At 44.5% G+C, this 72,089-nt stretch overlaps 1 pseudogene; it reads left to right on the plus strand.

Moving 5' to 3' along the window:
- Window positions 1-16,096: 16,096 nt before the first annotated feature.
- Window positions 16,097-16,654, plus strand: LOC127226276 (ragulator complex protein LAMTOR4-like; annotated as a pseudogene).
- The last annotated feature ends 55,435 nt before the right edge of the window (window positions 16,655-72,089 follow it).

The following is a 72,089-nucleotide window of genomic DNA, read 5'->3' on the forward strand; positions in this document are numbered from 1 at the left end:
CCCCTTCCTGTGCTAAGGATTTCTCAGCCTTTGGTGCTGTGCAGTCATTTAACTGATCATTACAACCTTAGAAATAAGCAAAGACTAAAGAATTAAATCTTAGGTCAAATGAGACAGCTCAGTGGGTATAGATGCACTTGCTGTCAAGCCTGAGACCTTGAGTTTGATCCTTGACCCACCGTGCTAGTTAAGAGAATTAACTTCTAGACGTTCTACTGCATGTACATTCTTGTACTCACGAACAGGTAAGTGTAAAACTCTTCGTTGGATATTTTGATATATCTAGGTGTGGAACAACTTTGAGAAGTGGAATTTTAACTTTGGCAATGCTGAGAATATCACTTTAAAATGGTAAGAAAAAGATGACAAGGAAATTTGGGAAATTGCCTTAATTATAACCAAAAATTCAATTTAATTTTTTAAATGAAATACAAGCCAACTACTCTATATATGAATCCAAAGGTAATATGAACAGTGAATGCTGAAATTCATTACTAACAGCTTTGAGTCTGAATTGTATGCTGCAGGTTGTGTGAGTGGCCATCATGTACAATGCAAGGTATGTTTGGGAACTGAGCTGCAATGAGGTGAAAATGGTTGGTAATGTAGTGTAGCAGGCTTTACCAGAAGCACCTTGGGTTTCCTACATTTGATTTACAACTTAAGATTTTGTGACATTACCATTCAAGACTTAAGAATTTTTCATGGTACTCATTCAGTTATGCAATGCTTACACATGTGGTCACCAAGGCTAAGCTTACAGACCATCTTATGCTCTTAAAAAGCATCTTCTGTTGAGTAGTGTAGAGCCAGGGATTTGTAGCAAGTTTTGGTGAAGGATTATCAGGTTTTGGCTGGAGGAAAGATTTTTGAATGAACCAAATGAAGATGGGAAATAGAACAGCTATTTTGATATGTTGGAACCAAAGTTAAGTAGTTTTTTACTGTAACTACTGGGAAGCAGTAATTTTATTACTCATAGTACTTCAGCCCCAAGTTTGTGGACAGGAAGTAAAGTTTTGATTTGGTATATGGATATGAGTCATGATAATGGCTGTTACCCCACAGATAACCATGTAGGCCTCTGAGTCAGGATAGTTGACAGTTTGGTGGATGAGAGACCTCCAGGTGTTCTAATGGGTAATTGGAATTCCAATCAAAGTTTGCTTTTTCTCTCTGCACTCTGAAAGTGCTTTTAAATACATAATTTGGGAACAAAATCAAGAGTTATGAGCAAGTATAGCATAGTAGGCAGTATTTCTCCAAGTAGGAGTTACTGGCAGTGTGAGTTGTCACCTTGGTCAAGTTAATCCATTTCTGCAGTTTACCTTTCTCATAAGAGTGTGATAGTTACCCCTCCAAACAGGAAATAATAAGTTAGGATCTAGAATACTCACTTATGGTAAGGTCTAGAGACTCTAGGTTTTAGGAAAGAAGTAATACTTTGTAATACCCACAGATGGGCTGGAGACATGGCATCCAGGGGACCCTTTTCAGTTCCCAGCACAAACGGCAGCTCAGTCACGACCTTCTGCAATTTTAATTCCAGGGCTTCTGTTCCCCTTTTGGTCTCTAGGCATATGAGGTTCACAGAAATACATGTAGGTCAAACAGCATTAGCATTGGTGGGGCTGGGAAACTGACCCAACAGGTAAAGTCTCTTCTCATCCTCAAGTGTGACTATAATCTAAGTACAAGCTCCCAAGACCCACATTGTGTAAGGAGAGAACCGACAACTGCAAGTTGCCCTCTGACCTCCACACATACAAATAAATTCAAGAAACATTGGTGCTGTGTTTTGTGGGAGGGAAGTGGTTGGGATTAGGAAAGAAGCTGGTAAAAGCAGTGAATTATGTCAGAGAAGAAGATTTCAGTGAGTTAAGGAAGTCAGATTCTTCTGCACAAATTTTCTTGGTGCAAGGGAAGGTAAATGATCACTTACTAGTCTGTGAGGGTGGGGTCTTATGATTTAAGCACCTCTTCGAGTTCCACCTTAGTACTGTCACATGGCTAAGTAAACTTAGCTGAGTTTAGGAGGAATTGACATTCTATACACAGCCAGAACAGGAATCTGGAATTTGTGAGCTAATCATACCAACTAAGCATTTGAAAAGTTGCATGTTTAGTGCTGCCCCTTTGTAATGTATGAATACAGTATTAAGCTGTGTATCCAAAATGCCATGGAAATACTGCTCCCTGACCTATGAAGTCATCAAATCGGATGACAACTGATACAGCAGCTGTAGACAAGTCACATAGAATTGGACCAGGGACCTTTTGTGAAGTCACAGGACTATAAGCTTATAGACCATGTGATATCCTAAAAAAAAAAAAAAAAAAAAAAGGGTAGGTAAGGCACAAAACCAAGAAAGTATGGTTCTTGTGTGGTGTAGAACTGCTAGTAAAATACCATGGCATCTTAAATTTCTATGAGATGTATATGTAAGTCTCATCTTGCCTATTTTTACCTACAGCTGTGTTTCCATTTAGGGAATTCTTTGACAGCTAATGGTAGAGAAATGCACTCTTGGCATCAGCTGAATATCAACAGAAAGCTCTGAAAGGAGAAACAACTCCAGTGTGCTGAGGCAGGGTTTCAGGCCGTGTCCAGTGCATGTAGAGAGACACCTTGAAGTAGAAATGTATAGTGACTCAGTGGCTGCTGAGAATGGAAGACTGGATTTAGGAATGAAGACAAGGCTACTGAAGGAATGTAGGCATGTTCTTAGTACAGAAGGTAAAATATTTAATCTCATGTAATGCCCAACAGTAAGTTGCTGCAAGACCATTGATCTCATTAAAGGACTCTCTGAGAATGGCAGCTATTATCCCCAACACCACCTTTAAAGAGTGGCAGATGGCTGCTAACAAATTTCTGGGGGTGCCATATGGTCAATTGATTGCATTGGATATCTTTTATTAGGCAAAGGCAGCAGCATGCCATCTTATTGGTAGATGTGCAGGCAGGTGTGTGATTCAGTGTTTTTAAGTATGCTGTGTTGCAGGTATGGATTTTACTTATTTTTTTTTTTTGAAATAGGGTTTCTCTGTGTACCCTGGCTGTCTTAGAACTCACTCTTTAGACCAGGCTGGGATCAAAGATGTGGATCATCACTGCCCAGCTTGGATTTGCCTTTCTTAATTGCATTATATCTACTGAAGGGCTTATCACTGTGATAGTATACAGTCTTTAAAATGGAGGAATTGCAATAGGCTCACACTCAAGGGGGAGAATTCCTTTACTGTGTGTCCTTACCCAGATAACTTGCTTACTGGTTTTCTTGATAGCACCAGCTGGGACTTAATTCTCTGAGTTTAAGATACTGTTCTATAAGATGCAGCAAGTATCTTAAAAGTCTACCAGCATATGGTGCTGTCTACCCCCAAACCAGGATACATGAGAAATCCAATGATGGAGGTGGACCCCAATCCACTGAGAATTATGTCAGCTGATGCACTGAAGGCATTTTTTTTTTTTTTCTTCAGCCTGAAACTTAGCACCTCCTTAGAGGTGATATTCTTCCAGAAAACATTGTTTTAGTTATATTTAAACTGAAATGCTGAGTATTTCAGTTGAAATTTGGGGCTCACTGTACCATCAACAGGCAGAAGAGGTGATCTTTCTGGTAGTAGTCTTTGTGTTCCAGGAGACCCTCCGCCTTGGGTGGGCTGTACCAATAAGTCCCTTTGTCCTCTGACTTCTCAGTAGGGTCAGTTAGTGGGAGTGGAAGATGTAGCAGAGAAGAGGAGCCATCCCTGCTCCTTGAGGGGCTGCTCTAAGGACACTGTCCTGCACTAAGGAGTGTCTTCTGTATTAGTCACTCCTGAGTCAGCATTCACCTACATGGTGACTGTCATTTGCATCTCAAGGGCCCACATGATAAAAGCGTACTCTAGCCTGTGGCATTTTTTCAGGAATATGGATCTTGAAGATATTGCCATCTTCATCCCTCTTCTTTCTCTCTTTTGCCCCCTGAGATGAGCAGTTCTGCCCTGCTCTATAGTAGACACCAACAAGTACTGCCTCACCATGGGCCCCAAGACAACTGGGCCATTGATGATGTCTTGAAACCACCACTCAAAACAAATCTTTCCCTTTAACTTGAATATCCCAAGTATTTTGTTACAGTAAGGACAGTGATAATTTGATATACGTTTATACTGTGTAATAAAGAAGTCATTTATGGTTCCTCAAGCATTATTTTGTTAAGTTGAGAATAGTCAAGCTCTTTTCACCCAGTATTTTATTCTTCCTATAAAATATTTGGTTGTTTAAGGACAGAGTCTCACTATATAGTTCTGGCTGTCCAGGAGCTTGCTGTGGGGACCAGGCTGGCCTCTACCTCATAGAGATCTGCCTGTTTCTGCCCCTCAAGTACTGGAATTAAAATGTGTACCACCACACATGGTGATTCTTTTTGTAAAAATGTAAAAAAAAAAAAAAAATCGTGTGTATGTGGGGAGATGTGCACATGAATGCAGGTTCTCACAGAGGCCAGAAGTCTGAGATCCCCCTGGAGCTGGAGTTATAGGCAGTTGTCACCTGAAGTGGGTGCTGGGAATTGAACTCAGGTCCTCAGGAAGAGCAGTATGTCTTAACCACTGAGCCATCTGTCCAGCCTCCTAAATGATATTTTTTTGTATTTAAGATTTTAATAACATCCATATGGCAGCTTACAACTGTAAATGACACAGGAGCTGTGATGTTGGGCATGTGAGATTGGAGTTGAAGGATGAAAAGGAAAGATGATGGCTATGGAATTTTCAAAAGCAATGAAAGATAGCAACCCACAGAGTCACAAAACCCATAAATGTTACACAAGCACACACATGATACTAGCAATATATAACTTAAAAGCAGAAAATAACAGCTCTAAAACAGGGTATCAGTTTCTTGATGGATTCTGAACTGGTGTAGTGGTGCATGGCTGTAAGTTCAGCACTTAAAGCTGGAGGTTGGAGAATCAGAAATTCAAAGTCACTCAGGAACATAGCAAGTTTGAGGTCAACCTGGGCTACATTAGACTCTGTGTTAAAAAACAATAATGGCTGAGTGTGGTGCACTCAGGAGGCTTAGTAGGTGGGTCTCTGAATTGGAGGCCAACCTGGTCCACAGAGTGAGTGTGGGGATAGCCAAGGTTACACAGAAACAGTCTCCAACACTTCCGCCACCCCCAACACTGCAAAAATTTCTAACAACAAAATAGATTGTATAACTAGAACATTTACACAGCTCACAGAAAACCAACAGTCCATGGGGGCCCTGGATGATATAGTTAGTAATGGAAGTCATCCAAAAGTGTAAGTACACAAACATAAGATATAAAGAACTAAGCACCAGGCCAGGTAGATGGCTCGCTGGATAAATGTACTTGTTGCCAAGCCTGATGCCCTAAAAGCACATTGTAAAATGAAGGAATAGACTGCTCCAAGATGTCTTGTGACTTCCTTATGCACACTGTGGTACACAAGCGCTCCCTTTTCCAATAAGTAAATCTAAAAATGGTTATTAAAAAAAAATAGGCCAGACATAGTGGTGTTTGCTTTTAATCCCATTAATTGGGAGGCAGATGCTGATGGATCTCTGTGAGTTTGAGGCCAGTCTGGTCTAGAGTTCCTTATAGCCAGGGAGATATGTATGCATGTATGTATGATGGGAGATGTAAATATGTTTCTTGTATTGGTTAATGAATAAAGCACTGTTGGCCAATAGGAAAGCAAGATAGGCAGGACTAGGAGACCAGGAGGAGAGAGGAAGTAGTAGGGAGGAGTCAACATGGAGAGACTGGAGAGAGCAGAATGCTGGCCCCTCTCTCCGGTAAGATAAGACCACGTGGAAGTAGTTAGATTAATAAAAATGGGTTAATACTTAAGACAGAGCTAGCCGATAAAAACTAGTAATTGGCCAACAGAATTATATCTAATACAGAGTCTCTGTGTGTTATTTGGGGCTGGTGCGGCTTTGGGCCTAGGTCGGCAGGTACATATATACATATATATGTATGTATGTATGTATACACACACACACACACACATATTCAAAATAAATAATAGCAATAACTTTGGAGGGGCAGTATTAGGATGTGTTGAAATGACACCATGTAGGTTTGGAAAGGGTAAATAATGTTAAAATGTTCTAAGTTTCTTGTACTCAGGAAGGGGTCAAACTACAAATCAAACATAATCTCTAGTGATCATTACTAGAACACCTATGACTCACTGTAGAAGTAGAATTAAAAGCTCTAAGTTACACAGAGGAAATGAGGGCTGAGGTCTTGGCATGGGCAAGGCCTTGGGTTCAAACCCCAATGTGGTTCCCCACATGAAAGAGCCAGGAACTAATGGGCCACATAGGACACAGCAAGGTGGAGACTGCGTACATATGTGCACATTATATTGTACTGCCTGGTTTTGTGTGTTAACTTGACATAGAACCTAGGTTCCTCAGAGGAAGGAGCCTCAGCTGAGGGAATGCCTTCTTGAGATCCAGCTGTAAGGCTTTTTCCCATTTAGTGATCAATGAGGGAGGGCCTAGCCTATGGTAGGTGATACAATCCCTGGGCTGTTGGTCCTGGGTTCTTTAAAAAGGTGGGGAAGCAAGCCAGAAAGCAGGTTCCCTCCATGACCTCTGCATCAACTCCTGTCTCCTCCAGGATCCTGCCCTGTTTGAGTTCCTGTCCCGACTTCCTTCAGTGATGAACAGCAATGTTGAAGTATAAGCCAAATAAACCCTTTCCTCCCCAACTTGGGTTTTGTTTATGGTGTTTTATCACAGCAAAAAAAACCTTAAGAACACATATTAATGAGTCAAATAACATTATATATAGAATAAATTCTTAAGTTAAAAGCTAAAACTAGGTGAATGAATTACATAAAGTATATATTGAATAAAGACCTAAAGTGTAAGGAATTAGCTATAAATTAAGGACCTTAAGGACACTCTAAGCATAGATACAGAGAACTTGAAAATAGGGATGATCCCGCTTTCAAATAACACAGTGTCATTAATGAGAAGGAGGAAGTTCCACGTCACTAGGCAGCAGAAAGCACCTGAATAGTTTTCAGTATTTCTGGGACACAAAACCTGAAGCACCTAAGTATTGATGTCTCTGACACTGCTCCTAAGAGCAAATTAACTCAGAGCAGTGCTTGCTACAGGGGAACAGCAGATACCAAAGGACAAGGCCAGCCAGCAAACCGGGACAGTTGTAATCTAAACCAGAAATTAACTTTTTTTTTAACTTGCATTTATTTGGGGGGGATTGTTTGTTTATTTTTGTTTTTGTTTTGTTTTTTGAGACAGGGTTTCTCTCTCTGGCTGTCTGGAAATGGCTCTCTAGAACAGGCTAGTCTCAAACTCAGGGATCTACCTGCCTCTGCCACCTAAGTGCTGGGATTAAAGGGGTGCACTACCCCTGCCTAGCTTGCAAGCTAATTTCTAAGCATAGCTATCTCTGCCAAGCAAAAGCAAACTATCAAGACATTTCAGCACTTGAGAGTGGCTGTCACAGGTTCACCATGGAAACCTTTCCCATGCTGGGCTAGAGTTACCACCAGCTTTGTGGCTTTCCACTTTATTTTATTTACTATGTCTTTATTGAACGTTGAGGCATACCTAAAAAGTTGAACAGGGAAAGTCAATAATTATTGTGATTATATCAATGTGTTGTTAGTTGGCTTTGGAAATTACTCTCCTGGCATGTCATTCCTACTGACAGGTACATTCCTCTAGGTTCTGAAGATTTATATGGTGCACTTTGACCTTGGAATCTAGAAACTTTGCACAAATTCTATGGGAAAATATCTGTAAATTGCAAAATATTTACCAACATGTTAACTCCCTTTAGCAAAGCAGGAAAATGTGCATGTATTGACTGCAAGCACCATATAGAATGCTAGGGGGTGCTACAGAGTAAGTAGAGCAAAAGGGCTAGAATTCAGAATAAAGATCACAGGATCATAAGTTCATGTTCAAAACTGTTAGAGTGTGTAGAGTTACAGGCCAATAAGTGCTAAGTCCTTTTCAGATTTCCACAATGTCTGAATGTAAGCAAACCAATGGAGGTAAAGAGATACACTCAAAGGAGTTAATCATGGGACAAATGTCCCACCAACATGCAATTAAGATGAATTTGTGTTTTCTAGAGCTGATAGTTAGAAAAAAAGGTTAGTTTTCATTTTAATAATTAAAAAATATAAAAACTGTAACAGTGAAAATGCACCATAAAATAAATATGTACCATAGTATAAGATTTTGTCAGTAGTTTCTCAGATCAATGTGTCCTGGGTCTCTGACTGCATTGTTAGAATCATCAGAATTTTTTTCCTTTCAAAACATCAGTTTAAAAAAATTAAAATGAAGAAAAACATCAGTACTGGAGGGATGTTTTTAACTACTTTGTCCTCTGGAATTTGTAACTACGTAAGTGAAGACGAAGGCAGAATGGGAAAAGTATGCAAAATTCTGGGCCCCAGAAGGGCACCAAGAGGTTACAGTGATTCAGGGAGATCTCTGTTTCTGATGGAGCTAGTGGTGGGCTCTGGGAGTATAGCTTTAAGGAAGCCAGTGGGAGAAGGACTGTTTCTGCTCTGAGTTTGTACATCCATGTGCACACATGAAACTCCACTCGCTAGGACCGGTACTTACTTGACTTATTGGAGTTACCTGTGGATCTTTTCTTTTTTTGATATTCTTCTAAGTTCCTTTGTGTTTGTTGTCATTTAATTAGGTGTTGTTCATATATGTTTTTGGGTAATTGTGGTGACTGAATAGGGTCTCCTTATGAAGCCCAGACTGGCCTGGGAATTGATTTTCCTGCCTCTCAGCCCTCTTGAGTTCTGAGTTACAGGCATATTCCACTACACCCTGCTCTTTGAGTCTCTTATAACTCTCCTCCCACCAAGCAACTATTGCTTTCAACTCACAACTCAATTCTATTGTGCTTGTATACTGCCATGTTTCATTCTCAAGGTCCCAATTAGCTTTGGGGGCCAAGGCTTAGAAATACCTAACACATCCACATTCATCCAGGCTGAATTCTAAGGACTTAAGCTAGATACACCTGTCTAACACTCACAACTACCCAGCTTTGGGTAACTGTAGGGGCACACTTTACAGAGCTTCTCACGACATGAGTCCTTGTATATAGCCTGCCCCACCTGCTGTTATGTGCTGTTTAGTCCCTAAGCATCAATCGTGCTAGAGCCACATGCTCTGTGTCCTCAATGTATTGTAGCTAATATTATAGTTTATAGTGCCTTTCTGTCATTATTTCCTTTCTCCTGTACTCTCTCCTTTCTGCCTTACTTTAAATTCCCGAAATGGATGTCATTCCCTCCCCATTGTATAGATGACAGAAACTCTCTAACCCTAACCCTAGAGCTTCAGATTTCTGTCTAAGGGTTTTCTGTTTTGTTTTGTTTTTTTGTTTTTGCTGTGGAACAATCCTTTTCTACACTATGAAACTGTGAATATGTATTACTCTCATTGGTTAATAAGAAACTGACAGGCCAGTAGCTGGGCAGGAAGTTAGGCAGGAAAGCCAAACTGAGGATGGTGGGAAGAAGGAGGGCATAGTTAGGAGAGTCACCAGCCAGCCACTGAGCAAGTGGGATGTGTAAAAAGTGAGGTAACGAGCCACGTGGCAAAGCATAATAGAAATATGGGTTAGTTTAAGTATAAGAGTCAGCTAGTAACAAGACTGAGCTATCAATCAAGCATTGATAATTCAGCCTCTGAGTTGGTTATTTGGGACCAGGCAGTCAGGACAGGAAACATCCAATCTACAGTTTTCTTTTTACAGTTTTCCACTACAAAAGGGGGTCATTGAATGGGGAAAGAATGAACTTCATCTGTGAGTAATGTCCTTCAACTTCATCTCCTTGTTTACTAGCTTGGGCATCAGAAAAACTTTGTTCTCTTTTTGTAAATGAAGACACCAAGGTACATAGTGGCATCTGGTGAGGGATTTTGATGGTTGGAGGCCAATCTAAGCAGGTGATGAGGATTACAATAGGACGGAAAGGAAGAGCTGCTACCATGAGATGCTGCTGTTAATGAACTCCAATAGGAGTCTGCTGGGCCAAGCACATTCTGATCCTCAAGCTAAGACCACAAGAAGGGAGTACAGGTGGGGAACAGCAGGGGGCACCCTTGCTAAGCCTTAGGGGACTTGAAAGCATGGGCGTGCTTTTTCTCTGGTGAGCCTTGACTATCTATCAGCTTTTTTCTCTTAACTCTTAACTTTGCTCAGTGCACACATTACTTCCCTGACATAAATGACGCCAGCACACCAACAGACCTGTTTCTTCCCAAAGGCCAGTGAAATTGCTGCCCTTTCTCCTCATTACCTGAGGCTGGCAAAGCCCTGGAACGGAATGACTGGCCTACTTAAGAGGTGTGAGGATTCCCATTTCTAGGGCTTTAGGGTTCCAAATGCACCCTTCCTTCTCCTGCCAGTCCTGTTACACCCTTGTATCCCTTTTGACCCTCTACCTGTTCTGCACGTGCAAGTGGGGTTTAAAAACTTCTTTCTTGGGTTGGAAAGATGGCTTCTCTTCCAAAGGGCATGGCGGTTCATAACAGCCTGTGACTCTAGTTCTAGGTGACCCAGTGCTCTTTTCTAGCCTCCATGGGCATTGCACACACGTACTATAATTAGGTACAGGCAAAACTCACATGCATAAGATTAAAAAGGCATCTTTAAAAAAGACGTTCTCAGAGTAATATAGCAGGTTCATTTGGGCAAGAACACTGTAGAAAAAATGCTTTGACTTAAAGGCAATGACCTGCACCTAGCAGGCCTGTGGAGGAGGAATGTGGAGGCTAATAGTGATCTGGAGCTTTAAAACCTCCATGGGTCCATTCACCACTCTTCATGTGACCTTTGCAAATGCAGTATCAAGACCCTTCTTGGCTGATGCCTTCTCACCTCCATGTCTGTGTGACAGTGGGCAGGGCGACGCCATGCTTGGTGGTTCCCAAATACAAGGAGCTCCAACCCCAAATCCTAAGCTGTTACAGAAGAAAAACGAAGGCTCCTGTCTTCTTTCCCTCTTTCTCTGGACCCCCGTTGTGTAGCTCGGCATGGGACCAAGTCTTCAGGGGGGCTCAGCAAAGACTTGGTGACAAGCTGATTGATGGATTCCCCGCCTCTGTCCTGCCTTCTTGCCCACTCCTGCAGGCTCTGGCCCTGGTCCACTGTCCAGCTGCCCAGGGGTCTGCTATTCTTTGTTGAGTCAGCACTAATGAGTCAAGGCCAAGATCAGCTGGGAGTGGGGTTGGGAGGGAGGGAGACTATGGGGAGCCTTGTGTGTGGTGGTGTAAGAACTTTGCCTCAAAGGAAGGCATGGTAGGGAGGCACTAGTGGGTTCTGGGGTGTGTATCCAGAGAGCACCAGCAAAGGGCTGCAGTGCGAATGGAATCTCTGACCTGTGGTGTGAAGGGAACCCTTTCTTGTAGGAAAACTTAGAAGTTTACTCAAATCATGTTGTTAAGGGTCCTAGAAATTCTCAGTCATGCCCCATGCTTCAACTCCATGCTGTTAAAGATGACAAAATGGAACCTGATCACTATGAACTCCTCAATGGGGACACAGAGAAGGCATGTGAGTACAATTTTCACACACCTTCAAACACAAGCCAGACATGCCACTGTTCCAGGACTACTGAGACTCAAAACCAAGTGGACAATAGCATTCACAACATCATCTTTCACTTCCTTATCCATGGTACACTTGAGTAGTGAGGAAAGGAAGAGAACTGTGTGGCTGGAAAGTAGAGAGAAGGATATAACTGAAGAGAAGTTAGCCCACCCAGTGACATGTAGGATGAGAGCAGATGGGACACGGCTCTTCCCAACAACCGTGCAAGACAGTTATGCTGTCACCATCCCCACCTGACCCTTGGAGTCAGATTGCTGCTCTCATTTAGCTCTCTCTCTCTCTCTCTCCCTCTCTCTCTCTCTTCCTCTCTCTCTCTCCCTCCTCCCCTCCCCTCCTCTCCCTCCCTCTCTCTCTCCCCCTCCTCCCCCTCTCTCTCCCCCTCCTCCCCTCCCTCCCCCCCCTCCCCCTCTCTCCCTCTTCCCCTCTCTCTCTTTGTGTGTGTGTGTGTGTGTGTGTGTGTGTGTGTGCGCGTGTGAGTATGTCCATGCCATAGCATGTGTTGGAGGATAAGCTTGGGAATCAGTTATCTTTTTTCCACTATGTGACTGCCAGCATTGAACTCAGATCACCAGGTACTTAGCAAGCTCTTTACACCTGAGCCATCTTGCCAGTCTCAGCTCTGTCAGTCTATCTGTCTGTCTATTATTATGAGACAGGTCCTAATTCTGTAGCCATGGCTGGCCTGGACCTTGCTAGGTAGACCAGGCTGGCCTCAAACTCATAGAGACTTCTTGCCTCTGCCTCCCAACTGCTAGGATTAAAGCTATGTGTTATCATATGGAGATGCTAGAAAGTGACTTTCCCATAGTCATACCAGACAATAATGACAGGGTTTCCATCCTGAGGTTTCTCTGTGACTAAATGGAGGGCCAGATCTACAGTAGGACTCAGGTGTCAGGAGAGTTTGGGGCTGCTATGGGCAGAAATGAAGACTCCTGGGAGTCTTCCTTAGTTTGAGATTTCTGTTCCTCTTGAGGACCTGTGTCTTCTCTGGTCAGTAGGACTCAAATCTATTTCATTCCCAAAAAATTGATGGGAGGGGGACAGAGAGCTCACGAGGGAGCACAAATGGTCTCTCACAGAGAGGCAGAAGAGGGAGCTGGCATGGAAGGGCCTAGCTCGGTACAGGACAAGAGAAGTTTGTGTGCCCTGCGTGTTCTACACTGTGACAGAAGCAGATATCCATTCTGGGGCCATTCTTGTCTCTTGCTCCTTCCTCAGTGCCTGAGAAATACATCACAACTACCTCCAGCCCTGGCCTCCCCAAATTCTCCAGTGGGTGATTTTCATCCTCTTAGAGAAGCCTCCTGGCAAGAGTGGGAAGGCTTTGTGCTTGGGTTGCACATTTCTTACACAGTGAGATGCGGCTCTGTGGAGGAATGTAGCTGGAGTGGGTCTCTGCCTCAGCAGGGAGGCCCGGCCTCGCTGTGGACCAGGCAGTGGCTTCATTTATCTGGGGCCTTCTTCTGAGACATTCAGAGCAAAGCTCACATGGTTTTCCTCACCCTGAAAGACCAGGGCAGTGGTGAAAAATGTGCCTTATTTTCAAAATTGAAGGCAAGAGGCCACTGGCCACATGGCAGTGTCACAAAATCTTGGCATATTCTAGGTAGACAAAGTCTTAGAGATCCCCGGTGAATCGCAGATGTCAAAAGGCTGGACTCCCATGTCAACAACCATCAATCATTCTCAGCCTTTTAAGTTATTTTTAGGATCAAAGTATCTGTGGTATCCTTGGGCAAGTGTCCTTACCTGTCCATGTTTATTTCCTGAACTATAGGATGAGCTTAATAATAATCCACATCTTAGTTGGCTTTATAAGGATAAATGAGATGATTCTTGAAAGTATAAGCATTCATTACTGGTTGACATTTTTATCACTACATTATTATTCTTTCACTTCATAGGTACTAAACTGAGTCCCAAAGAGGACACACACACACATACACACACACACCAAGCCAACATAGTTCAGTATAAGTAGTCTCTTTTTTTCTTCATTGATTAAACATAAGTTGCCATGTGGGCATCTGAACATAAAACAAAAAAGGCCAGGTTATATCTCAGTAACACTTTCCAAATGTCTGTTGTCCACACATTCTGTGTCACTACGGTTAGATGTGGGCTCTGTTGTTATTATTGTCTTCATTCTATGATGTTAGCTGATGACATACACAAGCGACTCAGATCACTGCTGCCCACCCTTCAAACATGGTTGTGAGTTCCACAATGTGGCTGAGCATGGTTTTCTTACAATGAGGTAGCCAGATATTGGTGGAGTAATACAATTTATAATAATCTGCTGCATCAATAAAGATAACTTAACATGAGATGTAAGCTCAAGATGTCAACATCAATATAAAACACTAAAAATTCCTACTCACTGAAAATCAGTTTCACAGCTATACAGCTAACCTAAGATAAGGCTGTTGCACTCATGTACTACATAGCGTTCATCTTCCCTCTCCCATCTCAAAGAGCCTCCCACCTACCTTATGCCAGTCCAGTCTCCTCAGGGTTCATTCCATAAACTCTGCTAGTTTTATGATAACCTATGATCTAGAGCAGATAGTGAAAAAAGCAGAGGTGACACAGTCTATGTTCTGGGGAAAGGGGAGAACTGGCCTCTAGTGGAAAAGCTAATAGTAAAGTCCACAACTTTACTAAGATGAGTGCTGGTGTGGTGTGTAAGTGGGGTAACCACAAAGAAAGGTCATTTAGTCTAGTCTTGTGGGTCCAGAAAAGACAGCTGGGAAAGATAATGCTTCTAGAATTGATTCTTAAGAAGAGGTATAAATTGTGCATCTTATTGAAATTATAAAATGACGTTGGGAAACATTACATCGATTAGGAGGTGGTTTCAGTCTTTCTCAGCCCTTGATTATTAGTGCTGCCTTTGCTGCGAGTTGGGTGTTGACAATGTACAACCTTAACGAGGCTAAAGCAGAAGTTGTCAAGGAATGGGTTTCTCTTTAATACGAAAGGGGGTCCCAAAGAACACATGAGTCTCACAGAAAGCTTGTGTGTGGTGCAGATTTGTGAGACCAAAATCTCTAGAAGTTTTTAAAAAGTGCCTAGGAGATGTTTTTAAAATCACATTTCAAGTTTGAAAGTACTCAATAGTAGCTGTAAGACTGATGTGTGTGAAGAGGATTCAGACAGAGGAAACAGGAAGAGTGTATTGAACAAAGAAACATATTGAAGTAAAAAAATATTTGTGTTACCTATGAGTCAGGGCCAATGCCCTTTTGTAGTGTGGTCCAAAGGTTGAAGAAGTTGACACTTCTCTTTCCAGGCTGGTGTTGACTTCAGGACCATTGCTCCAAGCCTACTTTCTAATGCCAACAGGTGTGTGTGTGTGTGTGTGTGTGTGTGTGTGTGTGTGTGTATGGGTATGCATGTGTGTGTACACGTGGTGCATGAACATACATGTATAAAAATGTGCATGCCTTTCATCCCTTTCATCTCATACAATAAAACAACTTAATGGCAAAATCTGGTACTCACTTCATGAAGAACAGCCAATTAGGGATAAAGATGATTTGTGAGGGAAAGATAATGACATTTCTCTGTTGACTTAGTGTTTACAAAGAACCCAGATTGTCTCATTTTATTTTAATTTAATGCCGTGGGGATAGATAGATTTTCTTGCAGGTTAGACTTGGTTTGCAGTTGGGGATAGTGGAGTGAGAATAGACAACCTGCCCAAGGTAGATCATAAGCCACCACTGAGAAATAATGCACCTTTTAAAATTCTACCTTTGAGACTGTGTTGGGTTGGATAAGAAGTGTCCCTTACAGGCTCAGGCACTTGAACACTTGGTCCCTTGGTGGTGGCACTGTTTGGAGAAATTATGGGAAGGTGCAGCCTTGTTTCAGGAAGCATATCACTAGGCTTGGACTTTGAGAGTTTAAAGCTTTGCCCCACCTCCAGTTCACTCTCTGCATGGTGTTTGTAATTAAGGACATGAGCCACTGCCTTCATTAATTCTTGAAGTGATTGACAAGCTTCTTTGCTCCTATTAGGCTCGGCCTCCCCCATTGGCTGAATGGGGATGGAAAGCCTGTCCCCCGCAGGATTGCTGTGAGACATTAGGAATGTGTTATGTGAGTTAGTGCTGGCTTCATATCAAAGTCCCACAGGAGTGTGCAGAGTCATGACGGCACAGAGAGCTTGAGGACATTTTGAGTTAAGTTGAAGATTTCTGTCTCATTCTGTGGTGAGCATGAGTAAGGGCTACCAGCTCACCTGTCACAACAATCAGAAGACAACCAAGGGGGTTGGACTGATGGCTTATCTGGTAAAAGTGCTGTGAAAGTGGGAGGACCTGCGTTTAAATCCCAAGGACCCACATAAAAAGCCAGGTGTGTAAGAAGCGTTAACTGGATTCAGTGTGTTATTTAAAAGAGATGAAGGAGCCTGGGGTTGGAAGCTACCTATCCGGTAGACGGCTCCCCCGGCACCTACGACTGCGATGACTTCCACACTGACCCAGGGGATGGAGAGAATCCCAGACCAGCTTGGCTACCTGGTGCTGAGCGAAGGTGCAGTGCTGGCGTCATCTGGGGACCTTGAGAACGATGAGCAGGCAGCAAGTACCATCTCAGAGTTGGTCAGCACAGCCTGTGGCTTCCGGCTGCACCATGGCACGAATGTCCCTTTTAAGCGCCTGTCTGTGGTCTTTGGTGAACACACGCTGCTGCTGACTGTGTCCGGACAGAGGGTGTTTGGTGAAGAGGCAGAACCGAGGCCGGGAACCTATTGATGTCTGAGCTGCTGAAGGCTCTGGCTGGAGAAGTGGACTGTTGCTAGGCCCTGTTATGGGGACCTGTCCCCTACCTTTCTCGCTCCTGGAACTGGGCCTGTCCTTGCCACCTCCTCACCCCGACTCAAGGCACGAAGGCTTAGTGATATCTATGTTAAGGGAAACTATGGCAAGAGGGTCCCCTCCTTTCTGCCCTTCTGCATAATAAACAGCAGTCCCACCCTTCTAGGGCTCAAAAAAAAAAAAAAAAAAAAAAAAAGAGATGAAAACAAGTGGGGAGGAAGATGTGTTGGGGGCTCAGGATGAAGATACTTTGCATACATATACATGTATGCAATTGTCAAAGAATAGATATATATTCTTTGTGTGTACACACACACACACACACACGCACACACACACACACACACACACACACCACACCACACACACATTTGCAGACAGAGGAAGACTCGTTACAGTATTTATTATTCTTTGGGATCCCCGGAACTGAAATCGAGGCTTTACTCTCAAAGCCCACCTACAGTGATGCACTTCCTCCAGCAAGGCTGAACCTCACCATAACCACTTCAAACAGTGCCACTGACTAGGGAAAGTGTTCAAACGTCTGAACCTAAAGGACACTGTATATACAGTAGAAAAACACTAAAGAGACCCTGTCTCAAACAGGGAGGGCGGTGAGGTCTGACACCTGGGGTTGTCTTCTACCTTCACGTGTCACACTCACATACAGGAATGCAAGTACACACACACACACACACACACACACACACACACACAGTGTACACACAAGGGATTGAGCATGACAGGAACTAAGTGCCTAAACAGATGCCATCAATGAATAATGCGTTGGCCCCCAGACATACCATGAACAGGTAAGTGTGCATCTGATTGGGTGGCTCTGTTCCCTGTGTGCTGTCTGAGGTGGGGAGGTGGGGGTGGTCACACAGTACTCAGTGCTCTTCCCTGTCCTGTAAAACAGACTGCGATTTGCAGTCCTCTCTTGGGTCCCTAGAGAGGGAGAGAAGGTGTGGCCATGACCATGAGTTTTACATATTGGACATCTGGCTGCTTCATGCCTCAACTCACCTTTATTCATTTGTACTGTCCCAACTTCAACCCATGTCTGCCTGTTCTCCCTTGTTCAACTTCAAAAGCAATAAGAAGGCAACTACAGGAAAGCTACTGTGCTGTGCTCTGTGTGTGTGTGTGTGTGTGTGTGTGTGTGTGTGTGTGTGTGTATGTGTGTGTGTGTGTGTGTGTGTGAGCACCAGCCTGGCACTCTGTAGTTTAGGTTCTTCTTTTGGATCATGCCTGGAGTAGCTTCTAAAGAGCACACCGTCACACACACACACACACACACACACACACACACACACACACACACTTGTTTTATTTGACAGTGGTTCTCTGTGGAGACCTGAACAGGGCTTGCACAGAGCCTTGGCAATTTATGGAGTTGCAAGAAGCCTGGTAGGAAGTGCTGAAAGGGGAGGGAGGGCCCAAGACTGAGGGGGCAGACTCGTGTTTCCTGTCGTCACCAGCACTGGTGTGTGGAGCGGACTCTGTTTTGACAGTGCTAGTGTGTGTGTGTGTGTGTGTGTGTGTGTGTGTGGTGAGATAGATGCCTCCATCCCCTGATGTTCTCTGCAGGTGCCTTGTTTGGGGGAGGTGGAGAGTATAGCTGTGCCTCTGCTGTCACTGGCCACAGTACCTGCTTCTTGGGAGCCCTTCCCAGATCCAGAAACTCAAGTCCCAAAGAAAGAAGGTAACCATAAGAAAACCATGAGACCAAAGTGGATAAGTGCTGAGCTTAGACTTCTCCATTGATTATTACATTTTGCACTTATATTTTTTTTTCTGTAAATCTTTTAGTTTTCTGTAAATCTTTTAGCTGAGGTTTTCAGATTTTTCAGGAGGCACGAAGAACAAATGGATCCAAGAATTTTAAGCAGTTATCAATCCAGGTTTTGTTGTTGTTGTTGAGATAGGGTCCTGCTTGTAGTATAGGCTTGCCTGGACCTCACAGTCTTCCTGCTCATCTTCAGTTGGGATCAAAGGCATATGATATACAACTGCACCTGGATAGCAACCACAGACTTCATAAGTTATTGGAAGTTAACCCTGAAGAGCCAAATTAGAACTATGCTGTAGAGACAGTGTGGACAAAAATTGTTTTGTGTCTATCTGTGGATGTGTGTGGGTGAGTGCCGGTACTCATGAAGGCCAGAGGTGTTGTGAGTTACTTGACATGGGTACTGGGAACCAAACTTTGCCCATTGCAAGAGCAGTATATGCTCTTAACCACTAGTCTGTCCCAAAGCCCCAAACATGGCTGCTGTTTGTCATCGTGTAAAGCCTGCAGGAGAATGACTACCAAAGCCCACAAAGTCTTAGCTAGCGCTAGCCCTGCCAACAGCCTGTGAGCTTTCTCTTCTGTGAGAATGTTAAGCTAGAAACTTGTTCTCTACTGGGCATAGTTTATCTTCATCTGCCGGCCCCTACCTCTTTTTTTTTTTTTTTTTTTTTTTTGGTCTATGTATTTTGTGTATATTTGCACATAGTAGTCCATGAGGAGCTATTTGGGAACGGGGCCCAAAATGAATCTCAAAATTTATCTATGTGTCACATATACCTTGCATCTTATATCCACTACTCAAAGGGAATCTTACCCACTATTCCTAAGTGCAGCCAGTCATGTGAGGTCAGGTGTGGGCTTTTCCACTTGTGGTATCATCACAGCAGTCAAAATTTTTCAGTCACTAGAGATTTCAGATGGGGGGTGTTTGGACGGGGGAAACGTAAGTAAGACAGCTAGAGGCAGCAGTTAGGAAGCTCTGGGTCAGAATGTCTGCATGGGCATAAGGACAGATCGATCCTGCCCATAGTCTGACAGTGAGCAAGTCCCTAAGGCCCATGCAAACTGACTTAACTGGCTTTTCTCTGTTATACAAACACCATCTCTGGCTCAAGGGAGGCAGGTTCTGAGGCAGGAGCCTCACCCTAAATTCTAACAAAGTGTCTGCTAACGTTCTCCACAGACTTTTTTTTAAAATATACTTTTACTCCAGTTGACTTTACATTTTAGAGCAATTTTAGATTAAAAGAGATTTAAAGCAGATAGTATACCAAGTTCTCATGTGTCCCCTCAACTGCACAGTGTTCCATTACTAACCTCTTACATGAGAATGCTTTATTTGTCAAAATTAATGAATCAATGTTGATACATCACTATGTGATAAAAATCCATAGTTTACTCAGATTTCCTTAGCTTTTCCCAATGTCCTTTTTGCTCATGGGTTCCATCTGTTAGTAATTGTCACATATGCACAGTTGAAAGCAAAGCACAAATAACTGGATTTCTGCCCTGGAAAAAGGCCGTAAAATGTATTTCTTCCAGCAAAGGCTGGTGTTAAACTATCAAAGGGTTACATGTTATTTTTCTGGCATCAAATTTTGTCTTTTTACATGACTCTCCCGTCCAGGAAGCCATATTACATTTATTTGCTGTGCCTCCTCAGGCTCTTCTCAGGCATGACATTTTCTTGGGCTTCCATTGTTTTGACAACAACAAGGATATAAAGGAAAAATTAAGCCAGTTTCACCTACCATTTGCTCACAGCACAGATCACCTTGGTGATCACCAGTTTGTGAAGTATCTCTCCACCAGTGGTTAAGCAATGAAATCTGCAGCAGATAACAACTGCATTCAACAGGCCAGTTAAATCCTAACCATTCCTCCTAGAGCTGGTCAGCCCCCATGGGTTGAAGACTCAAACAGTTCACAGAACTCAGAGACTCACTTTACACGGGGTGCAGATGAAGAGGTAGATGTTTTGGGAAGGGGTAAGGGACAGCACAGGGGAGTTCCATTTGTGGGTTATACAACCCTTCAGGCTCCTCTGTTTGTTTAGCTATTGTCAAGTTTCCCAAATCCTGGCCTTAGAGTTTTGGTAGAGACATCACTGAGTAAATATGATTGAAGCCGGGACGATTCTGGACAAAAGAAAGGCCAGGCAGCACTGTCTGCCCAGAGTCTCATTGGCCCCCTGCTGCAGTTGGACTCTGAATTAGTCTTCTGGTCTACCATCGAACACAGTGGGCCCAGATCATTTCTCTGTAGGCACCTCTGAGACAGGTGGGGAAGATTAGGATTTTTATGCCCTGCTTGGGAAGAAAAATCCTAGTTTCTAAGGCTGTCCTTAAAGAGGGAGTTATCAACTAAGAACCACAGAATGAAATATATACCATAATGTCACACTAACTTGATAATTTTGAGGATTTTAACAATTACTTCCTGATTTTCTGGCATTACAGTTGTTCCAGATTATCTGCTAACAGTTCTCCTAGGGGCAAATATCTCTACAATAACCCTTGTTTCAGCTGGACAGTGGTTGGTGCACCCCTTTAATTCCAGCACTTGGGAGACAGAGGCAGGAGGATCTCTGTGAGTTTGAAACCAGCCTGGTCTACAAGAGCTAGTTCCAAACTACACAGAGAAGTCCTGTCTTGAAACAAACAAAACAAAACAAAACAAAAAAAGAAACCCTTGGTTTTTTAGTAGTATTCAAAATAGAGATCTGAATTGCTACTGGAATCTCAAATTACATTTTATTTTATTTATCTTGGCTTTACAAAACAGAATCTTGCCGGGTGGTAGTAGTGCACACCTTTAATCCCAGTACATGGAAGGCAGAGACAGGTGGATCTCAATGAGTTCAAGGCCAGCCTCGTCTACAGAGTGAGTTCCAGGATAGACAAGGCTACACAGAGAAACCTTGGCTCCAAAAAAAAAAAAAAAAAAATTAAACAGAACAAACAAAACAAAACAAACAAACAAACAAAAAACCTAGTTAGTCTTGAACTAATTATATAGCTAAGGCTGGCATTGAAATCCTGATCCTCTCTTGTCTCTCCCAAGTGCTAGGGTTGTTTGGCTAATTATATTCTAAATTTCCTGACAGCACTCAGGACACCCAAGTTTCCTAGCAATCCTTAACTTCCTGATAATTCCCATCAAAACCAACTGTTGGCCTCACTGGATCCCTAAAACGATCTAGTGTTTCTGTGAGTCTTTGCTTGTAACACTGTCCAAATCCTTCCCATCCTTAAGGCCTGGGTCTGATCTTCCTTCCATAGTCATTCATTCCCAAGCTTTGATGGCCCTGCCCCAAGAGTCTTGGAAGACTCAAATGTATTCAAAACCTAAACAAAACCTGAGTGTCAGAATGTGACAGACATGAAGTAAGATGGGATGAGAATGGGACCCCCCCCCCCACATCTACATGACTCTTTTTTCATCTTCCCTTAAAATCTAGCTTAGTGGTTTGAACCGTGTGGACCAACTTTTGGGTTCTCTTAGGCCTTCTCTGAATGTGTATGGTTCTGGTGATAATGTCTTCTGTGTTGAGCTTTGTGATTCAGAGCTGCAGCTGAACATGACTCCTGCATCCCAGCATAGCTCTTGTAAACATGTATGTAGAGGAGCAGCAAACACTGGTAGGGTTCCATCATCATGGTGGCCAGCCCCTCATTTTGGTTTTTACACTAGGGAAACTGAGACTCAGGGAAGAAAAGAAACCATCTGGAGATATATGGCTCAGAGAATGTTGGTTCTAGAAGAATGTTTTTTATTGCTGGCTCAGTATTTTTTCTGCTGATGTGGAAGGGCTAACATAAAGAAAATATGTTTTCTTTTCATTTGCAAACTTCATCCTAGAATGTCTACCCTGGGATTATGCTAGAAGATACAGGTCACCAGTGAAGATTTTTGGAACTGGTAAAACCAGCATTGAAAGTCTTATTCCACTCTTAACAACTATCTGGCCTCCACGTAACATTTCAGAGTCTCTGTTTTATAACCTGTAAAATGGGCCCAGGATGCTTGGGCCATAGGTTTGCTTTGTGGCTTTGACAAAAGCATGGAAATCAAGGCATCAGGAGCATGTTGAGTCTAATCTGGGTCCTCAGGATCTGTTTGGGGACTTGATTTGCCTGGGGTCATTGGGTAGCTCCTGAAACAATTTCAGAAGGTCATTTTACTCTTCCTTGGTATCTCTATGGAGCTGGACACATGCAGATTCTTAAAAGCTATTACTAGATGAAGGACTAGAGTCTGCTTTTTGGACTCACCCTGGAGACAAGCAGTAGAGAGGCCTAATGTGTTACCCAACCAATACAGTATCTATTGGTAGAAAGAAGGTCAGCTCTGGGTGGGTTTCCACATGAGAACACCAGAGCCAACCTTTCACTTTCCATATGAGGAGCCTGAGGGCTCCGGTGGGGAGGACTCTGCAGAGGTGGGGCTCTGCCAACCGTCAGGGTGGAGGCAGGATTCAGGATCCAGGGCCTGGAGGTCCTGGGCTTTCATCATCTCAGCTTGCCTGTCCCTGCCTGGGGCCCAGGCATGTCCACAGCTGAACAAGATGTGGCAGGAAAACATGAATCAAGGGGCAAAGGAATTCATGAAGCTAAGCTGGCTTCTGGCTCTAAATCCCTTTGCCGTTGCTTCTAGGCTTGCTCTGGCTTGTCATATCTCCTTTCCCAGAGGTTGGTGGCTTCCCCCAGCAATACCTTTAAAACCCCTTTGGGAGCCAGTGATGGGAAAATAATTAGAGATGGTTCGACATGCATACAAAAAGTCAGAGTCCCCATGCCCAGACTTACTGCAGTGGTGATGTGTGCCCTTCTAGAAGCATGCATTTTGTGGAAGTGGAAGCTTTCCTTGAAGTAAGAAAAGCATGTGAAGACATCCTGTTTGTCTGTCTGTAAGGGTTGGTGTGACTTACCACAAATGGTGTAAACTCTTCTGCGAAGAACTCAGGTTCCGGGCTCAGAGAGGCATTCCTTCTCTTTGACAGACATCCTAGCTTGTCTCCCAGAGCATGAAGGCAGATGGACATGGCATAAATGAGTAAGTGGGGTGTGTCCTAATAGAAGTTGTGAACACTAAATAATTTCATCTAATTTTATGTGATATGAATTGTTTTTTCAACTATTTAGTTTAAGACATGGGTCTTGCTCAGAGAGCAGAAGGAAGTGTGCCTGCCCCTACCTTAAAGCTGGGGGTCAGGTGGGCCTGGACTCAAACTTCAGCTCTGATACAAACTTGGCATCTGACCGTTGATGGATGCCTTAGCCTCCCTGCTCCTCATTTTTCCTATATACACAGGAATAACTGTGTCTACTTCATAGTATGCCATAATGGAGAATACAACACCCTTGGCATGGACTATTTGAGTTTATAAAGACAACCACCACAGGCTTTTAACAATATTTGTGTTTCCTGCTCTTTGCTATAAAGGGCTCATCTTTCTGACTCTCTCTATGTCTTTCTTTCTTTCATTTATTTATTTTGATTTTTTGAGACAGGGTTTTTCTATGTATCCTTGGCTATCCTGGAGCTCTCTCTGCAGACCAGGCTGCCCTCAAACTAGATCTACCTGCCTCTGCCTCCCAAGTGCTGGGATCAAAGGGGTATGCCACTACATCTCTCTCTCTCTCTCTCTCTCTCTCTCTCTCTCTCTCTCTCTTTACATTTCTGATTACTGAAGTTTAACACACCTACCTTGACTTCGTACTGTGGCTTTGAATATGAGCTCCAGGTCAGTGATGAAAGGTGAGCTTGACACATTCCTTGCCAACAGATGAGTATCTCCTTGGGGAGGGAGATAAGATGAAGTACAAACCACCATAAATCAAAATGGCCTGTGGAGTAAGATCTCCAAGGGAGGCTCCTGTGTCACCCAGCTTTACAGTGTTAGCGCTGTGCTGAAGTCTTGTGGTGCAGATATACCCTTGTCTATAGAGATGCTGTCTACGGGTGTTTGGAGTGTGGAGGAACTTTGTGGCTTGAGATATGGTGATGAAGGCATCTGAATCATGTCACATCTGTAACCGGCCTGGACCTAGTACTCAGCATTTGTTCCAGAATCCAAATCTCCAGCTTTACTTATCCGAGTTTGGCACGAGGGGACTGTCATGATTCCCATTTGGTCAGTTGGAAATGGAGACAGGGAAACTGGCGAGGCAATCAGCAAATATATCTTCATGAACAGAACACAGAGATCCTGGCCTAGCCAACACAGGGGCCAGAACTTTACCTACTACCAATATGACCCTTGAGCTTCGAGGCCTCCTTCTGGTCCCAATGGCTGGGGAAGCTTCAGTGAACCCTGGAACTAGAGGTACAGGATTGAGGTGTAAGAGCAACATCAGCCAGTACCACTTGGTAGATATGTGGGATGTGCTAGGCATGTCTGGGAAGCAGTGGTAGCCATCTGGCCTGGTTATAGGTTATGATGCACATAATTGTGCTCTCTGTCCCAGATTTCTGTTTATCTGAATTCAAGCAGGAAACAAGGAGAGGCAGGTCCGATGACTCTATCAGACACACATAAATAGGAATGTTCTTGTAACAAAGTAAGACCTTCTCACTCCAAAAGAATTTTCTGGGCTGGGCAGTGATCTCTGCAAGTTTAAGGCCAGCCTAGTCTACATAGCAAGTTCCAGGACAGCCAGGACTGTTCCACAGAGAGAAACCCTGTCTCCAAACAACCACGACAACAAGAAGAAAAGAATGAATTCTCTATACAGGATCATGGACCCGTTGAATCTGCACTTATTCCTTCTCTACATCCAGATGCAACTTTCACGGTCTGACATAAAGTCAGAGTGGAAAGAGAGTGGGAACAGTGCTAGGCACAGAGGCCCTGGTCCCCAAGACGTTATGTGACCATGCTCTTATCATTTCTTTCATTTCAGTTCCTTCAGGAGTATAATTAGGGCTTAGGTAACTTCTAGATCTTTCAGGTCTGTCCTTTCAAGCTATGGCACACCAAGCCAGATGAATAAGAGAGGCCAGCCACTTCACTTCCAACTTAGGTAGGCAAGGCCATTCTGTAGCAGCATAAATGGTTAGCTGTGTTTTCTGGACATCATGATGCCAGGATGAACATTTCCAGCCTTCAGGTTGCAGCAGCTTATAGGAGTCCATGATCTTCATCCATCCATCCATCCATCCATCCATCCATCCATCCATCCATCCATCCAAATACCTCAACTTTCACTATTTACTCAGTTTCTGAGGCCAAATTGCCTTTGTTAGTAGCTCAGCTCTGGAGCACAGGCAAGCGACAGGGGTCGTGGTATCTTAGGTTACTCCTCTGTAAGATGAGAACAGTGATGGAGGCTGGATCTCCAGGACTGGGAATATTCAGTTAGTTAGTGTACCTAAAATGCCCTATACTTCTCATGGCCTCTAATAAGCCACACCATCAACCATTATTGTTACCATTCAGGGTTCTTTGTGTTCCTAGGACTGTGTAAGGAGCCATCATTTGTGACATGTCATCTTTCCCCTGTAAGATAGGCAGTTCTGGGTCTGCTGATTTTCCTTCGAAGAAGCATGGGTTTGCTTAGCTTATGGGACTTGCCAGATGTGCCACTACCCTCCAGGGCTGCAGGGGTGGGGAGAGTGGGCAGGTAGGCTCCTCATCTTGTCACTTAACATCCATCTCACTTCACCATCCCACCATTACAGATTTGAACTCCGGCCAGTGTCTTGTCGTGAAGTGTATGACCTGTCAGCACATGAGAATCATTTGCAGCAACTGAGGAACGGTGAGATTAGGTGCAGTGACGGAGCTCCGTGAGACTGGAAAACTATCACTCTATTCTCATCATAGAGCTGCCTCTCAGCCAGATAAAATGGGAAACTTCCTGTTGAGAAACAATCAGGGCATTACTACCGAGATGAGTGAAGACTCACATGTCTCCACTAATATCCCGGAGGATCAGACAGACTATGCAGAACTGTAGTGCAATTTCCTCTTGGTTCATATTCCTTTGGCTGGACATTGTGCAGATGGTAAGCCCTGCTTACTGGAAGCATGGGAACGATGAAATAGAGACATGGGACATTTGGATATCAACTGCACTGCATCTCAACACCACAGCTCTGATTGAAAATCCAGCAGGTCTTTGTCCTGACTCTTACCCCAACATCTCCCCCCACACACCCTGTTGCCTACGGAACGTTCCTGTTGGATGCCTCTCCCCCCACAGCTTGCCCCAACACCACTGCTGTTTCTGGCTTTGTAAGCCTGACTTCTAATCAGAAATGTTTCTTCAAATTATCCACACAATTAAAGTGCCAGAACATTTGCATGTTTGCACAGACATACATGTACATTTACACAAACTTACACACAGTATATGCATACCACATATACACCCATGCCAGACATCATATGCTCACATGCATGTATGTCCCCTGCAAACACCAGAAATATGCAAGCATGCCACATCATGTGAACACACATTTGTTTCATGTAATTTGTGTTAATGCACACATATACCTTTCAGATGCTGCCCACACACCCAGCTAGCTCCACACTTCTCAGAAAGAACCTCTGTCCTCTCCCTTCCCTTGAATGGGATGACCCCTTCTTTGCCCTTTGAGATTCATATCCTTTCCCCCTGAACCTCATGAGGACCCTCTCTTCCTGAAAGTACTTATTCTTAGCTACTTTGCTGTCTATCCTAGTGGCCTGTGCCTGTTGAAGTCTGTTCTCACCACAGAAATTCAAATTCTTGAAAGCTGCAGGATGCCTTTGTCCTATGTCTTCAGGCACAGAACCTCTCTGTGCTTTTGATGATGTTCACATTGACTGAAGATCTCAAGGCAACCTGGCACTCTATGGTATGAAGTGAGGGCAGGTCAGAGTTCTTGGAACCTTCTTTCACCACATTCTGAAGACCAGTTTTAATTTGGCCAAGCCTCAAGGTGAGATTTCTGCCAGATGTATACCTGGCTTAGAGGAGCCCAAGAGACTAGATGCATTGACTGCTGACTGAGGGAGGGACCCATTCTAATGATGTCCCCCCATGAGGGTTCATCCTCCAGGATAGGTCCCGCTTTATGTGAGAAAGGGGCTGGCTTCTTACTGGGCATCAGTCTGATTTCTCAAGCCAGGTGGAAACATTAGCCTGCTCCTGACTTAATTTCTTGTGGCGGTTCCATGTACAAAGACAGATGATGAAAAGGTTATGATGGCTTTGCCTTGCACTAGGCTTTGCGTTTTAATCTCTTGAAACCCCAGTTCTGAAGTCATGGCTTTCAAGCCCTGATTCTGTCAAGGAAGACACCACGGAACTATTGCCATCAGACTCCAAGCCATCCTGGGCCTGCCTCTCTCAGAACCCGGGTGAAGACAGTAAGGGTCCTCTGGCTCCTGACAGCTGAGAATAAGGTAGCACTGGTAGACAGCCCTGTGTGGGTACCCTACTCCCTGCAGTCCCCCATCTCTATGGCACTCCTGGCTATCCCTCCCTGATAACCTGCACAGACAGTTGTAATAGAGCACCCAGCTTGGGGTTTAACACCAGAACCGATTCCACAGTTCTGAAGGCTGAAAGTATGAGACTAGGGTGCCAGCAAGATGGCGCCTCTCTCCTTGGCTTGTAGATGCCAGCATCACACCATTGTGCTCACATGGTCTCATTGTACTTCTGTCTGTTATAAATGTTTTGTTTTTTTCTTATAAAGGACAGTCTTCTAACTTAATGGTTCTTTCTTAAGTTTCTGGCTCCAAAGGCCACAATACCATGAGCACTAGTGGTTAGAACTTTACCACATGACTTCTGTGAAGGACACAGGTTAGCTCATGACATTTTCCTGTTGTTAAATACACATGGCCCAAAACTTGATTTTTCTGGAGATCATTTGCTCTGTAAAATGGGGTTAACAAGAATTCTGATCTCTTGGGGTTGTTGTAAGAATTAAGCACATGTATGGTTTAGCATAGCCTGCCTCCTTAGTGCTCAGTAAATGCTAGAAGCATTTGAAGAAACAAGGACAACAACAAAAAAAGTCAATGATCATGATGGTGAACATCAGTTAGCACTGGGTTACTTCCTCATAAAGTGTTTCTACAGCACCTGGTGACCATCAGCTCATTTCTGTCCAGGAGGCTTGACTGTAGCTTCCCAGCACCTCAGACTCAGATCAGTGCCATACTCCACCCCTGCCATGAGGACTATGATGTGCTCCGGCAGAGCGAGGCACCAGACCTGCCTCTCTCCTCCACCTATTCTCCGTAACCAGGTACTCCGAGGCTCCCTTACAACTTTCACTCCAGCATCTGTCTCTGACCTTGGGACCTTCCTGGGTGTTGTGCAGGGTGCATGGGATGCTGCCAATTTGCCCAGCCTGCCAACTACACTCTTCCTTCACTCCTGTGACATAGTGAACCCATGCCCCTTCCAGCAGGGGGCTGCCAGAATTGCTCACACGATGCTGAGGCTGTTCCACTGCTCTGTTCTCCCTGTTTGCCAGGAGGCATTTTCCAAGAAAGGCTTTCTGCTAGAAACCTTGCTTCAACCTTCAAGAATGCATTCCTATCGCCATCTTTAAAAATCTTAAACCATAAGCTGAGTCTAATTCCATGTAATGTTCTGTGTGTTGTGTGTGCATAAACATGCCTTTGGAGAGGCTGGGCTTTGCAGTTTACAAAGCAATCATGAATGAGCACAATCTTCCTATGAAGCTGCTCTGTGTGTGTGTGTGTGTGTGTGTGTGTGTGTGTGTGTGTATGTGTGTGTGTGCATGTGTGCTTCTGTGCCTCCACATCTGCCAGAGCCCTTCTGTCTGTAAGCAACACATCCTTCATCTTGTCCTCAGCAGGGACATCTGCCCTGAGTAAGGCCTGGGGCCAGAGTCTGGGAGATGTGCCACTGCGATGACTCCTTTGAGTCTTTGGTAGCTTCTTACCTACACTTTACCTTACCACTCTATAGTGTGGTTGTCTAAGGCTTCCCTGGCTAGATTGGGGGCTCCTCCAGTACTGGGGTAGTGATTCATTCAATGTTGCCTCCGCAGTGCCCAGCACAGTGCCTGGCTACAGATGAATGGAGCCAGTGAGGAGAATCCTGGGCCCCAGCCATGCTGGGCAGTGCCTTTCATGGCATTTTCCGTTTGGCCTCACCTCTTCCTTTGTCCCGTTTTTAGCCTAATTCCTTTCAAGGCTCTGGCATGGGACTCTGAGCTCATTTTCATGATTGCTTTAAATATTTGGGGCTGTTGGCATGCCAACACGAGGACCCACGCTAAGGAGGGAGAGGAATTCTCCAGCTCTCTGGGTCCTGCCCAAATACAAGGAATGTGCCAGAGGCAGGGGAGGTTCTAAGGAAATGCCAACTTGGGTCCAACTAAACTGCTTTCCTACCTGGCCCATGGAGCCAGGAATTTTCACAGGACAAAAGAAAGAGGGGACCTGGAAACTGAAGAGCAGCCCCAGAAGAAGATGAAGGAACAACTCTTCACCTGCATGGAGATGCGGTGGCTAGACCTACTGTAAGTAGGGATGGCAAGGAGCCCTGGGAGTAAGTGGCAGAAGGAGCATAGGCCTCAAGAGCCACTTATGAAAACCAGAGATAGGAAAGGAGCCTGGAAGTCCTGTCACAGGAAGACAAGGAAGTCACGAAAGGAAGCCTGTGATCATTTAGCACAAAGACAGAGCTCAGAGCTCACTCTGCACAGCCCCTGCCACTTCATAGACAAGGAAATGGTGCAGAATCAGGCCTACCCCAGCATTTGGGGAGGCAGAGGAAAAAGGATTTCAACAAATTTGAGGTCATCCTGGTCTACATAGCAAGTTCCAGGGCTATATGGGAAGACCCTGTCTCAAAATAAAACAACAAAGAAACACAAAAAGAAACAAGGAACCCAGGCTCTTCTCAAGTCTCCTACCAGCTAGACTTGGGGACTTTGGGGCTTTTTCAGCACCTGTTACACACACTACAGAGTTCCTGGCATCTGTGCCTAGTTTTTGATCTCTGCCATTGCACTGTGTTAATTTGAATGCTGTCCACATCCCAGCTCAGCCTTCTGAGGCACATAGCTTTCTCCTCATTTTAAAGGCAAGGGAACCGAAGTTCAAAGGCCAGATGATTTGCCTCAGGTCAACCACCTACTGAACATCAAAGCTCAGATCATAACACTGAGGCAAATTCTGGAACATAGGCTCTGGATAGCTGTTTTATGAAATCTTCCTGCTTGACCTTTACAGACTTCAGGAGTCTGGGTCAAAAAAAAAAAAAAAAAAAAAAAAAAAAAAAAAAAATTGCATTCCAGAACTCCTGACTGGGAGGCTCGAGGCTTGTAAATGTGGGTATCAGAGAGGCATGGGCATTTTTTCTCTTGAGGGTCATCAGCTTAAAAGAGATCTGTGGCAATAGAAAGTGGGGGACACTGGACCCAGTGAGGCTATGATGGAAGAATGGGTTTGAAAGAAGGCAGCTGGCAGTCCAGAGTAAGGGGCTAGAGATGCCCTGTGTGACTGCTCTAGAGATGTCACTGAGGAGATGACATCCCTTTGAGGGAGGAGAGTAGGCCCTAAGCACACTCAGCACTTTCCATTTGCACAGCAGCTCCAAACTGACAAGGTGCTTCCTGAATCTTCTTGGTCCTTACAAGTGGGACACTGACCCAGGGGGACTGGGTGACCTTCTCAAAGGTACCCAGTTAGAGAGCAGCAGTGGCAGCCAGCGCCCAGCTCCCTAGGAATCCTAGCCCGAGGACAGAGCACCAGTAGGAATTTTGCAGGAAGGAACAAGCCTGTCTTAGAAATGATAACCTGGCTGCCACTGCTAAGCTTGCCCTGAATGGGCGGGCTACAGGAAATCCCATTTCCTGCACCATATGTTGGTTCAAGAAAAGCCATGTGAAATAGTTCTAGCTAATGAGGCATAAATGGCAGCTTTCTGAGTAGACTATGGGGAAATTCTCTCTCCTAAAGATAGCCACGGGAAAGAACTGTTGTCTGAAACTATTCCTGGGAGACAGGAACAAACATCTATTCATCCCAGATAGGGAACCAATGACAGATCAAAGTAAGGATACTATCAAAGGATACTACCAACTTGGTAAACCAATGAGCTATATTGGAGTTGCAGGAATATGAGTGAGGGGTTACTTATGGGAACAGAAGTGACTCAAAAGACAGCTATACCACCACAAGCCAACCTCAACATGGATGATAGCTCATGGAGGCTGGAAACCTGGAATGCATTTCACAACTTGCAGGCAGCTGGAAGGTCAGAGAGCATCTCTTTCATGCATCTCTCAGCAGTTCTTACTGCTCAGGGAGAGAGGCGCTTGCTGCACAGCAAGGACAAACATCATCCTTCTGTTTATTCCTGTGTCTGGAACATGATGTCTGGGATGGTGGAGTTAACTTGCTACATGGAGGAAGCCGGCATGGCCTTGTCTTTGTGTCCCAGCTGCCATGAGGTAGGCAGGTCCCATCATGATGCTCCATCTTAACACAGGCCCAGAAGAAACAGATCTAACAGTCCATGGACTGAAACTCTTCCTCCTGAAGAAGGAGGACAAGGAGGAATGGGGAGAGAAGCCACATGGACAGGAGGTATGAACAGAAAGATGAGAGTCTAAGTTCGTGGTGACATCATCCACCAATAAGACCCACTCTCTATAGACCTTAAGATTAGACTTCAGAAAATAACGGACAATTTCAGGTCTCCTCAAGAATTAAGATAGGGTTTTCAGAAGGACATTTTGTGATTGTATGTGGTAGGGATGGGGAATGGGGGGACATGCAGACTGGATGTGTGGCTACTCTAAATCAGGCAGATAAAAGAGATGTGGAAGTTCTATGGTTGTGTTGTCTAGTCAAGGTAGAAACAGCACATGGCCTGTTAATACAGATTTGATTATGACTATCCTGGCCATGTGTTTTACATCTTTTATCTCAGTAAACACCTCTAATAGTGCTCTAGAAGGGGGTCCTCAAGTAGACTGAAACTCAAAGTTTCAATATTTACCCAGTGGCTGCTGGACTAGTAAGCGACAGAACTCAATTTTGAACTTTGACTCAAGCACCTGTGTCCTTAACTTTTCCCCAGGCTGTGACTGAGGTCCAGCTCCCTGAAGGCTAAGGCTATGAACACTTGAACAAAGGTGACCTATTGTTATGCAAGGGAAAGGGGAACTAGATGCAGGTCACCAGCTGTGTTTGTGATTGGCCCTCGGGCCTGTCTACAGAGTTCCTGTCCTAAAGGGCAAAGCTAGTCTTTTTTTAAACTGTAATTTATAGTTCAACTGTTATTATTACAATGGGTAATTATGGGCTAGAGTGGTCAGAAAAGCCTTCAGAGAGAATTGTTTGAAGTACAGATAAAATTTAGAACAAATGGACAGTACAGGTTGAGAAAGCATGTTCAGAAGACAGGGCTAGAAGAAAGACTGGAGTCCAGGTCTTTGAAGTTCTTGGGTACCATGTTGAGGAGTGTGAGTGGGCTGGAATGAAGCTGTGGGGTGTTGGAGGATGCTTGAAGCCTGGGAGCATCCATATTCAAGTTGATTTGGGGTGAGAGGTAGAACTGGTTGGCCAGAGGACTTGCTCCATGATAAAAGTTGGATACAAAGACAAGATTAGAACTGGGATGTGGGAGACAGCTCAGGAGACATAGAGCAAAAATATCATTGGGTGTGATGACTTCTGAGATCCTGGAGAAGTTGTCCAGGGTTACTTTTAAATTTCACATTCTGGCTTTGGAAAGATGAAAATCGGGCACTTGCCTAGGGGTGGAGGAAAGGAATCAGCATAGGGTACTGTGCCAGAAGGCTTTCTGTTGCTGGGTAAACCCCATGACCAAAAGCAATGCGGAGAGGAAAGGGCTTATTTCACTTTACAGTTTATAGTCCATCCTTGAGGGAAGTCAGGGCAGGAACACAGGCATGTCAGGAACCTCCATACTATGGAGAAGCACCGATTACTGGCCCGCTGTCTGGCTTCTGCTCTCTGCCAGCTTCCTTATATAGCCTGGGCCCACCTGCTCAGGGATGGTGTGCTGACAGTGGACACTAATTAAATTAATATCTCACAGATGTGGCCACAGGCTACTCTGTTCTGGATAGCTCTGCAATTGAGGCAACCTCAGCTAAGTAGGGCAGGTCCATTTGGTTTTAGAAATGGAGACTTGACGAGGTGGGCTATCCACGTGGAATTCGTACATTAGAAAGCTAAGGGAACTTTGGATGAATCCTATGACAGACAAAAAGAGGAGATTGCTGATATCTGGACTCAGCTGCCTCAGTATTACCTGCTCTGAGGAAAGTGGCTGTTAAAGGCAGGAAACGGCAGATACATACAACAAGAACACAAGAGGCAGGGACAGAAAAACCAGGAGTGAAGAGGTTCCAGAAAATGGGGCCATAGTTAACTTACAGCTGCACAGAATTCTAGATTGCTAAGTGCAAACACTTTGAATATTTCAAAAGGGGCTTTAGGAGGCCATGAGAAAGCCAACGTCTTCATAAATTGCTTTCAGAACATAGTTGGCATTTTCAGTATGGTTCAAAGGGTTTAGGAAGTGCAAATTTGCTGGTCCAGAAACTCTTCAAGGAGAATATGACTCAGAAAACACAATCATCAGATTTAGGCAGTCCATTCTCAACCAACTGGCAATGTTAAGGATGACAGTGTTAATGTTAATGCCTTGTTTTAAGAACTTTACGTTAATTATCTTATTTAATTTTTTAAAACAACTCCTTAAGGGCAGGGCAGTGGTGGCACACGCCTTTAATCCCAGCACCCGAGAAGCAGAGGTAGGCAGATCTCTGAGTTTGAGACCAGCCTGGTCTACAGAGTGAGTTCCAGCACAGCCAGGGCTGTTACACAGAGAAACCCTATTTTGAAACAAACAACAACAACAACAAAAGAAAGCAACCCCAGAAGATAAATATCCTTGCTTCAAAAAGGTATCTAGCTAAGCTGTCTGAGCTGAGTCTAAGTACGAACTCTGACATGGAGACTGAGGTGCCAGGCAAGGCCCTTATTTTTACCCACCAGACAAGACTGCCCCTTGAAATGGTTGGGAAAAGCACAGCCCTCACTCTGAGCGTGTTCATTTTAATGAGCTAACAATAAGAACCAATCTACATGCTTAACATCTGGACAGTGACTCAAGAAAATGCAACTTCCAAATGTGGCCGCACGACATGGATGTGAAAGTTCATCTTGTAAAAAGAATGCTCAGTTACATGTGGATGTAAGTGACACATTTTTAAGTGGGAAAAGCTGTTCCTAGGATAGTGTGAGCCCAAATGTGGGGACCGTGGGGGGGGGGCATCTTCGGCCCTTCATGTGTTGGCAGACAACCAGACTAGACCACCTGCACCACTACTAGGTACCCTTCCATCTGCCTGGTGTGAGAACCCATCCTCACACCCCCATCAGTGCCTCTGGACCAAGATGCTGCATATTTTAACAGACGAAAGACAAACAGAATGTGTGACATGGTTCCCTGCCCAAAGCATCATTGTTTCCCCTCAAATAATTCCAGGGAACTTTCTAGATGAGGCAGAATTCTCACGGAAGGTTGCCTAATGACAATAGTTGAGTAGAACCTGGAAGTATATTTCAGAGGAATGGTTCCACACCATACACAGTATGTGTGGGGAGCAGCTGGTCTCTCTGATGTAGAAGGTCCTGGAAAGTGCCTGCAAGGATGTCCTGGCCTTTGGACTGTGGAGGATAAATGGTTTCGATGTCCTCCATTCTGTGCTCATCACATTTGCATTGCCAGCAGCTAAGTCCTGAGATGATTTAGAAGCCACATTCAATCCCTCCGGGTTTTCTGTCCCGAGCTTCACCCCAGCTTTATATCCATGTTCAGGCAAAGCCCAGAACCAACTGCTTAGAGAAATATTTAATTGAGATTCTTCCTACAGTGCCTATTTCTGTCTCAATAAGGCCTTGGCATGCCATGAACAGCTAAATATATTGGCTTTTCCTTTTCCAATGCCAACCTAGGTTTTTTTTTTTTTATGTTTCCAAGTACATCTTGCCCAGCTTTTCCCCCAGAGAGAATTTACAGCATTAGCCCTTTGTGACCTGTAGGAAAAACTGTAGAGAGATGTTATATTGGCTTGCTTAGAGAAGAAAGACCAGAGAGTTCTTGCTGTCATGCTGTCTGTCTGTCTGTCTGTCTGTCTCTGTCTCTCTTGGCACTATGTTTAACATGGATCACATAGACTGATGACATTAGAACCACTACCTGGCCCCTGGCTGCTCATGCTCTAGCTACACCAGCAGCACAGTGTATCATGCATGGCAGATGGACCAAACAGAGCTGAGAGGAGCATCTGTGGCACCTACAGAGGATGCATAGGGGATATTGTCCTAAGTACCAACATCCCCACCTGTCTTAGAAGTATTAGGAATTCAGTGAATGGAGAAGGCTGAAGAAAGGAGCAGAAAGGACACAGAGTAGATGAAATCCAGTGCATGTTTCATTAGCTTGGGGTCAATAGTTTGGGCACCTTTCCCAGTAGAATTCTTTTGTTGGATTTGATATTCGACTCCAAAGAAGTCTTAAATATGATTAATTTTTCCTCTCCAGGCTTTGTTTCCATTATAAAATTTATTAGTACAGAAAAATGTTTTATAAACATTTTAGTGACACAGAGTCATTTCTGTAAACAAAAGCATATATGGTACCCATATTCAATTACAGTAAAATCCCAGCTATTTCAGCTGTGAGGGGGCAACCCCAGTCATTGCTGGTTTCCTTCAGCCTCTCACTAGCTCACCTCTATAGAACTTTGGGGATCTCCAGGGCTGCAGGTGAAACCTGCAGGCAGAGGGGTGCTTCAGGCTCCCCTAACTGTGAGCCAGTGTCCCAGCAGAGGCTTCCATCTCTGTCTGCACATGGTGTTGTTCTGTGCCTCCTGCAGCAGGGTGCAGCTCTGATGGAGGCTGGCAGGAGGTGGTCTCTGTGTTTGGGGTCACCAAGTGCTGGAAATGTGGTTCTTTTGGTGGAAGAAAATCACTATTTAAACACAAAAACAGGAGTGCCAGAAAGGAAGAGATAAAGAGAGAGAGAGAGAGAGAGAGAGGAAGAAAGAGAGAGAGGGAGGAAGGGAGAGAAAGGGGGGGAAGAAAGGAGGAAAGAAAGGAAGGAAGGAAGAAAGGAAGGAAGGAAAGAAGAGAAAAGAAACCACGCAAAACAAAACAAATCTGAACTATGCCCTGGGGGTATATTGCACACAGTTCTGCTTCTTACAGATAGATGGTCTAAGGGCATTATTCCTGCATTCCTTTTGTAGGGCAACCTCTTACAGTTCACCACAGATACTCTCAATGTGTGGGTGTTGGCATCTCAAATGGTTTTTCTTCTTTGTTACAGAGGTGAGTTAGGGAGTTAGGGAGGAATCTTTTCATTTTATAGACAAAGAGACTGAGGCTCAGTGTTGTCTCTTCCGAAAAAGAACTCAATCAAGGCTCATTAAGATACTGAGACTATGTATCTTACACCATTTCTGCTTCCTAAAAAATAGTCCTTTTTGTTACCTAATTTTTATCTTTTTTGTTAATATAACCATTTCCTCTGTGTTTGTCTGTTTCCTTTAAATCATCTGGAAATACCTGAAGTTGGACTTCCGTTATTGCCTTGAAAGCAGGATAAGTGTTCAGGAATCAAAGAAAGCCTACAAGACCAGTGCCAGGTCCAAGGACAGAGCTTTGGTGATCTTGGCGAGAGCTGGATGGTAGACAAGCTGTTTCTAGGGTGAGGATGATTTCAATCCTGGGAATCTATAATTCCATAAATCTTATTAACACAGGAGCTAAATGCCAGACGTTCCTTTAGGCCTGCGTGCTGATATGCTTATTCTTTTCTAGCAGCTTCTCTATAAGTCTGGAGCCTTTTAGGGGCATTCCAAACCCCTATACCTCTCCCCCCAATCCCTGTTGCAGCACTGGCCTCCAATCAAGCATCTTCACACTCTGCTGCTTCCGTCTGGAACTTCCTTCCTCAATTCCTGATGCTGGCTGCCTCTGAGCCTGCTTGCTGTTCTGGTGCCCAAAGACTCACACAGCTCTGCCAACCAAATTCCTGCTAAACTGCAACACCGGATAAGGGTAGGCTTCCTTGGAGGCCAAATTCATGGGCAAGGGGACTGGTCTGTGACCTCTGAGAGTTCATCAGAGCATACATTAGAGGAAGTAGGACATGGGCTGGGAGAATCTGTAATAATGCATACAACCCAGCAAAGATATTACCAAGAGCATATAAAGAAATACACAAATGACCTTTGGACCCGATGATTGCTTGCTCTGTAATATTGATTCCCCTAAAGTCATGGACTTCTATGAGGTTCAGTCCACAAACTTTCATCCTTTCTCTGCAAAAGAGTTGGAGATAACTAGGTATTGGTAGCTCATGACTGTAACCCCAGCTGGGAGGCTGAGACAGGAGGATCAAGAGTTGCAGAACAGCTTGGATGCATAGTGAAAGTTTATCTCAAACAAAACAAACAACAATGAAACAAAACAAAACTTTTCACCAGAATGGAGATATCTAAATATTTGGGGAACTGTGGATGGGTTTCAGGGTCCAAGTTAAACTTAAGAAAATACAGGCAGTGAGCTCCCTGCTAGCTTTGTCTGGGGAGCTTGCAAGACTCTCTACCTCCAGGAAGACTTACTTAGGAATTCATCAAGGTTTTAGGAAACATAACACTGGAATATAGTGAGAATCAGGGGTGAAGTTAATTATGAGGTGAGCCAGGCTCTCTCAGAGGTGTGCGTGGAGGGCTCTGGTCCCATCAACTTAATGTGAACGTCTTTAAAATAGACTGAATGCCTTTCTTCTTCAGGCTGTTCCTTTCTACCTCGCCATTCTCCAGTGCTGTCAGTATGGTTCCTTTCTTGCCTCCTGTCTCCTAAACCCCATCCACCCAAGCCATTGATGAACCATACTATTCCCTCCACTGTGGATGATTGATTCTGCCACTGATGCCTCTGGCCTGTCTCGTGTCTGGTGGCAGGGAAGCCCTTTAGACTTTGAACTCCAGCTTCATAATATCAGGGTCCTCCACTAGCCATGCTCTAGTGAAATCATGGCCACCACCTTCTACCCAGCTTTCTGACATCCTCACACCCCACTCTGCCCCTTCCTTGTCATATCATTTTGTACTGTTCTGTTCCAGGGATTTTCTTCTTGAGCCAGCCTTGTCCTCCTGCACTCCTATGTGTCAGCCTGCTTGCTCCCCACGGACTTGGACCTGAAATGCCAGCTTCAGTTCTGTAGTTCTGTTCCAATTTCTCAGGCTGTGGAAGCCATCTTCCCTGGGAAGTCTTCAGACTGGGAATGGTCCCCTATATACCCTTGCTTAGTTCTAATACAGCATCTACTTAGAAATTTATTATAATCTACTAAATGTTGTGTTTTCAACAGAGGGACAATCTTGCATGAATGCTTTTGTCTGTTTTATAGATAAAAAATGGAAATCCCAGGAAAGTATTCATATATCCCTTATGTAGTTGTGACATGACTGGATTAGGATTTGCAACAAGGGCAGCTTGATGTTTTTCACTATCCGTTCCAAGATGTATTTCAGGGTCTTCATAAATGCATTGAATCAGACACATGAATGGGAAATGTGTTAAGAACTACTGTTAGAATGAAATTCTTCTGTGATTATTTAAGTTATTTATTGTGTGTGCACGTGTGTGTGTGTGTGTGTGTGTGGTGTATTGTGGAAAAATAAGGATCAGTAGAAAAACTAGACGTTTGTTCAGGAAGAAAGAACTTACAACAGAGACAGAAGAATGCAAGCATGTGCCAATCCCAAAGATGCCTCCAGATACTCCTAGTCTCTGTACAGGACCCCAGAGAGAGCTCCTGGTTCCCAACCCCAGACCTAGTTCTCCCAGGTCATGTCTGCCCCTATCCCCACCCCCAATGGGCATGGTCAGTGCAACAGGTGCAGGTGGGGTGGATATCTCACTACACGTGTGAGAAGGAGAGAACGACTGCATGCACATTCTTCGACATTTACATGGAAGTCAGAGGGTAAGTGGTGGAGTCATTTCTTTCCTTTTACTTTTAAGTGGGTTCTGAGGATCAAACTCAGGTCATCAGGCTTATGCAGCAAGTGAACTTATCCACCTAGCGATCTTGGCAAGTTATCTGTTTATTTTCATCGCACTCTGAAAGCTTATGCAAGTTGTATATTTGTGTCTCTTTGAGATTGTCCTGTTTATTTTTCTGGGAGAGAGGTTCTTCTAAAGTGTTGCTTGGTAGGAAATGGCCTGCGGATGTCTGATGCTGTCTTTGAACTAGACAAGCAAGTGGTGCCTACTACTTTGAATAAATGTTTCTCAAAGGTTCATGTGTTAAAGGCTTAGTACACACCCTGTGGCATTGTTGGGAGATGTGAAACCTTCAAGAAGTTTACTGGATGACATTAGAGACATATTCTTAAAGGGGATCTTGGGATTCTGTTACCTCCTCTAAATTTTGCTTCCAAGTTTACTATGAAACATCTTATCTAATTCATATCCTTACCAAAAAGCAATAGGCCAACTGATAATGGACTGAGAACTCTAAAACTATGAGCCCATAGAATCCTTTTCTCTTCAAAAGTTGATCTGCCTAAGGTTTCTGTTACCATAATAGAAAACTATTTAATACAGTGCATAGTATTACATGAGATCATATTATAATCAAATGGAAAGGGCCACAAAGTAGATTCAAGAAACGGAACTTAGGTATTATGAATACATGTACCTTAACTAGATTTTCAGATTTGAGAAATTTCCCACAAACTCAAGAGAAGTACTCCCCTCTGTATTAGACTGTGAATCTAACCCCCACTATATCAGATTGCATGCAGAAAGGGGCATTCAGATCAGGCACAGGCCAGGAAGATGAGCAGGAGAATAAATGACAGAAAAGAAAGGGGAAAATAGCTGGGAAGCAAATTGGTGGAAGTTCTTATTGAGTAGATGGAAAACTTGTCTCAGATCTGCAGACTAAGTAGGGAAGGTTCTTTTGGGCTTGAGCACCAACTCTTCCCAAATCCTTCTCATGTAGCGGCAAGATGGATACAAGGTGGATACTAATGCTTGTGACTGCTGCTAAGTGGTTTCTGCCCATCATACTGGAACTCATTGATTGACTGGTTAAAGACTAGGCTCTACATGGCCAGTCCAGGTGATGCTTGGGAGCACCTCTTGGCCTTTCTACTGTAGACAAAGAGACATGATGTCAGGGGACTGATTCCACCCCAGGTACTCTCGGTCCCCATGGCCTAGATTCCCAAGGGCCCTTACTCTAGAAAATAAAGGTTGCAGAAGCCTTTCTATAGAACTTACAGAAGCTTTCAGCAGTTCTAAAGATGACACCATGCTCTTCATTCTGAGGTGCAAGCTTATGTGTCTTTTCTGTGGTTGGGTCCTTGGTTTCATGAAAGAGGGAACTGAAGGGTCCAGAAACCTGAGGAGGTTAAAGAAATAGACTTCCCTAGAAGACTTACTTCTCTCTCTCTTCTGAGATGTAGGTATGCCATGGCCATAGAATCCAAAGCCTTTCTGGGGCCTTGGGAAGAGGAGAAAGTGAGGACTCAGTACATGAGCAAGTATGGGGCTTTTTGTGGTTCGATTTATCAAGGGTGGTGGCTGAAGGGTGAACATTTTTTCATGGTCACACAATATGCCCCATTCAGTAGTTTCTTGGATGAAAGTGACTCAGTTCCTTAAAATAAAGGTGATACACAGAATAGAAACAGAATGGGCTGTAGAAGCATACACTCTTGGGGTCACTTCCCAACTCAGGCTCCCGGTATTGTGTGATGTGAAATCTCCTCTGAGTGGACATGTGCCCTCCGAGGGAGACTGGGAGAACTGAACAAGATAGCTACCTGAGTACACCCTGACTTCCAGTCTTTAAAACTGTGTCCTGAGACCCCAGCCAGAGGAAGTTCTAAGATGTGATAGGAGTTTCTGTTTGCTCAAACAGGCCTGGGGATTTTCAGGATCTTCATGATCTAGGGTTTGCTCAGGGATTAGGCTCAGAAGAAGGATAAGGAGAAGCCAAAAAGTCTGGCTGAAGTCATATTGCAGGAATCAGGGAGGTGGACCAAAGAGAAAAGCTGGACTTTCCTACTTTCTTTCCTAAGCCAAATCAGGCCACTCTTCACCCCCGCCCCCCCTGCACAGCATGGCCCAGAACAATGGTCCTAGCATAGGCCTTACCTATCTCCTGGCACTTTCAAAACACAGCTCTCGTTATGGTTGATTCTGATTGTCGCCTTGACTGAATTAAGAAACATGTAGGGCATTAGTGAGGCACACCTCTGGGTGTGTCTGCAAAGTTGTTTCCAGGAGGGTTAATTGAAGGGAGAAGACTTGCATTGAATGTCACCCTGCTATAAATGGAGGTCTCTTCCTGAGTAAAAAGGAGCAAAGAAAAGCCAGCATCCCTGTCCCTATCCTTCTCCTTATGATCCAAGAAAATGTGAGCAAGCCACCTCTGTCATCAGATAATGCTACCATGCTTTCCCTACTAGGATGCACTGGATCGCTGCTGAACTGTGACTCTAAAAGATGTATTCCCCTTACATGTTTTTTTTTTTTTCTTTCAGGTATTTTGTTGTAGCAATGAAAAAGGTAGTTACTGAAAACCCCCAATTATTTCTCTCCTATTACTGAGATGTGGGAGTTGCCTCCCCTCCACTTGAGCATGGCCTTGAGACTCCTTGATGAATGAATACGGTAGGAAAGATGCTATGCCAACTTCTGGACCCAGGCCTCCAGAACTGGCAGCTCCCACTTCCCGTCTCTTGAGATACTCTTGGAACCTGGCCACTGTGATGAGAGGGTGCCAAGGCAGCCCTTGGGGAGGAAAGGCCAACGTGGAGAGGGGCTGACTCTTCAAATCCACAGGCCTGGCCAGGCATTTGGCCATCCCCAGGATCAGGATGCCAGCTCTGAGATCAGCTATCCTATATCCCATCCCCAGTCAAATGCTCCAGCTGTCAGGGCAAGGAGTAGAGATAAACCATTCATTTGACTACCCAGCCCAGGTTTCAGATGTGTACACAGTAGATGGCTATTGTCTTCTTAGTCTCTGCGTCTCTCTGGATGATTTATTACTGCAATAGAAACCTAGGGTTTCTGGCTGGGAGAAACCTGGGGTTCCTCTAGGCCTGTAAATGGTACTGACATTTTCCCTAAAGCAGCCTTAATCCAGTCTCCTGTAAAGTTATCTTTCTCTGGCAAACAAATGTACAAATATCTCCACTCCTCTGAATGAAAGTGGCAATGATCAAGCAACTCCCTTACCCTCCCTTCTCAGTTTGCTTCTCCCTCACAACCTTCTCCTAGCGTTTCCTCTACCCATTTTCTATCAGAGACCTTCTTAGCCTCAGTCTCCCGAAAGCTTTTCCTCACTGCGTGCCTAAGTGCAATCTCAGGGAGAGTGTGTGTGTGTGTGTGTGTGTGTGTGTGTGTGTGTGTGTGTGTGTGCGCGCATGCGTGCACACACAGACGATAGTCTGCTGACATTGCTAGTGATCATAGGGAATGAGTGTATGTGTATGTGTGTGTGTGTCTGTGTGTATGCTCATGTATCACTTAGAAATTAGCCATTCATCTCTTTAATTCTTTCTGTTTATGTTGCTTTGTACTTTCTAATTTTTCTACAGTGAACAAAGATTGGCTAGCTTCCAAAGCCAATGTTCACGGTTCACCAGATTTCACATTCTGATGAATTTTCTTCCAGGCTTTCATCTGTATTCAAACATCTGCTGTGTGTTTAAGATCCTGCCATAAATACAGTCTTGAGTCACTGTCCTTTATATTTTAGGAGTCTCTTTCTCTCAATCAATATTTTCTCAAGTCTGATTTTAATGACTTTATACTGCCCTAACATATGTAGAATTCTTTATACTATTCCAGTATAAATAACTTATTCAATTATTTACTTAATTTGTTTAATAGGTTTTATTTTCCAGTTAGGTTGTGATATGCACACATATTTTATACACAGACATAAACACATGTGTGTGTATGTCACATCTTTATATATAAACTTCTTCAGACCTTTACATTTTTAGTGTTTGCACCATTTTTATTTTTTCAGTTTATTGGTTATTCATAATAATAAGCATATTATTATTATTAGTAGTAGTAGTAGTTAGTATGGTATGCCACACATGCCATGTGGAGGCAGAAAAGAACTTTTTTTATGGTAATATTTTTTTGTTAAATTTGATACAAGCTTGTTTTATATGTCAATCCCAGTTCCCTCACCCTCTTCTACTCCCCTGTCCCCCTCCCAACCCCCAGCCCATCCCCTTTTAGCTTCCCAGGGTGGATGAGGCTTTCCATGGGGGATCATCAAAGTTTGTCATATCATTTGGAGCAGGACCCAGGCCCTTCCCCATGTGTCTAGGCTGAGAGAGTATCCCTCTATGTGGAATGGGCTCCCAAAGTCCATTTGTATACTAGGGATAAATACTGATTCACTACCAGAGGCCCCATAGACTGCCCAGTCCTTCTAACTAACACCCATGTTCAAGGGGGTCTGGGTCAGTCCTATACTGGTTTCCCAGCTATCAGACTGGGGTCCATGAGCTCCTCCTTGTCAGAGAACAACTTCTGGAAGTCAGTCAGTTCTCTCCTTCTACCCAAGTGAATTCTGGGACTCCAGGCTGGTACTGCAAATGCTCTTACCTGCTGAGCCATCTTTCTCAGCCCTGCTCTTTGTTCTTTTGAAACATTCTCTTGCTATGTAGTGCAAGCTGGCCTTGGGCATGAGACCTGCCTTCCTTGGATTCTGTAGTGCTGAAGTTATGGGCATGTTCCCCCTGGCCCTAACTGCTTCATGTTCAGAACCTAGCCTTCAGAATGCTGGCTTTCAGGAGCCATTTCCTTGTTACCTGGGGGCATCTCCTAACCTTTGTTCTCAGAGCAGGAACAGGAATGAGGAGTCTAAAGGAAGAAGAGATCAGGGCAGAATATGGGATGTGTATGTAGATGGCAGAAAAGACTCATCATGGCTTATAAATATTTCAGTGTCATGGGAGACAGTTTTTGTTTCATTATCAAAACCTAATAAGATGAAAGAAAAGGAGAATTAGTGGTCACATGGAGAGATGCCATCCATATATGACAGCATTTCATCCTTACAAGGACCATGAGTTAAGACTATCTTATGTTATAAATAACAAAAATGGGACCTAAGGAGTTAGATAGAGTGTCCAAGGGCAGGCAGCTGGTGAGAATGGAATCCAAAGTGAGATCTGGTTCATCTAAATCCAGAGCCTGCTGGTCTGGCCCCACACTTTCCCGATCAATGTAGGCTTTGCCTGCCTTCTCCTACCCGCCTTCCCCGCCTTGAATGGCTCTTTCTCTGTTTAAATAGGAGTCAGTGAGATGACTACAGGAAACCCCTCTCCAAGGGTTACAAGAAATGGGACACTGTCCCTTGGAAGCTACTGATCTTTATTACAAATGTCTGCATATGAGGAAGGCCTCCTCTTCTAGGTCTCAAGCTGGTCTGGAAGATCTTGGGCAATGCTTCTTTCTGGGTGAGGGGTTCTGAGTTGATCTGACTTGCATTCTCCTGATACATAGAGCAGAAGCTCTGCCATGTTGCAATGAGGATGGGGTGGCTACCACTGGCTACATGGACTCAGGCAGATCAAGGACTATTGGTAGTGGCTGCTGGACCTGTCCTCAGAGTTTGGGTCAGGAATGGCTACAGAGAGCAGGGGATGGCGGGGATGGGGGTTGGCACACGTATCAATCTGAACCCTGTGTTTAAAGCCTAGCTTGATGCAGGAGGATGTCTCCTGGCTACTAAATCCCACCTACCCTTCAGGTTCCCTTTGCCTGATTTGTGTCCCTCCCCTGGGCAGCCACCCCAGATGGACCCACATAGCTGTGTTTACATGCCTCATTCCATGTGGGAAGCTTCATCTGAGGGTGACATTTAAGCCATTGTAAAACAGTAAGGATGAGTCTGTTCCTCAGCTGATCTGAACCCATATCTGGTTCTGTAGGAACATCTCCCAGAGGCCCTGTGCGGCAGCAAATATTAATCAGTTGCTGACCGGGATGAAATCTGCCTATGCCAGGAGAGAGTAGGTGATCAAGGGCAAGAGTGAGATGCAAGGCAGCAATTATTTCCCAAGGCAGAAGTTTGCCACTGGTAAGAGCTGCTATGGCTGTACCACTGTGTATAAGTGTGGCTAGGCTCTGCCCAGATGGGGAAAGATATATAAATGGGGGGGGGGTCCACTGTCTTGTGCTATGTCTTGAAATGTCCTTCACATCAAGAAGGAAAATCCTTTCCTCCACTACAAAGTGGGGGGTTTCAGAAAGTCCACTGGTCCCTAACAGTGTAGGAGAGTAGGGAAGGCTAAAAAAGTTCACCCTGGTACCACCTATAGAACGTTTGATCTTCAGTAAACCCCAGGGAGCGTCATCTATTTCTGTTGCCTCTGGGTAACTATAGGTCTCCCAGATGCTGGGATTTCCCCTTACCTTGACTAATAGATGTCCCAAGGCAGCCACACCTGAATCCCTAGTTGAGTGATCACAAGTCGGTGACCACCAGGCTTGTTCCACCTCGGGAGGAACAGAGCTGACATCCATTGAAGTTTCATTTGGGACAGAGCCCAATCTAGACACTGACTGTGCATTGCCTCATCCAGTCCTCACAACTTCTGGCATGGAAGCCAGAAGAGGTGAAAGCCATGTTTGCTGACAAGTAATGGTTGGTAGGTCTGTGGGCCTGAATGGCAGAGCTTAAACCCACCCATGGCAAACAATATGAATTCCGTTGGGAAGGCAATTCCCTTTCTATCTAGGCTCCTCCACCCCTACCCAGCCCTGTCCAAAGCAGAAAGTTGACACGAGTATTTATAAAAGAGACTCAGGGGGAGCGGTATTCTCCCTAAAGTCAACTCCCACTTCTGCCAAGCCAGGCTTAATGACCCAAACTGCCAGGAAGGATGAAAGAATCTTGTTAATGAAGTCCTCTACCATGGGAAGAAGATGAAAGAAAAGAGAAGAAAAAAAGAAAGCGGGGAGGGAGGGAAACAATCCTTCACAAATATTTTCTGTTAATAAATTCCATTTTGCCTCTAAAATGTTTGCCAACTATCTAAGTGGACAAATTTTTCACATACCAGGGCAAAACATAGCCCAAAGGCCTCGGCTGGTCTTCCTGCCCACAGACTCTGTGTCTACAGTCTTTCCAGCAGCAGCCTCTTGGGGATCATGTGGTCTTCCTCGGAGATGTTCCTTTGCCATGAGGAGGGTCAGGGGATTTAGGCTCACTTTTCTCCAGTGCAGGAGGATTGTTCTGGAGCCCTGCATGTCTTCACATGCTTATGCCTTCCTTTCCTGCCTCCTTCTCATCCTCTCTCCCTTCCATTACACTCCTTCTCCCGAACTGGAATGTGGAAGGCTTGCCTCACAGCGTTCCTGCCATTATTCCAGGGACATCTAGTGCTGTTCTGCTCGGAGCCCGTCCCTTCCACCCACTCCCCTTTTCTCCTTTTCTTCTGTTCTCTGTCCACTAAAACTTGCTGGTTTGGGAAGCAAGGGTGCCCTTTTTCTATATTCCCAACATCCTGCTTTCGTGCATTAGCAGATTTCACACATTTACTAAGGGCTTATCTACTTCGTCTGTTTCCAAAAAGGACACACGGTCTCAATATTGGGTTTGGAGGGGGTTTGGGTTAGCACCAAGGACTTGTTTATCTTGTTTAGGTAATGGTCATCTGGAGACTCTGAAGTCATGGGGAGGTGGAGGGGACAGCTGAAGAAGAAAGATAGATATTCACTCATCAACTGGTTCTGCCAGACTAGAGAGCAGATGTGGATCTAGGTAAAACTAAAATGGGGCCACAGAGCTGGTTTGTCTTCTCTGTGGTAGAACACTCCTTCTCTCGTCAGCTCAGCTTTCTCCCACCCTGTGGTCCTTACCCAGCCCCACTGAGATAGTATACCAAACATGGCTGCTTATTTCTGAAGGGGGCACATTCACTTCCTATAGCCCAATAGTAGAGTGGATTGCTTTTTTCTATGTTTTTTTCTTCTGGTGGACACTTTCTAAGAGCATATGGACACTGTCACCATGTGTGCATACTTGCATGTGTGTTGTGTGTGAGTTCTCTCCATCTACCATGTGGGTTTTGAGTAATGATATGCTTACCTTTATGTCTGTGTACCACATGCCTTTCTGGTACCCTTGGAGGCCAGAAGAAGGCATCAGGTTCCATGAAACTGGAGTTACAGATGGTTATGAGCTACCATGTGAGTACTGGGAAGCCAGTACACACATAAAATAGCACCCAGGTCCTTTGCTCTCAACTACTGAACCATCTTTCTATCTTTTTTTAAAAATTTATTTTATATAACCAAGTCCATTTAAATGAAAACAAACATTTATAGACAATATTTGGGAATTTGGCCGTCGTTCTTTCCAAACTACTTCCTGCTGGTAAGGGGCACTGTCATGGGGGGATTCGAAGAAGATGCAGCTGAACCATCTTTCTAGCCCCCACAACGATTTCTTCTATAAGAACACAGAATCAGAGACTTGGGTGGTCAAGACCCATCTAGGTTCATAATACCCACGCCTTACTCTACATTCAAGGTAGTCTTTCCTTCCTCTCCTTTAGCAACTACTTATTACCACATGATGGCAGATGCTACGGATGTACTGGTATTAGGTACTCCTGATGGCACTTATTGTGTGGTAAAAGAGGTGTCACAGACCAATAATCAATTGAAAACGTCATCTTATCACAAACTATTTGAACCTATAATTAAACTTCTAGCATTTATTCTTATATGTGTATACTTATATATGCAAGTATAGTAATATAATGAGCTAATATTTGTTTATAACAAATTGTTTGTCAATATAATGCTTCCAGCAGCAAAAGACTAGAGGTATCCCTTAAGACTTGCAAGACTGATATGTATGATAGGGGTGTGGAGAAATGAAAATAGATATATAGTGACAATTGGATGTAAGGGATAAGGAACAAAGAAATGAATAATAACCATCAGATATTTGAGCCTAAAAGGTTTGTACAATGGAATAACTTAAAGACAAAACAGAGCAAGAATGGCTGTGATGTAGATAGAGCTTCTATTCAGCCCCGTCCTTCAGTCCTTCAGTTCAAAATAAACACACAGAGGTTTATATTGGTTACAAACTGTTTGGTCAATGGCTCTGGCTTCTTATTGGGTAGCTCTCTCTTAGTTATTATCCCATTTCTACTAAACTATGTATTGCCACGAGGCTGTGGCTTACCTGTCACGCTCCAGCATGCTACTCCTTTGGCATCTCTCTAGCAGCTGCTCTCCCTGTTCTCTTCTCCACCTCCTCCTAGTGTGGTCGCCTGCCTGTCCATTGACGGAAACAGCTTTATTCATCAACCACTAAGAGAAGCATCTACAGAAGGACATCTCCCATCACTCTGATAAGGAGACTTCAATTTTCACCCCATTACCACCAGATGGTGATTTTTTAAAAATCATGAAATATTGATGAAAATACCTGTCATTATGAGGCATATGCTAATCAATGAAATACATATACAGTGCTCACAATGCTAAAAAAAAAAATGTTGCTCTCAGTGCTGGGTTCTGAATCCAAGCCTTGAACATATAAGACAAATGCTCTATGGGTGAGTTGATCCCAGCCCTGAAATGGCAATGTTACAGACATTTGCTGTGCTTCACTCTCCAGCACCCTTTTCCTGTTTAGCAAACGGATGTAGGTCACTCCATTTGCTTGACAACAGTTCCAGGTTCAGGGACATTTCCTGGTCAGTGATAATCTAGATCAATTCTGGCACTATCATTAGGACTGAACTATTGCAACCATATGGCTATACTGAGGAGAATGTCCGAGAACTGTGTGGATCAGACTTGTGGGCAGGCCTGATGGTGGTGGTGGGAGATTGCCTTGATTGTCATCTGATGAAGGACAGCCCAATCCACCATGGGCAGTACCATCCCTAGGAAGGTAGTCCTGAACTCTGTAAGAAAAGAAGCTGAGTATAAGCTGGTCTGTGAGCCAGCTAGCAGGCAGCATCCTTCATGGTTCCTGCTATACTTCTCTGGCTGTGTAGTGAGTACCTTGGTCAGAGATAACGATGTGTAGATTAACATACAGGCCTGCCTTCAAGTTCCAGCCTTGAGTTTCATCAGTGATGGAATGGGACCTGGGATTATACAAGGAATAAACCCTTTCCTTGCTTAGGATGCTTTTAGTCAGAATGTCTTATTACAGAATCAGAAGTGGAACTAGAATGCTCAGTGTCTGGCATCCTGATGCCCTGAGGTTTTCCAGCTTCCTAATTTTCTTGGAGACTCTGTAGTTGGGAAGTAGCATGGCTCTTAGCAGCTGAGAGCATCAGTTCCTGGCTGTAACAGCCTCACAGCAGTCCTGTGAGACGCTTCTGTATCTGTGAAAACCTAGCTACACAGTCAGGTGTAGCCAAAGGTGATAGAGGAAACAAAGCCTGGAGAGAGAGAGAGAGAGAGAGAGAGAGAGAGAGAGAGAGAGAGAGAGAGAGAGAGAGAGAGGCAGGAGCCAGACTAGAGGGGGAAGGAGAGAGCAAAGGAAAACTGATGCTGGTTTTAGATTCAAAGCTCCTTTGGGGAGGCCTGAGATTCCATAACACCAAAGCATGCAGGTCAGTCCAGGGGCTTTGGTACCCTACAGCATATAGGCCGAAGAGCATCGCAATTATTGCCTCCAGGAGGCACACCTGCAGATGAACAGCAAAGGGCTGATGCAGGAGAAGTGAGGCCTCACCGGAACATGAAACTGCTTGTGTGTGTGCGTGCGTGCGCGCGTGCGTGCGTGCGTGTGTGTGTGTGTGTGTGTGTGTAGTGTGTGTGGGGGGGGAGGGGAATGGTCAGAGTGCCATTCAAGCCCCACTGACCTTGTTAACTTCTTGAGAATTGACTGACACAAGTTAGAAAAAAAAGCATTTTTTTTTTTTTGTCATTGGTTGGTTTGGTTTGAATTGATTAATCGAGACAGCTTACTATATAGTACAGGCTAGTCTCAAATTCAGAGATCCACCTACCTCTGTCTCCTGAGTACTGAGACTAAAGGTGTGTGTCAACATGCACAGCTGGCTTGATTTAATTTTTTTTTGTTATTGTTCTTTATTTTATTTATTTGTTTATCTATTTGTTGTCTTTGTTGGAGCAGAGTCTTATATAGCTGCAGCTGGCTTTAAAGTTGTTATGTAGCTGTGGGTGACTTTGACCTCCTGATCCTCCTGCCTCTGCTTCCCTAGGGCCAGGGTTACATGCAAGCACCATTATGCCCAGTGTATGTGTTTTACTTTCAGTGATTATTCAGGCTACTACACCTTGGGGTAACTTCTGTATTGCAGCTTCTCACTGCCTGGCCCACCCCACCTTCACCCTTCTCGCATGGACTGAGAGGGAAAGACAGATGCATGTTGTTCCTATGCCTCAGGCTTCCTCTTCAAGAGAAAGGGAGAAAATGACTATCTTAATGGACTGAAAGATTTAAAGGCTTCTTGGGTCAATTAAGACTGAGATTGTAGCATGCACAGCACCACTGATTAGCAAGCATACTTTCAGACAGCTCAAAACAATCTATTCATTTATTTTAGTTGAAGATAGATCTTTTCCATACAATATATTCTGATCATGGTTCCCCTCATCCAATCCCTTCCTGATCCTCTATGCCTCCCCATTCACCCAAAACTATACATTTTCTTTCTCTTATTTTAAACAAAAATGGTTTACAGGTGATGTGGCAGCACATGCCTTTAATCCAGAACTTGGGAGGCAAAGGCAGGTGAATCTGAGTTCCAGACCAGCCTGGTCTACAGTACGAGTTCCTGAACAGCCAGAGAAACCCTGTCTCAAAAAACCAGAGAGAGAGAGAGAGAGAGAGAGAGAGAGAGAGAGAGAGAGAGAGAGAGAGAGAGAAGAGAAGAGAAGAAGGAGGATGAGAGAAGGAGAAGGAAGAGGAGGAAAGGAAACAATCTGGCATCTGAAAATAATAAAATAAGATAAAATAAAAACAAACAGAACAGAGAACAGAAAAAAAAACTACACACACACACACACACACACATTTGCACATATAAACCCACAAAAACAAGATTGGAAACCATAATATATTGCAAAACACCTGAAAAGTTAAGAAAAAGTCCAGACAATGCATTTACAAGACAAAGAACCTCTAAAAATACTATTGAGTTCATTTTGTATGACCATCTACTCTGGACGTGGAGCTTGGCCTTAATTAAGTGTGGTGTGTGTAGCCAGTGAGACCCTGTTGGAGAAAACTAATTTTTTCTTGCAAGTAGTTACCAATTGGAGATAACTTCTGGGTAAGGAATTGGGGCTTGTGTCCACTTCCTCTTTCATTCCTAAGACCCCATCCAGCCCACACTCATGCAGACTGTGCATACTGCATATGTGCATCAGGGCTGTTGTATTGAGAAGTCCTTGTTTCTTTGATGTCTTCTAACCCCCCTGGCCCTTATAATCGTTCTGCTTCCTCTCTCACAGAGTTTCCTGAGCCCTGAATGAACCTTCATTCATATAATGAACATATAGTGATGACTAGATGCCAGGAATTCTGCTGTGTATCAGAGATACAAACCTGATCAAGAAATGCGAGAGTAACACAATTCATGCGTGTACCACAGGAAAAGCTCAGGTGCTGTGGGTCCCATGCAGGGGGCCATCTTCTGCAAACTTCCTGCATCTGTGCCTTGGGTCTGTAGGGATCCCCTCACAGAAGAAAGCTGAGGAGTCTCCCATGTGCCTTTCATGACTTTGCCTGGAGAAGGCATGTGAACTCAGATTGGGGCAAATGTCTGGCTGAGCTGTATCAGTAACCAAATGCAATGTGGTCCCATTTTGGCCACTACAAAGGCAAAGCAAACAAAGTGAAGGCTAGAATAATGAAGACAGGTTTGTTACCTGCCAGAGGTAAGGGGTGTGTGGGAGGCCATTTCAAAGCACTGCCCTTCTTGAACAAAGGGAGATATGGAGATTTTATTTGGGAGGCTATATGTACTCACATGGGAGGGCACTTTGGGGGAGGACAGAGTCCTTGGCACATTCACTTCAGAAGTATCACATCTTCCTGAGAGTAGAGAGGTCTTAGTTGAGGAGGGAAAGATGAACAATGCATTCATAGCATGGTTATTTAAAGTCACAGAGCACACAATTCGATACACACAGTGGTAGTCAGGATCTTTTGAGTATGGTCATCTCATATCATAAAGATGGCAGAGAGGAGCAACTCTGGGAAGGCTCTGCTGCCCATCACAATATTTTGGGTGGGAAAAAGAAAGGACACTTTGAAGGTGTGTCATTACAGGAGTGTGCTCCTCAGAGTGCTGTATAGGTCAGCAGTGAGCAGTTTTTGAGAACAGTGCACAGTATAATCAGGACCAAGTAAAGAGTTTTTAAAATAAAAAAGACCCTGGACTTGGCAGCTGGAACTCTGAGTCAGTAGGTTTGGGGTAGGAACTTACACCTGCATCTTTAGAAACGTCCTACATTAGTTCCAATGGAGATGGTCCATAGACCATACTTTGATGAGATGGGGCGTGTTCAGGGTGGTATGGCCGTAGGCTAGACCATACTTTGAAAGGGACTAAAGTTACCTGATTTCTCTGATACACTAAAACTTCCCTGCTAAGTCCTGTGCTTTGAGTTAGAAGAAGCACTCATATAGAACCTGAAGAGTGGCCTCTCGCATGGAATAGCTTCTCTCACGAGGTACAGAGTGTGACCTTTTCTCTATGGGACCCATTAGCAACAACTGGAGAATATCTGTTTGCTTAAAAACTATATTATTTAAAAGTCATTCTTACTTCTGATTTTTTGAAAGGAGTTGTGTGAAACTGCAATGTGAGAACTAAATAATTTCTAGTCGGAAAAACACCTAACTGAGGCTGGATATCAGAGGCATGGAGCACTTGCCTGGCTTTGCATGAAGCTTGGGTTTGATCTCTAGTACCACAAGACAAACAATGACAAACTTCTAAATATCCTAATCAAATCATTGGTTAGAGCCTGGGCTCTGGAGCTAGTTTGATAATTTTCAAATCTGAGTTTGTTCACTTACTTGAGACCTTGGATCTGTCCCTTCACCTCTCCATTCCACAGTTTTCTTATGTGAGTATGAGGCTGGTTATAGCACCGGCCTCAAGCGATGTCAGAGGAGTTAAGTGTGTTAATATGTGTAAGAAACACTGAGCATGCCTAACAAGAAAGACTGCCTGTTATTTAGATCCCAAGAGAGGACCTCAAACTAGGAAGACCCTCACAGTTCCTACGGGCAAGCAGTTTTGCTGTTCGTCTCTAGGGATAGGAAATTAAGTCTGGAGTTTGTGGGAGCCGATGTGGCAACACTGATATACCAATACAAAACAGGGTCCTGGAAGGACAATAGTAACCTGCAAAAGTTATAGGGTATTAAAAAGCCTATCTGTAGCAGGGAAAAATGAAAAGGAAGAATGCTTTTAACTGAACTCTATCTCAGAAGAAGAAAGGATTTCCTTTAAAATTTCTAAACCACCATCCCAACCCTCTGATATGTCAGGGTTTACATAAATAGTTCCCATACAACCTAGACATCCCTAGGCTAAGAAATAACATAAACTTTGGTCTGGGACAATTACACTGTGTTAGAAACAAGCACTGATTACACCAGATCACTCCAGATGACAGCTCCGCTGAAGATGAGCTTGCAATCTTAAATCATGTAAGACACAAGGGGAAAAAAATGTGAGCAAGAGTCTACAGGCCCGGCGAACAACAGGATTAGACTTTCCAGAACCTTAGACTGTACAGCCATTTTAGATCATGAACAAGGAGCATTAAAATATCTAGCAACATAAAATAAGGTTTTTAAAAACCACAAAAATCTAGAAATAAAAGTAAAAGCAGCCAGATTTTGAATATAAAACAAATAGTATGTTTTCTTAGAGCCAAAACAATTTGTTAAGATTTAGAACTCAATGAACACACTAAATAGTACATTAGATATAGCTCAGGAAGAATTCATGAAGTTGGAGCTAAAACTGGGAGATTACGTGGGTAGAGATTAGGTGAAAACTGACAGATAGCAGCAGACAAGAAAATAAGATGGTAACATGTAACATGCGTGTAAGAGAAGTTCAGAAGAGAAGGCAGTGTTGGGTGCTGAGTGTTTGAAGAGAAGGGAACTAGAGTTGAATGCAATAAGGATGTCTTGGCCCAGAAGTCACAGCCAACCCCAAACTAGACAAATGAAAGCAGTCTTTTAGATGGACCACAGTGGGACTGCAGAGCAGTTTATAATAGAGAATGGGGAGAAGGAGTGAGGTCAAGGTCAGTTGAGGGTGCTTCAGGAGAAGCCACGAGGACCATGAGAGAGTGTGGTCCTAGGACCTGTAGCCCAGGATGAGACCCATGTAAAGGAACTACTGTTAGACTGACTGTGAGCGGCATGGGGAAAGCAGCTTCAAAGTATACAGAGGAGCCAGGCATGGTAGCACAAGCCTGTCTCCCTAGCACTGGGAGAAAGAGATAAAGCATTGGGCAGCTTCAAACCATGGCTGCATAGTGAGATGCTACCTCAAAGCAGTGGGTATATCACTGCAAGAGCACACAGAAGATACAGAAGGCTGCTAAGAGCTCTTGACTTGTTACAAGGATACAAGGAGACAAAATAAATAGGCTTGTTAACGAAAAAAGCATTTTCCAAAGGATTGTTTTGCAGTGACCGTGGTGTGGAAGTGAACCTATTTTGGGATTCTTTATTTTCCATTCCAAACTAATTTCTAATAGCACAGAGGCTCTTCAGCACTCTGATGTGCACTGAGATAAGTGTTGAGTAAATGTTGAGTAGACACTTTTGTTTCACTTAGGATGAACCATCCTGTGTGCTGCCATGACATTATCAAATAGAAATGGGATATTACATTAACCTACTTCTTTTTCTCTCGTCATTACTGTCAGCTTCGACTGGCCCTGTTTCCTCAGGTTGGTCCCAACATGAGCATTGTCTGGTCATGGGAAGTCCCAGAAATCCTGAGATACGGTTGGCAACAAAAAGTTGGGAAACATTTGTCCAGGAAACTTTAATATAAAGAGTCACACACAGCCTACTAATGGATGTGAGTCAATTAGAAAAGGCTAGTCCCTGGAAAATGCTGAGTTGGGCCAGGTACCACTAGACTCATTCAATCACTCATTCTGAAGCCCTTTTCATACTGGCTTGTGAATTGAGGACACACTTGGGAACATCAAGAAGAGCCTGTTCTTCCAGCGCATTTTCATGGAGTGTGACCGTGAGACAGCCTGCCAGGGACTTGAAGTACTGCAGGCAGAGTGCCTGCCCTCTGGCATGTCAGCCGTAATGTGAGATACAGAGAAATCACTATGACATGGCTTTAGAGGCATTATATAATGGAATCAGCACAGATGCCGTGATGGGGAAATGTCAGAATTAGACTAGAGAGCAAGGGAACAGCAAGAGCTTCTCAAAGGGAGCAAAACCAGAGTGAATTAGCCAAGGCCCAAGAACAAGAGGCTGATAGTGAGGAAGGCTGCAGGTAAGTCAGGCAGAGGCCAGTCCAGAAATAGTCCTGTAAGGGAAGGTCAGGATAAATTTGTATTTGGGAGCCTCCAGGTAGGTATCAAAGTCTGTTATGATAAATGAATTATGAAGGGACCTGACTGATTATTATTTTTTTTTTTAAGAACACTTTCTCTGACTGTGCTTCCATCCCAGGAGAGAACCAGCCGGTAGGGAAGTCCCTGCGTGGTTATGGGCAGGGCCCACCCAAGTGGCTGTAGTGTGCATGGTTTGTGGGAGGGAGGATACGGGAGACATTTCTACAGGGTGAGCGGTAGGGCTTGGTGACTTAATGTGGACTGTGAAGTAAAAAAGAGGACTCATGAGGGTGTTTGGGGGCTGGAGCATTAGGCACCCGGTATAAAGCTCTATTTTCCCGTGTAAGGACAAAACTGTCACCTATAATGGAACAGAATAGGCAAGGAGGGCTCAAGGAAACCAGAGCAAGCTTGAGAGATGCTCATCCTGAGCTGTCCACCCTATCCAGGGTCCGCCAGGGAAAACTTTGTGCTTAGCTAGCTGAGTGTTCTGCTGTTTTCATTAGTTTGGCAAAATACCTGACAAAAGTCACTTAAGGAAGGAAGGTTTTATCTTACCTCACAATTTGAGAGCATGGTTCATCTGTCATCTTGGCGGCAGGAGCATGAGGCCGATGACACTGAGGCCTCTTCCGGAAGCAGAAGGTGATGAAGGCTGGTGCTCACTTCACTTTCTTCCTCTTCTTCAGTTAAAAATCCCAAGGAATGGCACCATTTACAGTCAGTGCATCGTCCCACCTAAGTTAGCCAGTCAAGACACTCCCTCAGAGACGCACTCAGAGTTTGTCTCCTAAGTGTCTCTAGATACAGGCAAGTTGACGGTATCAACACCGCAGCTGGCAATGTTAAAACCAGCAATGATTTCACCTCTGAACTTGTGTTTTTGTAAGCGAGGACCGATAGTATGAAATATGTGTGTGAACAGAGGAGGTAAATATAAAGTCCTCTTACGTCATTGCCCCATTCAGATAGTGTCCAGTGGACACACTGTTTACGTAGTCAGGTGACACTCACATGGGTACAATGAAAGCATGTTTTACAATCTGGTAACTGAACACTGGGACCCTCTACTCACGTCTCCTGTCAACATGACTAACCAAATCCATTCAGATGGGGCAGACCTTTGGAGAACAGGTCCACAGCTTCTTATAAATGTAAGCATGGTTTTAGCATATAACCTGACAGTCTCACTCTTAGTTATATTATTAAATGAGTGGCAAACTTCCATCCTCATAAAAACAAGCCTAGCCTAGAACTGTTTATAGTTATCCATAGTTACTGAAATTTAGAAGTGACCAAGATGTCCTTCAACATCCATTTGCAAATGGATAAAGAATTTGCTCCATCCACACAATGGATAGTTATTGGACAATTAAAAAATTGCTCTCAGACCATGAGAAAGTGATGGAGGAATTGCTTAGTAAAAGATGCCAGACTTTCCAGGCATGGTGGCACATGCCTTTAATTCCAGAACTCAGGAGATAGAGGCCAGTGGATTTCTGAGTTCAAGGCCAGCCTGCTCTACAAAGAGAGTTCAGGACAGCCAGGGCTACACAGGGAAATCTGTTTAAAAACAAAACAAAACAAAAAAGCAAACACGACAGGCTTCAAAGCCTCTCTACTGAGCGTGTGTTTGTAATTCTGCCTCCCCAAGTGCTGGGGTTAAAGGCATGCCCCACCACCTCCTGGCTTAAAGGGTATTTTTTAAAGAAAACCTTAATGTGAGAGCTATGGACTTTATGAGTTCAGCAACTGTAGAAAATACACCACACCACTGCAAATGTGGAGGCTACAGTTTTCTATTCTTTATGCTCAGCTTTCTCTATGAAAAATAAAATCTATTAATTAAAGAGAAGAACATTTAATCACATGTCATATTGACTTTAGGTAAATGGCTGAGAAGTCAGTGTTGGAGAATAAATATGATAACTACTCTGGAATGTCCTGGCTAATTAATGGGCCTGGTCTCTTGTTAGTGGGGAGTGCTCCAGGAGGAGTTGTTGAGAACACACCCACAGCCCGGTCTCTCCTTTGGGCTTTGTCTGGACTCCAGGTGGCCTGTGTGAGCAGTGTGGAAGAGTGTTATGCTATAGGTAGGTCTCAGCCTTATTTGTCTCTGTTTTCAGATTGTCTGGGTTTAGAATGCAGGAGCCGCGATTTCCCTCCAGGCCTCAAAGCGATAGATTGATGATTCTTCCCTGGACGGCCAAATGACTCTTAGATTGTCAAAAAGTAGACAAGAGGCTAAGGTAGAGAGAGTGTCCTGCTGCGCATACATCTGGCACAAGAAAGAAAGAAGGAAGAAGAGCTAGGAAGGAAGGAAGGAAGGCAGGGGAGAGGGGAGTCTCTGCTACTCATCCTAATGCTGACCTACTGACTTGGGTCACTGGTCCAGGGTTCCTTTGTAAAGAGTGTGTAAAATGAAGGTGTTATAAAGTAGAGGTGAGAAATCTAAGGGAGAGCTTCAGTATATGAAAAGCTGAGAGCCGGCTGCTGTGGCCGAAGGTAAGGAAACAGCTCAAGACAGCCCACCTCTCATCTGTCATCCTGACTCACTGATGCCCATGACCTTCAGAATTTCCAGAACCCCAGGGCCAGGGAACACAGTTCGAAAACCTCTGTGGGATGCATCACTCTCATTTTATACATAAGAGGGCCAAGGTCTTGCTGAAGGTCAGGCTAGGTGGTAGGTAGCAGTCACCATGGAATCGGACCCAGGATCCTGACCTCTAGGTCAGCACCCTCTTCCCGTACAACTTTGCCTGGGTCCTGTTGGGGCCGCTTTTTGTTTATCGAGTGGGAAACACCCTACAAGCCCAAACATGAGCTCTGCCCTCTGTGAGTGGAAACAGCAGCCCACACACAAATCATTGTCACCACCTGCCCCCAAGTGCCAGCAAGAGTCTTCTGACTCTGGCAGATTATTTGTTTCTGCAACCGCAGGAAGATTTCTTTAGGACCCCAGGGCCTCTGAGCAGGTTCTGTCTGGAGGTGGGATGAACCTTTGCCTTAGGAAGACAACGTCTATGACTGTCCTCTGTGTTAGTGATGCACTTAGCTATGCACAGTCTTGTGCTACTGCAGCCAAATCCTTCGGTGGGTACTGCTCTTAACTATCCTGCCAGATTCTCTGTTAGAGAGGGCAGTTACTCATCGCTTAGTTTGGTGTTCTGTACTTAGGTGGTTTGTAGCTAGTGGTGCTTGGTTAATCATGCTTGAGTTCAGGGCCATTTGATCTACTTATGTTCATGAAAGGGGAAGGGGAATGAAGCTAAAAGTTCAGAGGCAGGCAAACTTTTGAACCTGTAAGACAGGGCATAACAAGCGTGAGAAGGAACAAGACTTGCAGCCAATGAGAGTGTACTGCCCATTTGAACAGTTCATGAGTTGACTCCTGTGAATACATTTTGTGTCAACTTGACACAAACTCAAGTTATCTGAGAGGAGGGAACAGCAATTGAGAAAATGCCTTCATAAGATCAGACTGCAGGCAAGCCTGTGGGCATTTTCTTAATTAGTTCTTGATGGGGGAGGTACCATATGGTACCATCCCTGGGATAGTGATCTGGGTTCTATAAGAAGGCAAGCTGAGCAAGCCAAGAGGAACAAACCAGTAAGCATCATTCTCCCATGGCCTCTGCCTCCAGGTTTCTGTTCTGTCTGAGTTTCTGTCCTGACTTCCTTTGATGAACAGTGATTTGGATGCATAAACCAAACAAACTCTTTCCTCCACAAGCTGCTTTTGTCATGGTGTTTCATCACAGCAGTGATAACCCTAATGAGCACAACACATTATCTATAAGAATAACAAACAAGTGAGCTGGAGAGATGGCTCAGCTGGTAAAGGCTAGGCTCACAACCAAAAATATAAGAATAACAAACAAGCAAAAACCTCTAATGGACTTAACTCCTAGTCTTTACAGACAATGGATCTGAGGCTTACAGACGTAATGAAATAGAACTTGAACCAAACTAGAATCATGATTAGAACACTGGTTTAGCTGACTTCCAAACCCAAATCAATAGTCTCCAAATAAGGACAACCAAGGGCAGTCTTATGAGTTTTGACAGATGCTTGGGAACATCATAATCATATATAGCATGTGCATCATATTTTTGTGGAAGCCTTCTGCTTGCCTCTAACCTTCAGTCCACCATGCTATTTCCATCTCTGATAGTCTCCCAAAAGAACTTAGGACACCAAATGAAACATCTAGGGAATGTAGATCCTGTGAGTTATAGATATAGTAGCAAGACTTCCTGGGATAGGAGAGATGGGTCTGCTAGCTGCCATGGTTTGAATCTGAAGTGTCTCACACAGGCTGGTGTATTGGATGTTTGACCCCCCCAAGTTCATAGCACTATTTGGATACTTTTCAGTTCCTTTAAGGGATGAGGCCCAATTGGAAGAAGCAGGTTGAGTAGGAGTAGGCCTTTGAAGGTTATTTAGCCAAACCCCTGGTTCTAGTACACTCTCTGCCTCCTGGTTGCTGGTATGTGAATAGCCTTCACTGCACATTCTTGGTGCCATAGACTAAGCCACTGTCCCATGCCTTAACATCTATGATGGACTGAAATCAAGAGCCCAAGTAACTCTTTCCTTCGTTAGTTGCTTCTGCTACGTATTGTGAAGCAAAAGTAAATAATATACTAACTGAGATATTAGCACAGGCTAAAGTGGGTAACGAACAGAAACAATCAACAGCTTATCCCAAAGGCAATTAAATCAGAAACAATGTGATCTATTGAGTAGTTCCCCTGAGCAGCCATGATGAGCAAAAGCTTTTCTCAAAGTCTACCAGGGGTTCTGAGAATGCACCAGTTAGGCAGTCAGAAAACTCAGAGTATGACGAACCTGGATCCAGCTCTGTCACAGCTGCAGTACTTAGGGAAAATTACCTAGATTAAAAGAGATTCTTGCTGCATGCTTAGCCAAGTATCTGGTGTATTGTAAGCACTCAGCAAATGGTTGTTATGATTATGGTTGCTATTAATATTTTCCGTGTTCAACTTCTCAGCAAGTTGGATATAGTTCTTTTGACAGCCACAGCATCTAAACTTCCAGCTCGGTCAAATCTTTTAGAGGACCCAGATCAGTCCTTGCACTCTTGGTCAATTAAATGTACCAGCTCTAACTTTTGACCAATGTTCACTTCTCAGCCTTAGCATGCTGGAGGCTGGCCAATTGTGTTGGCCCTTTCCAAGGGCGAACTGCTTGACATATTTGTGAACTTGCCAGTTCCCAGAACTTATACCCTTTTTGGAAAGTACAAAAGCCCAGAATATTTCAAACCATAAAACCAGTCCTAAGGCATGTGGTGATACATGCCTCTCTGCATTCAGGAGGCTGAGGCAGGAAGATTACAAATCAGGCTAGCCTGGACTGCATAGTTAGAGTACATCTCAAAAGAAAAACCATCCACCCATCCACTGACCTACCCAAACAAACAAGCCAAACAAATCCCCAAGAAGGCAGTTGCTGACATCCTGCAAGCACCTATAAATTCAAACGCGCGCGAGTTAAGGCCAGTGAGATGGTCAGTGGGTAAAGGCCCTTACCAAACAAGTCTGTAACCCAAATTTGATCCCTTGGTCCCACAGTTGGAAGGAGAAAACTGATGTGATGCTATAAGTTTCCCTCTGACCTCCATATGTGAATTGCAGGACAAACACGCCCGCACTCACGCATGCACGTCATATGCACTCCACAATGTTAACAAAAAAAAAAAAAAAAAAAAAAAAAAAAGGAAAAAAAACAAAACAAAACTTGATTTAGACATTCTTTGGGGGTCTAGAAATCTCGTGTTCCAATTTGTTTATTTCAGAGATCAACACACTAAATGCTGGAGATAGGGTAAATCTTCGACTAGAACCATGCACTATTAGAATAGCAAGGCAGGACCAATACAATGGGACACTCAAGAGAAGATGCGATCATACATTTATGTGACCCTTGTGGTCTCTAACCTAAAGCACACTTCTTCTTTGTTTCTGGACTATTCCAGTGCATGTTAGTGGTTCCCACTCCTGGGTGGATGCAGGGAAACAGCCCTCCTGCTCTGTTGTCTGTCTAATTCACTTGTTGGACCACCCATGCCTGCAGCATAGAATAGCTCACTGAGAGCAGAAAACATCCAAGCAATTAGAATCCTAAAGTCACATGCATGTTTTAGCTACAGTGATCTCAACCCACCACTTTATTCTACACATGGGAAAGCAGAGGCTGGGACACTTTCAGTGTCACCAGTCCCACTGTGTAGAAGCAGCTCTAGAGCCCAGGGTCACTACTCACTTCACCGGACAATCTTATGCTGGTCAATTAGGTGCTCAATAGGATGGTGGCTAATTTCCTTCCCCCGCCCCCCCCCCACCCGCCCAGCCTCTCCCACAACTCCTGGTTAGCTCTCCCTTTATTACTCAACAACCCTACTGTTGGAGACAGAGTCCTGCTGTAAAATCCAAGCTGTTCTGGAACTGACCATGTAGCCCAGTCTGGCCTCCAACTTGTGCTTCAGCTCTCCAGCAATGGGTGGAGATCTGTGCCACTGTGTCTGGCTAACATCTCTATTTGGATTAGTGACATCTACCTTCATGTCAGTTTCTACAGTATGTAGCTCTAGATAGAATTGGGTCTTTTCTCCCAGGGGTCATAGGATTCAGGTCTGTGAGGTCAGGTAGAGCCTGAGCAGTAGACAGTTTCATTGTACAGACCAAGAAGCTCTGTCTATATAATTTGCATAACTAACTATCCCCTAACTACTAAGATTTGAAGCAGGTTCGAAGCTCTGACTTCTCCCTTCTGGGTTCTGGTACTTTCTCACTGACTTGGGGTGTTGAAAGATGGTGAAAGTGAGAATAAGTGATAATGCCATGTTTTCTTGTGATATGGGGGCATGTAATTTTTAACAACCCTAAACCTAGTTTTCTTATTCTGTCCACTAGAATAGCAATAATGCCTATTGTGTCCATGAGCACTAACAATTCCGGTAGTTTCATTGGCTACACTTTTCTCACTAGACTTCTGCAGGTTCCAGTCTGTTCTACATGGATGGATGAGACAAGCCAACTGGTGAATGGATGAGGGAAGCTAAGGCAATTGCTTCAACGCAGCCATTCCCCTGCTCTAACGTCACAAAGAACAAAGGTGAGCTGAGTGGTAGGTAGGTTAGTCTGTGCAAGAAGCAATTGTAACAGAGTTAAGCTGAGAGAACTTGTTCAAAACAGTCCTGAAGAACATCCTCCTAGATTTCCTTTGAAATACAAAAGTCCTGTCATCCACCCATCCATCCATCCATCCATCCATCTACCCATCCACCCACTGTGGATTCCTCTGTCTCTCTGCCTATAAAAAAAATCTATGAATTTATGCATCCATCCATTTGTGCATGGATCCACCCATTTACCCATCCATTTATCTGTTGAGTCCAGGACTGCTCAAACTCATGGTGGAAAATTGAAGTTAACTAAGATAAAATGAACTTCCTTTTAAAGTTGGATGGCAGGCCTGATGGTGGTGGTACATGCCTTTAATCGCAGCACTCAGGAGGCAGAGACAGAGGGATCTCTGTGAGTTCAAGGCCAGTCTGGTCTACAGAGAGAGTTCCAGGATAGGCTCCAAAGCTACAGAGCTACCCTGTCTCGAAAAAACAAACAAACAAACAAACAACAACAACAAAAAAGTTGAATGACAGGTAAAGTTTCAGACTTGGACATTTGTATCCTGAGTTTATCTTCCATCTCTGCCATTTCTTTGGGCAAAGTCGTCACCCATGTATACCTCAATTTCTCTGTCTGTCTGTCTGTCTGTCTGTCTGTAAGTTACAGGAAGTTGTGTGCTGCTAGACATGGGTGCTAGGAACTGAACCTGTTTCCAGAGACTAGGTCATGACCATCTGAGAGTTGGGGCATTTCTCGACCTACATAGATGTAAAGAAACCTACCAAGCTTTATAGACAACAGGAGCAGAGAGAGGGCTCTATGGATGCAAAGGTCTGAACTCAACCCATAGCTCCTTTCAATCCACAGAGCTGTACCCCAGACAAAAGCAGACCGAGAAATGGACCCTAAGAGGAGACACCAGTGACCCCCAAGAGAAAACGCCAGCATTGGCAGCTTAGCAAGGACCCTAGGGCAGGCAACCCTATTATCAGTTCATTTGGGTGTTAGGCCAGAAACGAAGCAGATTCCTAGAATTTAGTCTGAGTCTCAGTGGCAGAACAGTTGAATATACTTTAGAAAATGTTTCAGGTGCAAAGGGCCAGGTCTGCAACAGTAGTAGGAATTCCAGTGGGCAGGCTGAGGCAGGAGCCTGTGTTTATTCTCTTCAGGAATGAAGGGCTTGCCTGGTCTTGTTCACAGAGACACTGTGAGGAACCAGCCAAGGTAAGGATGGCTACCTTTGGTGGGAAGGAGTAGGCCTAGGCATGGAAGGGAGACAGGGCTAGGACTCTGACCCTTGTGTGTGTTTAAGAAGTAGACACTTGAATAAACGCAAGGAGTGGGTAGAATGATCAGGTGCCTCCCGTTTGAAAAAACACTGCAGGTTCTATGTTCTGAGAAAGCCCTTCTACCCAAGAAGAGAGCGAGCGTAGTCATCTTTCTTTCACACTCACTTCAGTGTAATGGCTACAGCTCTGCTCCTCTAGGGAAAGGAAAGGGCTTATGTGTTCAAATTCCACCCAAAACAGGCAATGTAAAAGGGATTCCTTTCCTGGACACTGAACTTGACTGGCTGAAAAGCAACTAGAAACAAGAGAGGCTCAGCTGGAATAGAATGTCCTTGCTTTTCAGTCAGCCTGGGCCTATACTATGCAGGACTTGGGCAGTCGTTGCCCTGGGGAAGCTAGTTCCCACATCACTTCTTCAGAGTAGCTTTCGTTCCTGGGGTCCGTTGTGGTTTTGTTTCTCTGGTCTTCTGAGTGCTTCTCACACTCCCCTTTCCGTTTAAGTAATTGCTGTATCAAGTGTTTCTTCCTTAAAGCCGCCAGAGAATTTTCTGCCCTTCCTATTTGGATGCCAGCTGACATCCTCGGGGAGACTTAAATATGTGACTTATTTGAGGTGACTTCATATGAGAAGAGCTACAGAAGAAAAACGGGCAAGGGAATGCTGTCGATGACTGTTGTAGACATATCCCAGACATGGCTGGATCTGAGAAGAGGGACGTCTTCACATGTTGCCACGGGTCTGAAATTTGAGCTGCAAGTGCCTGCAGAGTATAAGGCTGAATGGAAGATTCGAAATCAGGTGTGAACTCCAGCAGCAGGGAAGGCTGAGCTGAAGTGCAGAGGACAGGACTCAGTGGGCTGCTTGTAGGATGCAGGAGTCGGAGGCAGCGATAGTCAGGAAACGAGGTGCAAGGGTGTAGGAAAGAGGAGGTGCAGGGGTGTAGGAAAGAAAGAGGAGGTGCAGGGGTGTAGGAAAGAGGAGGTGCAGGGGTGTAGGAAAGAGGAGGAGGTGCAGGGGTGTAGGAAAGAAAGAGGAGGTGCAGGGGGTGTAGGAAAGAGGAGGTGCAGGGGGTGTAGGAAAGAGGAGGTGCAGGGGTGTAGGAAAGAAAGAGGAGGTGCAGGGGTGTAGGAAAGAGGAGGTGCAGGGGTGTAGGAAAGAGGAGGTGCAGGGGTGTAGGAAAGAAAGAGGAGGTGCAGGGGTGTAGGAAAGAAAGAGGAGGTGCAGGGGTGTAGGAAAGAAAGAGGAGGTGCAGGGGTGTAGGAAAGAGGAGGTGCAGGGGTGTAGGAAAGAGGAGGTGCAGGGGTGTAGGAAAGAGGAGGTGCAGGGGTGTAGGAAAGAAAGAGGAGGTGCAGGGGTGTAGGAAAGAAAGAGGAGGTGCAGGGGTGTAGGAAAGAGGAGGTGCAGGGGTGTAGGAAAGAGGAGGTGCAGGGGTGTAGGAAAGAAAGAGGAAGTGCAGGGGTGTAGGAAAGAGGAGGTGCAGGGGTGTAGGAAAGAAAGAGGAGGTGCAGGGGTGTAGGAAAGAAAGAGGAGGTGCAGGGGTGTAGGAAAGAAAGAGGAGGTGCAGGGGTGTAGGAAAGAAAGAGGAGGTGCAGGGGTGTAGGAAAGAAAGAGGAGGTGCAGGGGTGTAGGAAAGAAAGAGGAGGTGCAGGGGTGTAGGAAAGAGGAGGTGCAGGGGTGTAGGAAAGAGGAGGTGCAGGGGTGTAGGAAAGAGGAGGTGCAGGGGTGTAGGAAAGAGGAGGTGCAGGGGTGTAGGAAAGAGGAGGTGCAGGGGTGTAGGAAAGAGGAGGAGGTGCAGGGGTGTAGGAAAGAAAGAGGAGGTGCAGGGGTGTAGGAAAGAAAGAGGAGGTGCAGGGGTGTAGGAAAGAGGAGGTGCAGGGGTGTAGGAAAGAAGAGGTGCAGGGGTGTAGGGAAGAAAGATGAGGTGCAGGGGTGTAGGGAAGAGGAGGTGCAGGGGTGTAGGAAAGAAAGAGGAGGTGCAGGGGTGTAGGAAAGAAAGAGGAGGTGCAGGGGTGTAGGAAAGAAAGAGGAGGTGCAGGGGTGTAGGAAAGAAAGAGGAGGTGCAGGGGTGTAGGAAAGAGGAGGTGCAGGGGTGTAGGAAAGAGGAGGAGGTGCAGGGGTGTAGGGAAGAAAGAGGAGGTGCAGGGGTGTTGGAAAGAGGAGGACAGGCATCACAATCTGCAATGAGAGGAGACAAGGGATTCCTAAGGACTCTGTTAAGAGCTGAGTTGTGGGTGTGTCCCCAGTTCAAATGTGGCTGTACTGTCCAGATAAGGATCTTTGAGAAGGAGCTGAATTAAAAGAGATCACTGTGGCACATCCTATTCCAGCGCCATGGGCCTTGTAAGAAGGGAAATTAAAGACACAGACGTGCCAAAGAGGACAGGAAGAGAAGAGCCATCTGTAAGGGAAGAGGAAAGCTCCAACCACACTGGTGCCTTGCTCTGATGATAGGAAGCTTCATTTCTGTCATTAAGTCCTCTATCTGTGTTGGTGGTTGCTCATGCAGTTGATTGGCACGTGTCGAGTCTTTTGCTCCAACAATCATTTTTTTCTTTAATCTCTTTTTTAATTTAACCCTAAGAAAAACTTAAATGCATGGAGACTATTAAATAAACATGTCCTAAAATATTTCCATTTGAGTGGAGCACCTTTAATTAAATAACTAAGGCATTTTTTAATTTGATGGCGTTCGTTTGGTCACAGCACCCAGCAGTTCTCTCCTCAGACACCATCACTGTGGGGCCACTGGTATGCATTCTCTCAGCCCTGCCTGCAGACACTATTCCCAATTGGTTTGTTTGGGCTTTAGATTTTTTGCAGTCTTGGTACATGAACACAGATCTTGGCTCTCCCACTTCTTAGCCTCCTGTTTGGTATTTCTCAAAGTAAGACAAGCAGACCAGAGTACAAGAGATGACATTCGCTGATACAGGGACCAGCAGGGCATTAAACATAGAATGGAATGTGACAGAACTATCCCCTTGAAGATTAAATCAAAGAGAAGTGGGGGTTGGGGGGGCTCGTTGTTAAGTGCTTGCTAATTCCCTTCTGTGACAGAGAGAGAGAGAGAGAACAGACGGTGTGCTTCTGGAAAGCCCAGTGTCTGGTTAGATTTCCACACAGCTGTCATTTCCCATGTACTTTTATGATTGTTTTCTATAAAGTGACTGATCTTGGTCTCTAGTTTATGCTATCAAAATGAAATGGTTCTTATTTAAATTTACTTAAGTAGAAACAATTAAGGATGCTCTAAATTAAAACAGGCTAATAATCATATAGATAAGAGAATGTTTATATGAGGCAGATATGTGCCGGGTTATGGCTCATTTACTGAGCATTCTGCCTCTATATTAGAGCATGTGCTATCGGTTGCCTGCTATAATCCCGGAGAAGAGATGACCGGCCACCATAAGCAAATTAAGAAACCGAAGCACAGCAGCCTGTATCTGAAGTATCAACGTCAGGACGCCTCTGTGTGAGGTAGGCCTAATAAACAATGCCCTTCCATTTCATCTATAGATAGACTGAGGCTTCAAGAACAGAACAGCTGATCTGATGGCATCAAAGGGTCTCTGGGAGTAGGAACAAGGCAGGGATAAGCTTCATGTGGCACTGAACTGTGGGACTTAGAGGGTCATTTGGGAGAAATAAGGCTACTGTCCTTAAAGAGTTTGCAGTTGAGCCCGATTTTCATTTTCTCTGGACCTTCCAAATCCCAGGGCTGGGCCTGAGTACTATATACCAGGGGCTGCATAGACACATGGGGGCTACAGAGAGCTCTGGGCTTGAGTTTGATGCTCTGCCATCTTGATCTGCCTTCCTTCCTCCCTCCCTCCCTCCTTTCCTTCCTCCCCCTCCCTCCCTCCCTCCTTTTCTTCCTTCCTTTCCTCCCTCCCTTCCTCCTTCTTTTCTTTCTACAGGGTCCTGGATGGCCTGTAACTTGCTGTGTAGACCAGACTGGTTTCAGAATCACAGACATTCACCTGCCTATGCCTCCCAAGAGCTAAGATCAAAGGTATCTACCATCACACCCAGCTCATCTGGGGATTCCTAATATATGATTGCATCTGTAAGTCAAGTCAGGCAGGCATTTGCAGGAAGGAAGCTTGATGTGGTCTAGCTCCCACCACCCCTCAGGCATGGCTCCTGCATATCTGTCTCAGTTCCTGGCCCCTGACCTCTATCAGGTCTCCTGTCCCATCCCCAGCTACTCTACCTAACATGTTAGTTAGTGCACCATGTTCTGCTACTAATCTCCCTAGGCATGGGTGCAAGCTCAGACAGGGCCCAAGATGTCTCACATGGGGTAAGGTGTGGCTCTCCCTCCTTGACTTGTAATGCCATGGCTTGTTCAGTGGGCAACTCAGCAAGGGCCTCTTACTCATTCTCCACCCTGTGACCCAGGGCTCCTGCACCAAGGTTGGATCTCTGTGGAATATCACCCATCCTCTATGTGTCCAGACAGCAGCACACTCATGGGAACACCCCAGACAGCAGCATATTCATGGGAACACCCCAGACAGCAGCATATTCATGGGAACACCCCGCTGGACCCTGCCTTTCACTTTGCTCAGCAATCTGTAATTCCAGAGCTGGGCTTGAGTGTGATGGGCAGTGTGGTACTTTGTGCATCCAATGTGTATTCATATGGAAAAGTAAGACTACCCAGGAGACAGGAGGTGTTTGGGGAAGCCTGGGGTGAGGATCAGGAAAATCCACACAGATTTGACCCAGGACAGTGAAGAAAACCCCAGATATTGGTTCTCCTTGCAGTCCAGCATCTTGCCATGGGATCTTCTTACCCATCTGTTAAAATGAATCAGCTACAGCAGTGCATGGTCTGCAGTTAAAATGGGGATGGAAATCAATAGGCCAGTGCCTAAATCCTTGGCACCTCCTATACAATATCTGGCTAGGACAGCTTCCCCCACAAACTCAATGTTGGACCACAGGTCCTGTGAGTCAGGAATCCCCCAACCAGAAGTGCTCTGAAACTCCTTTCTGCACCCATCCAGAAGTAAATGCAAATGAATTCAGGAGACTAACCCAGTGGGAGATGCGGCTAAAATAGACCACCAAATGAGCCTGCAAAGGAAAGTTTAGAGAGGTTTGCAAAAATAGCAGAGTGAAAACTATGGCAGACCATATAAGGCTTGAAAAAGTGCCTGGAAAATCAGGCATCGCCACCACCACCCTCCAAAAAAACAAAAACAAACAAACAAACCAAGAAAAAAAAAGAAACAAAACAAACAAACAAGAAACCAAGAAAGTCACAGCCAGAAAGCAGAAATGGATGGGTCAGCCATGAAGACTAGAGTCTTTGGTGATGCAGCGCTGACTCATAAAATGTGTGTGCAGATGATCTCCTAAGGAACTTGCTTAAATCTCACAGTGGGAGCCGCAGCTGCCAGCTTGTTATCTGATGGGATGCTGGGATGGGGTTGGGGACAGCTAGCCAAAGCCCTGGAAAGAAAGAGCTGGTAGATTCCAAAGAATGGAAATCTGGGGTCCTGGGGGAAAGCAAAATGGAAGAAAGAGAGGAGAGACACAAAGCCAGGGAAACCACACAGCCCAGGCAGACACACCTGCCTGGGAAGAAAGAGACAGCCAGTGGTAGGGAAGAGGCACTGTCCAGTAGAGGAAGAATGAAGGCATCACTTTCTGATATTTATAAGCGATGGGATAAATGGATGCTTTTGTTTGTGGGAGAAGATATATTTATATTATATGGTTCATAATGAGATAGCATAATTTGCACAACATTAAAAACCCAACACAAAACAAGACCAAGTGTTAACCATAGGCAAGTGAATTGAGAGAATTAAAAGGGGACCACGTTGAAAATGTGAGTAGAAGCCACCCCTCCCCCCCACAGTAAGCAGCTCCAGTCAGGGAGAGCGCTAGATTAAATCCCTGCTCCTCCACCCTTAGCAATGAGCTAGTGATTTTGATTATTTAAATTGCGGTTTCATTATTCATCAAAAGGAGAAAGTCGGATTTGTCCTGCCTGTGTGGCAAGGTTTTTATAGGCTCCTCTGAGTAATAGCTTTGCAACAATAAATCACTTCAAATGCCAAGAAGTTTCTTCACTCATTTATTTGTTTATGACCAAGTAACACACTCCCTTTATTGCAGCTAAACAAAGTCTTCACAAAGTTAAACAAAGTCACAATAGTACACAACCCAGGCCACTCTATCTTTTGTTTTGTTTCTGTTATCAGCAAAACCCAGGCTGAGACAGGGCTTTATCTGATCATTCTTTCACTTCTTTATTCTTTTATTGGGCCATCACTCAACTGACTAAGATCTTGTGGAGAGGTCCGAATCCCACAGCTGACCAGTGGCCAGTGGTAAGGAAAGCGACATTTTCTGTTGTGAGGAGCACATTTGCTAGAGAGGGCTTTGTGTACCACCAACAGAAGAGGAGCTTTCCTGCCTCTCATCACACTGGAGTACTTCAAGATTCTATTTTGACATCTGTCAAGTCATTACTTCAAAGCCATTGCCATCTTGTTTTCAATCATTTGCTCCCTGCCTTGACCACAGCCGAGCCATCATCATTTTAGCTTCTTTGCCGTTAACACTGTAGTTAGCCCTATCCTTTAGAAGGGTAGCTTAAAAAAAAAAAAAATCGTCACAGCTATGGGATATGACACACTCTCCTTGCAAACTCCTTAAGGACACTATCTTTTCTTGTTGCTTGTGACCATATACCCGGTGAGAAGCAGCTAAGGGAGGGTTTGTTTTGGCTTATGGACTGGAGTATAAACCTTCATGGCAGAGAAGGTATGATGGCAGGAGCAGCTCATTGCCGGTTGATTAGAGCCAGAAGCAGACGTGGGCCTGGGCGATCACCCTCAACGCCTGCGCCCAACAAATCCATTTTTTCCCAACTAGACTCTGCTGCCTAAAGGTCCCACAATATTCCAACATAGAGCTTCAGTTAGTAACCATCACGAGCCAGTGAGAACATTTTTGATTCAAGCCATAGCAATGTGTAGTGGAGACTGCTCAAAACCAGAATTAAATCTTTCAAAAATATTCTTAAAGTAACTTATATTCATTTGTTCCTGGGTGGTGGAATGGATAGATGTTTACATGTTTGCCATACCACCTGTGTAGAGAAGAGAGAACAACTTTGGGGAGTTGGTTCTTTCCTTCCATCATATGAGTCCTGGGGTTTGAACTCAGGTGGTCAGGTTTGGTGGCAAATACCTCTACTAAACCATCTCACTGGCCCCCAAATTAAGCCTTGATGCCTCCTCCAAATAATTTGCTATTAAAGACCAAAAACAAACAAACAAACAAACAAAAAAAACAATAGGGAGGGAGAGGGAACTGGGATCGATATATAAAAAAAATAATATATATATATGTCAATACAAGACTCAGTGTCCCCATCAGTCCCCCCAGAGCTTAACTCCACCAACCCAACACCAGCCCTTCTGAGCCTAACTTGGCTTTTTCCTTCTCTGTTTGCTTCCAGAGAACATCATGAAGTTTGATGCTCCTGTGTTAGGTACCAAATGTGTTCAGTCATCCATACTTCAACTTACCGCAAAGGCTGTTACCTAGGTTCTATCCCTTTTCTGAGGACCACCTCTCCCACCCTCCCTTCTCTCTCCCTACCTCCCTTCTTCCCTCCCCCTCTCCCTCCCTCCCCCTACTCATACAACAGGAGGAGGCCACTGTTCCTC

This window comes from Phodopus roborovskii, unplaced genomic scaffold, assembly GCF_943737965.1.
Source record: "Phodopus roborovskii unplaced genomic scaffold, PHOROB, whole genome shotgun sequence".
Taxonomy (NCBI): domain Eukaryota; kingdom Metazoa; phylum Chordata; class Mammalia; order Rodentia; family Cricetidae; genus Phodopus; species Phodopus roborovskii.